This window comes from Oncorhynchus mykiss, chromosome 8 (genome assembly GCF_057628025.1).
Source record: "Oncorhynchus mykiss isolate SJ-2025 chromosome 8, ASM5762802v1, whole genome shotgun sequence".
Classification (NCBI taxonomy): Eukaryota; Metazoa; Chordata; class Actinopteri; order Salmoniformes; family Salmonidae; genus Oncorhynchus; species Oncorhynchus mykiss.
The window spans coordinates 48,531,586-48,603,674 of NC_143029.1; the positions used below are offsets into that span (position 1 = coordinate 48,531,586).

The window sequence follows — 72,089 nt, forward strand, 5'->3', positions numbered from 1 at the left end:
GTTGTTTTGTGGTGGGTGATTCTGTCACGATCATGCCGAAAACACGAAGTAAACTGAACAAAACAATAAATGAACAACGTCCGTGAAGCTATACACGAAATGTGCTGACACAAAACACTACACATAGACAATCACCCACAACCCACAATGACAAAACAGGCTACCTAAATATGGTTCCCAATCAGAGACAACGACTAACACCTGCTTCTGATTGAGAACCATATCAGGCCGAACACAGAAACAGACAAACTAGAAATACAACATAGAATGCCCACTCAGATCACACCCTGACCAAACAAAACATAGAAACATACAAAGCAAACTATGGTCAGGGCGTGACAACTACTTCATGTTAGATCCCTCACTTCCAAGGCGGTCATAGTCAATGAACTGATCATAAACTTGATGTGATTGGCCTGACTGAAACATGGCTCAAGCCTGATGAATTTACTGTATTAAATGAGGCCTCTCCTCCTGGTTACACTAGTGATCATATCCCCCTGCGCATCCCGCGAAGGTGTTGCTAACATTTATGACAGCAAATTTCCATTTACGAAAAATGAAATAACTGCGTTTTTGTCTTCTGAGTTTCTAGTCATGAAATCTATGTGGTATACTCAGTCACTTTTTATATCTACTGTTTACAGGTCTCCTTGGTCGTATACAGCATTCCACACTGAGATCCCTGAATTCCTATCGGACCTCGTAGACATGGCAGATAATATTAAACTTTTTGGTGACTTCAATATTCATATTAAAAAGTCCACATACCCACTCCAAAAGGCATTCAGAGCCATCATCAACTTAGTGGGTTTTGTCCAACATGTCTCAGAACCTACGCATTGCCACAATCATACCCAGGATTTAGTTTTGTCCCAAGGAATAAATATGGTGGATCTAAATGTTTTTCCTCATAATCCTGGACTATCGGACCACCATTTTATTACATTTGCAATCACAACAAATAATCTGCTCAGACCCCAATCAAGGATTAACAAAAGCTGACCTATAAATTCTCTGCATCTACCCAAGGACGTCGGAGTACAAAAATCAGTTAACCACCTAACTGAGGATCTAAACTTAACCTTATGTAATACCCTAGATATAGTCGCACCTATAATAACTAAAAACATTTTTCACAAGAAATTAGCTCCCTGGTATACAGAAAGTACCTGGGCCCTGAAGCAAGCTTCCAGAAAATTGGAAAGGATATGTCACCATCTTCTGACTAGCTTGGAAAAACAGTACAGTGCAGTTTAGAAAATCCCTCACTGCTTCTCAATCAGCACTACTTTTCCAAGCTGATTGAGGAGAACAAAAATTATTAAAAATGTATTTTTGATACAGTCGCAAAGTTAACAAAAAAAAACAGCATTCCCCAAGTGAGGGTGGCCTTCACTTCAGCAGTGATGAATTCATGAACTTCTTTGGTGAAAAGATTATGATCGTTAGAAAGCAAATGATGGACTCTTTGAATATGCATATTTCTCAAAAACTCAGTCGTCCCGAGTCTGCACAGAACTTCCAGGACCTAAGATTAATGGAGACACTCATGTTTTTAATCCTGTATCTCAACACTTTCACGAAAATAGTAATGGCCTCTAAACCTTCCAGCTGCCTACTGGACCCTATTCTAATAAAACTACTGAAAGAGCTAATTCCTGTACTTGGCCCTCCTATGTTGAACATAATAAACGATTCCATATCCTCCAGATGTGTACCAAACTTACTAAGAGTGGCAGAATTAAAGCCTCTCCTGAAAAAGGCAAATCAGAGCGACACACAGAAGCATCTAGGGTCAATGCCCTACTCAAGGGCACGTTGACAAATCTACCACCAGGCCAAAAAACGTGAACCCGAACTCTCCAAGATTCCCCCACAGTATCCCAATAGCTGTTCCTCTACCATTCGAGACCCCTCCCACACCCATCCCCAAGAAGGAACAAACACTTAGCTTCCTAGTACATATGGTAATTAAAAAGTTTTATTGAATGACTTTGAGGATTACCATCAAAATTACTTGTTAATGGAGAAAATAGACATCGATGACAGGTGCATGGGCCCCCAGAGCTCATGGGCTCCTCCCTCCTTGCGGGGGTGTCCGGTACGCCAGTGACCTATATACCACTATTTCATACAAAATAAAAATTACCACCCGATCCCACTACTTGACCCTAACTGATCCTACACCATGCCGACAGCCTGGGAGGACAGGACTCTTTCATTCAACACACCTTGTAACTCTTCTGCAGTAAAACCTCATACACCCATGTACTTCTCTGCAGCTTCCAATTCAACATCTATTTTCTGTGATTTACGTTCCATTTCTGCATTAGAGTTGATAACAATGTCAATGAATGGTAAGAAGCCAACCTTTTTTTAAGCACAAATTTGTATATCACTCTGTATTGGCCTAGGCATACTACTCACTCTTGACCCATCATCCTTCCACTCTCTTCACTGCCTTAGCATATGACACCTCATGCAGATGTGCTACTACAACATCTACTCTAACCCTGGTAACCTCAACCGGTCTCTTCTGATCCCAAGCAACATGGGCACCCCCACAATTTAGTTTTTTCCACCGATACTACAGTCATGGCCAAAAGTTTTGAGAATGACACAAATATACATTTTCACAAAGTCTGCTACCTCAGTTTGTATGATGGCAATTTGTATATACTCCAGAATGTTATGAAGAGTGATCAGATGAATTGCAATTAATTGCAAAGTCCCTCTTTGCCATGCAAATGAACTGAATCCCCCAAAAACATTTCCACTGCATTTAGGACCAGCTGACATCATTTCAGTGATTCTCTCGTTAACACAGGTGTGAGTGTTGACGAGGACAAAGGCTGGAGAACACTCTGTCATGCTGATTGAGTTCGAATAACAGACTGGAAGCTTCAAAAGGAGGGTGGTGCTTGGAATCATTGTTCTTCCTCTGTAAACCATGGTTAACCTGCAAGGAAACACGTGCCGTCATCATTGCTTTGCACAAACAGGGCTTCACAGGCAAGGATATTGCTGCCAGTAACATTGCACCTAAATCAACCATTTATTGGATCATCAAGAACTTCAAGAAGAGCGGTTCAATTGTTGTGAAGAAGGCTTCAGGGCGCCCAAGAAAGTCCAGCAAGCGCCAAGACCGTCTCCTAAAGTTGATTCAGCTGTGGGATTGGGGCACCACCAGTACAGAGCTTGCTCAGGAATGGCAGCAGGCAGGTGTGAGTGCATCTGCACGCAGTGAGGCAAAGACTTTTGGAGGATAGCCTGGTGTCAAGAAGGGCAGCAAAGAAGCCACTTCTCTCCAGGAAAAACATCAGGGACAGACTGATATTCTGCAAACGGTACAGGGATTGGACTGCTGAGGACTGGGGTAAAGTCATTTTCTCTGATGAATCCCCTTTCCGATTGTTTGGGGCATCCGGAAAAAAGCTTGTCCGGAGAAGACAAGGTGAGCGCTACCATCAGTCCTGTGTCATGCCAACAGTAAAGCCTCCTGAGAACATTAATATGTGAGGTTGCTTCTCAGCCAAGGGAGTGGGCTCACTCACAATTTTGCCTAAGAACACAGCCATGAATAAAGAATGGTACCAACACATCCTCCGAGAGCAACTTCTCCCAACCATCCAGGAACAATTTGGTGATGAACATTGCCTTTTCCACCATGATGGAGCACCTTGCCATAAGGCAAAAGTGATAACTAAGTGGCTCGGGGAACAAACATCGATAGATATTTTGGGTCCATGGCTAGGAAACTCTCCAGACCTTAATCCCAATTTGTGTTCCATCCTCAAGAGGTGGGTAGACAAACAAACCCCCACAAATTCTGACAATCTCCAAGCATTGATTATGCAAGAATGGGCTAACATCAGTCAGGATGTGGCCCAGAAGTTAATTGACAGCATGCCAGGGCGGATTGCAGAGGTCTTGAAAAAGAAGGGTCAACACTGCAAATATTAACTCTTTGCATCAACTTCATGTAATTGTCAATAAAAGCCTTTGACACGTATGAAATGCTTAGTAGATATTGCGATCTAAGAGCTTACACCTAAGCAGACAGGCTAAGTCAGGATTTTTGTGACAGTATGTCATTATGGCTACATGATTATGTAGGCTTTGACAGTGTCCAAGTAAGCTATTACCAAAGATCTTTTACTGATCATCAGATAGGCACGGACTATACCAAATATTTTTCACAGACATGTTTATTATATTAAAACACACGTGAAAATGAATACAAGTTATGTTCTCAACAGCAGACAAAATATGCATAGATGTGTTATCATATATTGGAAAAAGTGGTGTCCGATTATTTGGGTTGGATTACACAAATAAAGTTAAGTACATGGACAAAAGTGTTACATATGTTTTAATACATTTCTGTTTTAAAATGTTTCTGAGAAATATCTACAGGGCCCATTGTTGAACATCTCTCTGGCCTTGAGTCTTACATGGGCACCAAAGCAGAAAAAGGAGACTGATGAAACCCAGACAGGGAAAATAAGTTCTGACTTACCCTGAAAAATAAACACAAAATTGCAACGTTAACACAGTGATATGAATCTGGCCATATTTATCAATAACAAGAAAAGGTATTACCTTATTGTTGATGGTCACTTTGGCATAGATTTAGCCAAATTGTAACATATGTTCAATCTAAATTACCTAATACGATTGCCATCTATTTGGCTTTGCTCAGAATCCATAAGCAAAGCATTGAGTTCATGAACAAATCTCAAATATCTATAATGGGTCCAAAATATCACCCGGTGTGTCCAATACTGGCTCATTATGGTAACTACAGTAGTTTCTGCTAACATGTTTGAAAAATAACAGCAAATCAGATCATGACATCATGTCTATAAAAGGTTGACTTATCAAAATTACATCATACACAGCAGGGCTTCTTTCTGCTTAAAGAAAACAGAATAAGAAATATGCCAAATCTGCACCCTCCCTTGAGCCTAGCCCAGATTGGGAAAAGCCTCAAGTAGCAATCTCAGAAGATTTGAATACTGTTGTTGATTTATGTATGCAGTAATTTGCCCCGTTTTGTATGATTGTCATATTGACGACTCCACCTTTACAAATACAGTAACTATCTCCAGAACAGAAACCTTTGTCCAGATGAGGTTCCTTGTGAGTTTCTTCTCTAAAGTGGCAGCACCTAGAATATATAGAGAACAAATGAAAAGTATCTTGGTTCAACTTTAACACAGTTAAAAGACAAAATACCTGAAGCCTTGCTTGTAGCAATCTGGAACTAGTTTAGAGCCATATGATTAACCAAATATCCACAGTCAGGTATATGAGCAGCTTGGAATTATATTTTTAACCAGAAAGAGTAGATGTCATGTGGAGAAAAGGAAGGAGGCCATAAAAGTATTGTGAGAGAAAACGTATGGAAACAAACTTTTAAGGTATGTTATTATGAGTGTCTATTATAAATGCATTTAATAAAATAGTAAGTGAAAGTGATTCCCCATCTTGTCTTTTCTATCACCCCAGTGTTGTTTGCTTTTTGTATCTACCCATGCCATCAAAAAGGACCTTGATAAGTGGCTTTGTGGAGGTCTTGTCTCTCTGAAAGTGGAGCCCAGGCTGGAGAAGGTGCTGGGCTCTGTCTCGCTCTCAGCCACCACAGGAAACATCATTGTTGGGAAAAACATCAAACATCAGTTAGTGTCAGTAAAAAAAAGCACACAAAAATATATATTTTTTGTGTTGTCTTTTGCTTATTTGGTTTGAAACTAAATTTAGCATACAAGTGCCAAATCCTAACTTGAGATCTGTGTTCATCAAGTTATGCGCACAAATCAAGTTGGGATTCCAGCCTAAAAACTGCACAAAAAGCTGATGAAAACAAAAGTATTCTAGTTAAGGTTTGTGGATTAGTTTTAAAAATACAGAATTTCGGTTAATTGTTAGACACTTAAAGGGGCCTGAACATTGGCATGTGTATGTAGGGAAGACATTTGTGGAAAAGGCATAAATTCTCCATCAGCTACACATGTGTGGGCTCTTTTATTTCTGTTTTGCTCCTATAAGAACATTAAAATATATAACACAAAATAAAGTAGAGGCAATTACCGCTCATAACAAGCAGACTCAAAGCTCAGAGAATAAATATCCCTGTATCAAAAGACAACATGATCATACAAAACATGAAAACCAATGATAGAGGGAAACAAAACACTTAAATATCCTTCTTTTTTAGAGGAACATGCCTAAAATAATTGCAACACATGAGTTTGAATACATAGCAAGACTGCTATCCTCACATGCAGTTTCTAACATTGTATCAAGGGAACACATGAAAAACAAAAAGGTATTTGTTACAGGAGAGCAAGAAATTCTGAGCTGTTCCATTAAGATAAGTACACTGAAGGTGCTCTTGTCCATCATAGCTTGTTGAATGCAGCCCCCCCATACCCGACCCAACTTCCTCTCCACAATTTGGGTGCGTGACTTGATTAAGTTTACTTTTATCCAGTTTGTCTTTGACATATTTTTAAACAACATGTAAACCATGTCTATTATGGCATCTGGCTAAAACAATGTGTACAATATTAAAATATATTTTAAAAATAAATAAACATACGAGGTAATAACCAGGTGAAGTTGATGGGTTTTGTTTTTTGGAAGAGGGGGGATAGCTTACCTTCAATGTACTGAAAGTGGTATACAATCTGCTTTAAACATGAGGGGCCATCCCTGCAAGTGGGCTCAAGTAGGACCCAAGGACCCCCAACCGTTTGGGTTTTCAGCACTGACAGACCTACAGGCAGCGGCAGAACGGGCATGCGGACCAGGGCCTGCACAGACACCAGGGTGGGGGATGGGGTGAGTGGGGGAGCACTCTGGGTTTTCAATACCTGGGGGAGACGTGGATATAAATAGCATTTACGCTGGCCCTGCACCACAGCACAACACAACACAGGGCATGACAGGTAATAACCGCACAGAATAATAGTAAGTCAAAGGAGCTGCCAAGTCTGCAAGACTTCACCTTCTACAGACTGTACAAACATGCCATTCAAAAGGTTTAGGGCATTGGATTACGAACAATTGGGTTGCGACCAATCAAACAAAGCCCAAGTTAAATAACTGTGATCATTATCTGGAACCCCTCCCTGCTCGTCACAGCCTTGGCAACTCATGAATGACAGTAAACCCCAACAATCAGAATTATATTTTTACAGCTACAATATCATCCACCTTCAGTCACCTGCAAGGGGCCAATCAAAAACTGAAAATCCAAGTGGATGAAACTCAAACTCTTTATGAGTGCGTCATTATAAGCTTTTTATCTGGCTTGCAGGTAGGCGGAGATGGAAAATATGTTGTAAAGCAGACATTCTGCTTGGAGCCCTACTATGGTTTAGGGATGTGACAAATGGAAAATATTTCTTAACGTTTAAACTGCCATTTAAAAAAAAAAAAGTTTTCCCCCCGTTAAAACGATAAGAACATTTAACAAAATTCCATGTCAAATCATATTGCATGGTATGACCGCTAGGGGGAAATTAAGTTCTACCGTGGGCTTACAGTAGGTGGCATCTGGAATGGGTTTCTGCAGGTGAAATTACGATCCGACCGCTCCCTCTACACACATGCACCCAAGCTCCCATTAGGCCTTAAAGGTCTAATACAGCCATTTTTATCTCAATATCAAATAATTTCTGGGTAACAATTAAGTACCTTACCGTGAATGTTTTCAATTAAAATGGTCAAAAAGAAACAGCTAACAGCAATTTCACAAGCAAGAATTTTGCTAGGACTGTCTGGGAGTACTCTTAGTGGGGAAGGGAAAACTGAAAATTAACCGTTATTGAAAGAGAGGTTTGGAACTCTTTCTTATTGGTCTTAACTAATTTCCCACCCAGTGATGTCACCAGGCAGGCCAAAACTTCATCTCACCAAAACAGGTTGAAATTTCAGGCTGTCTTCTCAAACAGCTCTTACACTAAAAGGGCATTATCATAATTTTCACAATTTCATAGTATTAATGCCTATAAAAATTTATCGAACTGATGGGATACACAAACAAAACTGTAGACAAACTACATTCCTTGCCGAATCACGACAGCTTTATCACAAATTCAAAATGGACTGGTTGATTAACGTAGGGAAATGTGTTCCAGCCACGCACTGCAGATTTGGAATAACTGCAGTGCTATTTTAGGCTTTTTTGTGAACTGCTATAGTGTTCCATTTAGAATAGGTTACAACCCCCCTAAACCTAAGCAGGTTCCATAATAAAATATGAAACAAAAACATTATTTTGATGAAGGCAAATTGTGTATTCAATAGTCTAGGGGCCTACTTTATTTCATGATTAACAAAAGCCTGCCACCAAGTTTAAGCTCACAAATAAAACACAGGGCAAAAGAAATCCCACTAAATGCAGATTGGTTAAACATGGAATCATTTTAGCTTTCTAATGCTGTTGACTATATGTCTCAACTACCATTATAAAAGGAATAACACCCTGTTGAAATGGGAGTAAACTGCGAAATTTATGAGAAAGACGCACCCATTTCAGTAGCGTGAGTCGAGGCTCAAATGGCGTTTGCAGTTCTTCATTTAACAAATGACCTCACATCTCAAATAGTCCATTGAAAACAGATGCATACCAACTGTAATAAGCACTTTTTTTCAAACTGTTAACGACGATGACGTGCGGATGCATATCCCCTCTTACTAACGTTACAGCATTGTTGTGTTAGGTAGGCCTATTCCCTTTATGATGATCAGGACCTGTTAGTGGTAGTTTTGTGATAACTGCACTGGGATTTAAATTTTGTAGAAAATAAAAAAAACACAATTAAATGTTTTCCCTTAACGTTAAGGATTCAATTTCGATTAAACATTGAAATGTTCACACCCCTACTATGGTTATATAATACAAGTCCTTAGATCAATGTAAAACGGGAGAGCATGTGTGTGTTGTTCAAACAGGGGAAGAAAGATAATACTACTTCCTCTCCATCAGCAGAGTCTGCCAGCTCAAATAAATACATTTATTGGGCTGGGGTGGGGTCCAACCATAGTCAAACTAGGGACTCAGTACTAGCTTCTGGATGTGTCAATCAATCAATGCATGACTGTGAGTGGTACAGTAAGATATGCTCAGAAGATCTTCTCCTGGATGTAGGGGTGCTGCAGGGCCTGGTTGATGCTGATCCTCTTGGCCGGGTCCAGCATAAGGGTCAGGTCCAGCAGGTCCTTGAGCTGGGCAACCTTCTTGCGCTGGTCTTCAGGGAGACGCTGGCAGCCCACCATGTCAGCCAGCAGCTCCTTGGTGGGGTTGATGGTGCTTATCACTGTCACCTTCTCCTGTGGATAGATGGGACAGAAGAAGGACAGAGGTGGTACAGGGGGGATGGAAAGAGGGGAGTCAGGAAAGAAAGGGAGGGCATGCGATAGAGAGAGAAAGATAGAAGAGAAGGAGTCAGGATGAAAAGCGGAACAGATATGAGTGTGCGGGTTGGGTGGGGTGTGGCGAAAGGGATCAGTGTCGAGAAAGAACCAGGGAGGAAAACAAACCATTTCATAAGAAGGCGAGAGAAAATAATAAAATTGGCATAGAGATGTAGAGGGGGTGATTGGAATAGCAGGAAAAGGAGAATGAACCATGGGCTTAGCTAACTTTGCACAAAATGGAAATATACTGAACAAAAATATAAAGGCATCATGTACAGTGTTGGTCCCATGTTTCATGAGATGAAATAAAAGATCCCAGAAATGTTCCGTACACACAAATTTTGTGCACCATTTTTTTTATATCCCTGTTAGTGAGCATTTCTCCTTTGCCAAGATAATCCATTCACCTGACAGTTGTGGCATATCAAGAAGCTGATTAAACAGTATGATCATTACACAGGTGCACCTTATGCTGGGGACAGACAAAAGGCCACTAAAATGTACCATTTTGTCACACAACACAATGTCATAGATGTCTCAAGTTGAGGGAGCGTGCAATTGGCAAGCTGACTGCAAGAATGCCCGCCAGAGCTGTTGCCAGAAAATGGAATGTTCATTTCTCCACCATAAGCCGCTTCCAACGTTGTTTTAGATCATTTGCCAGTATGTCCAACTGGCCTCACAACCGCAGACCACGGGCCTACCCAGGGCTGCGCCCATTCCCAGTCATTAGGGCCTAATCAATTTATTTCAATTTACTGATATCCTTATTTAAACTGTAACTCAGTAAATTCTTTGAAATCATTTCATGTTGCATTTATATTTTTGTTCAGTCTAACATCAGTTGACTGATACTGATACCAGAGGGGTTTTCATGCAAACATTCCCACTCTGAGACAACAACCTACCCTTTCAGTGACTTTGTCTACTTCTGTGTACAGGAAGTTGAGGTTCTGGTCAAAGTGCTGGTCCTTGAACACGCCTTTCCTGATCATCTGTGAAGGGGTAGAAAGATATCAGTTGGGATCAATTCCATTTCAAATGTATCTGTCCAGGAAGAAACCAGAAACTCAAGTTTCAAGTTTCCTCATTGATAGGAAACTTCATTGATATTTCAGAATTCTTATTTCACTTCTGAATAGTTTTTCTTTCTGTACATTTCCAGTAGTAGGGGGAAGGGTGTGTTTCTGGATGGACCCTACAGTACAGTTGGTCTCACCTTGTTGGGCATCTTGCCCTTGATGTCCATGGCGAGCTTAATCATGTGGTTGTTGGTTTTCCCTGGGAAAAGTATCTTGCCCGTGTACAGCTCATACAGAGTGCAGCCAACGGACCACATGTCGATCCCATAGTCGTAAGGCTTCCCGATGACTGCAAGGAAAGATGTAGGCTTTAGGGGACTATGACAAACCATAGCAAATGAGTATGTTTGATCAGTGATGTGCTCATAAAGGCACACCTTCTCAAAAATATTAAAAATAATCTGTTTTCTTCCGTTTGGTGCCGACTAAACATGACAGTTGTACATTTTCCCTACAAGTTAAGACCTACAGCAGTGGTCACCAACTGGTTGTGGAGAGCTTCTGGATGCACTAATTCAACTAATCAAGGACTTGATGAGAGGTGATTAGTTTAATGTAGTTAATGTAGTTTGTGCTGGGATGTAAAAGCCTGCACACTAAGTATAGTAGTACTTCAGGTCAAGGGTTGGTGACAAAAAGTTGAGAGGATTAATTCTAAACCAATCCAAAGAGAAGAAAATAAAAAAGAACAAAGGAGAAGAACACAAAAGTGAATAAGAAAAGCGAAGACTCACTAATCTCAGGCGCCCTGTAGAACCGGCTGACCAAGTAGGGCGTGATGTCATTCTCTGCCACGTGCGACGCTGAACCAAAGTCACAGAGCTTTAGGATGGTTTTCGACTCGTTGACCTGTTGAAAACAAACTAATCAAAAAATATGCCACTCGACCTATGTAAAACTCCAGCCAACATGTTTCAAAAGGTCAATGGTGATGGCTAATCTTCCAGCATTCCCCTTCCACCAAATGCATTTATTGTAGAGTTCAAGCACAATGACAAACCACATGCTATCAAAAGAACTGAGATGCAGAAGTGAATAACCCTATTCCACTATTACATCACTGTGGAAAAGGAGTGCTGCGTGCCACAGTCACAGGTCAGTAAATACTAGTCAGCAAGCATCTAGTTATTTACTGGCTAGTTAGCAAGTGAGACAACCCTGCTGTAAACTAAACTCTTAGGTAAGTGATACAATTTTAAATGTACTGTATCTAATTTATATTCAGAGCATTGACATTGTACAACGGTCATCTCTAGTTAACAGTGTTAATCCCCCCCAAAAGATCACATTGTTCACACAATTAGACTAAACTGAGGTGCACTGGGCCACGGCTGGTCACATGACCGGGCAAAACAGGTCAGGGCAGAGTGCCAGAGTGCCTCAGTTATCAGTGCAACTGGGTCATAATGCCAACAAGACAGCATAATGGATCATTCAGAATCATACAACAATATAGCAGATGCGCAAAATGGGTTCAGAAAGAAACAAAGTTGCCTGGAATACACCACCCGATTTACCACAATCAGATTCAAATAAAAAAATGAACAAGTCCACTTACTGTTCTTTAATAGATTTCTCTAAAGCCTTTGACCACAATGACATATGGGACAAGCTGGAGTCAAATTGGTCTAAATGGTAACATCCTGAAATGCCTTATGTATGATAATATGAACTGTCTAACTGGCTGCCTAACTGACTGGTTACCTGTTGACATTGGAGGGAAACAGGGTTGCTTTTAATCACCTATTCTGTTCTCAATGTACATTAATGATCTCACTCTGGCCATCAAAGCTTGAGGAAAAGGTCTTAACAATGAACGAGTGTCTACTCTTTTATATACAGATGACATCGTATTGATCTCTGAAACTGAAGATGAGTTAAAAAAAAGATCATATTGCTTTTAACTGGTGTGAACAATACAAATGGAAAATCAATGTAGACAAAACTTAGGTAGGAATTAATCCGTGCCTAGAACACCTTATTTTCTCCTGTGGTCCTGCCACAGATGTTGTCAGTGAGTACAAGTATCTGGGGGTGATTATTAATTCAGTTTTGGATTAAGTGCATAGCTAACGATGCAAATCGTGCCCTTGATGCCGTCATTGTGAAGTGTAAATAGTTTTATTTAACTAGGCAAGTCAGTTAAGAACAAATTCTTATTTACAATGACGGCCTACCCTGGCCAAACCCGGACGACGCTGGGCAAATTATGCGCCGCCCTATGGTACTCCCAATCACGGCCAGATGTGATACAGCCTGGATTTGAACCAGGAACTGTAGTGACACCACTCGCACTGAGATGGAGTGCCTTAGACCGCTGCGCCATGGTAAGGAATGGGTGGCCTACCTTTTAAATGTTTCACTAAACTGTTTGAATCACTGGTGCTTCCTATTATTACCTATGCTGCAGCAGTATGTGGGCAGATAAATTGTACTTGTGTTAATGCTGTTTTTAACCGTGCCTGCAGATGTTACCTTTGTGCTGCTATTCAAGGTGATATGGTCTGGAAAACTCTATGGCATCACTAGTGGCTATGCATTTAAAAACATTTGCAGAGATTTTGCAGTATGCCAAATGAACGTGTTAAAGTGTATTTGTATGGGCTTGTGATGTTGCAAAGAAAAATGTCAAAGCCAGAGTGTATTCTAGAAATACCCAAAATGCTTTTGAATCAGCGCTTTTATGAACACAATTAACTAAAGTGGTACCAACTGATAAATAAACCTGAAAGTAATAAACTGTGCACTTACTGCCTATGTACACACAGTTTTTTCGAAGTAATATCAAAGCTCTTTTGTTAAATTTAGATGTGGAGTGGCCCCTCTCGCCATTGAGACTCGTCGATACACAAACATTCCCTTAAAAAAACGTGTAGGTACTTCTTGGAACAAGGGTTCAATTGAAACAGAAGCTCATGTCTTGCTTTTCTGTGGGTTATAAAACAACATTAGGGATGATGTTTTTAGTCAGCTGTCCAGACAAAATTATAATTAACAGTCTAGATTAAAATAATAAATTGGGTGACATTTTATCGTCAAGTAATAATAATTTAAATGCCTGCGCCAAAGCCTGCCACATTATCCCACAATGGAGATGTTTCTTTATAAGTGCTTAATTGTCCTTTTATCTACTGTACTCAGTTTTTTTGTTTATGCATACATGTGTATAGATGATGTAATGAATTCTAGACGACGCCTTTACCATGTTTGATAATGATTGTTAGACTCTCAAAACTACATTTGAGTGGTTCACAATGTGTTTAAAAACAAACAAATCTGTATTATTGTATCATTGTGGCGTGACACAAATACAATTTTCTAAACCAAAACCTGCTTTAAATATGTATTTTTGTAGTGTTATTGACTCTCTCTGGGTGCTTTGGTTGGTTAGAGGAGACGCACCAGGATGTTGTCAGGTTTGATATCGGCGTGCAGGATGTTGCAGCGTTTCAGCAGCTTCAGGGCCAGAAAGAGCTGCTGGCTGTAAGAGCGCACCGCCTTGATGTGGAGGCCCACGTCTTTGCCATACTTCTTCAGTACCTCGCGCAGGTTCATACTGAGGAGTAGAGAGAGATGACACTTACAATCTAGAGGTGCATTGTGCAAAGCTATGGCGTAGTGGTAACACTCCCTGGCATATCACATATCCCACTGGAGACCAGGGTTCAATCCCTGTGACCAACCTTCCCATTGTTTTTACCACTTGCCTGTCACCCCACTTAATTTCCTGTTTGCATAAAGTTGTAAAGTAACTGTCCAGTGCCCTCTGCTTAATGTGAGTCTGGAAGGAGAGTTTACAGTCTAACCAGACACCTAGGTATTTGTAGTTGTCCACATATTCTAAGTAATTCTAAGCCTATGTAGATATTCCATTAAAAAAATCCAGCTACAATAGTCATTTACAACATTAACAATGTCTACACTGTCCTTATGATCGATTGTATGTTATTTTAATGACCAAAAATGTGTTTTTCTTTAAAAAACAAGGACTTTTCTAGGTGACCCCAAACTTTTGAACGGTAGTGTGTATGTGTGTGTGTGTGTATACAGTATACAGTTGAAGTCGGAAGTTTACATACACCTTAGCCAAATACATTTAAACTCAGTTTTTCACAATTCCTGACATGTAATCCAAGTAAAAATTCCCTGTCTAGGTCAGTTAGGATCACCACTTTATTTTAAGAATGTGAAATGTCAGAAAAATAGTAGAGAATTATTTATTTCAGCTTTAATTTCTTTCATCACATTTACATACACTGAATTAGTATTTGGTAGCATTGCCTTTAAATTGTTTAACTTGGGTCAAACGTTTCGGGTAGCCTTCCACAAGCTTCCCACAATAAGTTGGGTGAATTTTGGCCCATTCCTCCTGACAGAGCTGGTGTGACAAAGTCAGGTTTGTAGGCCTCCTTGCTTGCACACGCTTTTTCAGTTCTACCCACAGATTTTCTATAGGATTGAGGTCAGGGCTTTGTGATGGCCACTCCAATACCTTGACTTTGTTGTCCTTAAGACATTTTGCCACAACATTGGAAGTATGCCTGGGGTCATTGTCCATTTGGAAGACCCATTTGCAACCAAGCTTTAACTGATGTCTTGAGATGTTGCTTCAATATATCCACAATTTTCCTCCCTCATGATGACATCTATTTTGTGAAGTGCACCAATTCCTCCTGCAGCAAAGCACCCCCTACTACATGATGTTGCCACCCCCGTGCTTCACGGTTGGGATGGTGTTTTTCAACTTGCAAGCCTCCTCCTTTTTCCTCCAAATGGTCATTATGGCCAAACAGTTCTATTTATTTTCAGACCAGAGGACATTTCTCCAAAAAGTACGATCTTTGTCCCCATATGCAGTTGCAAACCATAGTCTGGCTTTTTTATTGCTGAGCGGCCTTTCAGGTTATGTTGATATAGGACTCGTTTTACTGTGGATATAGGTACTTTTGTACCAGTTTCCTCCAGCATCTTCACAAGGTCCTTTGCTGTTGCTCTGGGATTGATTTGCACTTTTCGCACCAAAGTAAGTTCATCTCTAGGAGACAGAACGCATCTCCTTCCTCAGCGGTATGACGGCTGCGTGGTCCCTTGGTGTTTGTACTTGCATACTATTGTTTGTGCAGATGAACGTGGTACCTTCAGGCGTTTGGAAATTGCTCCCAAGGATGAACCAGCAGACTCAGATGTCAAACAGTATCTTTGCATCAACAAGACCATCTCTTTACAGACTCTATGTTCACTTTCCCCAATATTATTTTTAGGGCAGGGTGCAAAGGCTTCCCAAAATCAGCAGCTGGGGCTTGTTCAATTGAAACCAAATTACTTTACAAAGAAAGGGAGAGCAGACCTATGCGGAGACCCACACTGCCTATTAGGACTGCCCCTGACCCCCCAAAAATATTGGTAGACTGAGAGTCTGTTCTTTCGACCAATTGATTGGCTGAAATGTTTAAATGTGTAATTTTCCATATACAGTGCATTCGGAAAGTATTCAGACCCTTTGACTTATTCGAGAGCATCCTGGCGGGCTGTATCACCGCCTGGTACGGCAACTGCTCCGCCCTCAACCGTAAGGCTCTCCAGAGGGTAGTGAGGTCTGCACAACGCATCACCGGGGGCAAACTACCTGCCCTCCAGGACACCTACACCACCCAATGTCACAGGAAGGCCATAAAGATCATCAAGGACATCAACCACCCGAGCCACTGCCTGTTCACCCCGCTATCATCCAGAAGGCGAGGTCAGTACAGGTGCATCAAAGCTGGGACCGAGAGACTGAAAAACAGCTTCTATCTCAAGGCCATCAGACTGTTAAACAGCCACCACTAACATTGAGTGGCTGCTGCCAACACACTGACACTGACTCAACTCCAGCCACTTTAATAATGGGAATTGATGGGAAATTATGTAAATATATCACTAGCCACTTTAAACAATGCTACCTTATATAATGTTACTTACCCTACATTATTCATCTCATATGCATACGTATATACTGTACTCGATACCATCTACTGTATCTTGCCTATGCTGCTCTGTACCATCACTCATTCATATATCCTCATGTACATATTCTTTATCCCCTTACACTGTGCATTGTCAGAACTAGAAGCACAAGCATTTCGCTACACTCGCATTAACATCTGCTAACCATGTGTATGTGACAAATACAATTTGATTTGATTTGATTTGATTTGGAGGTGTTGAATGCCGAGCTATAGTCAATGAACAGCATTCTTCCAAAGGTATTCCTCTTGTCCAGATGGGATAGGGCAGTGTGCAGTGTGATGGCGATTGCATCGGCTGTGGACCTATTGGGGCGGTATTCAAATTGAAGTGGGTCTAGGGTGGCAGGTAAGGTGGAGGTGATTTGATCCTTGACTAGTCTCTCAAAGCACTTCATGATGACAGAAGTGAGTGCTACGGGCGATAGTCATTTAGTTCAGTTACCTTTGCCTTCCTGGGTACAAGAACAATGGTGGCCATCTTGAAGCATGTGGGGACAGCAGACTGAGATAGGGAGAGATTGAATATGTCCGTAAACACACCAGCCAGCTGGTCTGCGCATGCTCTGAGGACGCGGCTAAGGATGCTGTCTGGGCCGGCAGCCTTGCGAGGGTTAACAAGTTTAAATGTCATACTCACGTCAGCCACAGAGAAGGAGAGCCCCCAGTCCTTGGTAGTGGGTTCCGTCGGTGGCACTGTATTATCCTTAAAGCGGGCAAAGGTGTTTAGTTTGTCTGGAAGCAAGACGTCAGTGTCCGTGATTGGCTGTAGATCCTGCCACATACGCCTCGTGTTTGAGCCGTTGAATTTCTCCTTTGTCCCTATACCGATATTTCACTTGTTTAATTGCCTTGCAGAGGAAATAACTACACTGTTTATATTCTGCCATATTCCCAGTCATCTTTCAATGGTTAAATGCGGTGGTTCGCGTTTTCAGTTTTGTGCGAATGCCGCCATCTATCCTGGTTAGGGTAGGTTTTAATAGTCACAGTGGGTACAACATCTTCAATGCACTTCCTTATAAACTTACTCACCGAATCAGCGTATAAATCAATATTATTTTCAGGCTACCCGGAACATATCCCAGTCCGTTTGATCAAAACAATCTTGAAGCGTGGATTCCGATTGGTCAGACCAGCGTTGAATAGTTCTTGTCACAGGTACATCCTATTTGAGTTTCTGCCTATAGGACGGGAGGAGCAAAATGGAGTTGTGGTTAGATTTGTCGAGGGGAGGGCAGAGGAGGCCCTTTTATGCATCGCAGAAGTTAGAGTAGCAGTGATCTAGTGTATTGCCCGCACGAGTGCTACAATCAATATGCTGATAGAATATAGGTAGCCTTGTTCTCAAATTTGCTTTGTTAAAATCCCCAGCTACAATAAACGCAGCCTCAGGATGTAGGGTTTCCAGTTTGCATAAAGTACAGTGAAGTTCCTTGAGAGCCGTCGTGGTATCGGCTTGAGGGGGGATATACACGGCGGTGACAATAACCAACGAGAATTCTCTTGGGATATAATATGGTCGGCATTTGATTGTGAGGAATTCTAGGTCAGGTGAACTAAAGGACATGAGTTCCTGTATGTTGTTACGATTACACCATGAGTCGTTAATCATGAAGTATACACCCCGCCCTTTTTCCCAGAGAGATGTTTATTTCTGTTGGTGCGACGCATAAAGAATCCCGGTGGCTGTACCGACTCCGACAACATATCCTGAGAGAGCCATGTTTCCATTAAACAGAGTATATTACAATTCCATAGGCGAGTAATAAACTCGGAAGCGGTGGGTGGTGTGTACGCCTCCGAAGTCTGACCAGAAGGCCGCTTCGTCTCTCTCTTCTGTGGCGACGTTTTGGGTCAGCCTCTGGAATCAGATCAAATGCCCTGGATGGTGGTGCAAACAAAGGATCCGCTTCGGGAAAGTCTTATTCCTGGTCGTAATGTTGCTAAATTGCCGGTCGCGCTGATATCCAATAGTTCTCCCTTAAGTGTATGTAATAACACTTAAGATTTTCTGGGCAAACAATGTAAGAAATAATACATAATACACAAATACACAATTCGGCATTGTTTCCTCTGGACTAGAAGCGAGGCGACCCCCTCTGTCAGCGCCATCTTGGTCACCTCCCTGACCAAGGCCCTTCTCCCCCCGATTGCTCAGTTTGGCCAGGTGGCCAGCTCTAAGAATAGTTTTGGTGGTGCCTCGACACAATCATGTCTCGGAGCTCTACGGAAAATTCCTTTGACCTCATGGCTTGGTTTTTGCTCTGATATGCACTGTCAACTGTGGGACCTTCTATAGACAGGTGTGTGCCTTTCCAAATCATATCCAATGAATTGGATTTACCACAGGGGGACTCCAATCAAATTGTAGAAACATTTCAAGGATGATCAATGGAGACAGGATGCACCTGAGCTCAATTTCAAGTCTCATAGCAAAGGGCCTGAATAATTATGCAAATAAGGTATTTATGAAATTTCCATAAACTGTTTTCCCTTTGTCATTATGGAGTAATGTGTAGATCAGGTCTGGGCAATTCCAGTCCTCGGGGACCTGACTGGTGTCACATTTTTCCCCCATCCCTAGCAAACACACCTGCTTTAAACTTATTGCATTTTTAACTGAAGATCATGAGTAGATTATTGGAATCAGGTGTGTTAGCTGGGGCAAAAGTGTGACACCACTCAGGTCCCTGAGGACTGGAGTTGCCCAGGCCTGGTGTAGATTGAGGATTTAAAATTGTTTTTTTAGATTTTAGAATAAGGCTGTAACAAAACAAAATGTGGAAAAAGCGAAGGGGTCTGAATACTTTCCGAATGCACTGTATAGACACATCCTATGTATTTTAATCAAATCAACTATATGCACTAAGCTTGTCTGATGCTTGGAGTGCAGTGTTTGATGAAATAATTAAGACACATAAATGACTTGAGGGAGTCCAATCACAATTGATTTGATTGTGCCGGGCATAGAATTGCTGAAGTGTGTTAAAAAAAATGTACAGCGAGTGACTAGCACCCATTGTCTCTCAACGCAGTGACCACCACAGAACATCAACAGTGTTTATCGCGCTGTCTGTGTTGCTGAAGTCAAAACATAATTACAGCCATTTCTGACTGAAAAGTTCTGTTACCGAAATCCTTAATTTGTTTAGGGAAAACATTCCCTATTCCCTCAACCCTTGCTTTCTTTACGTGACATGTATGCATGCAAAATGGATGCAGAGGGCGTGACAAACTAGACTTTGCTGGTTGCTCAGGAGATAATGGGGAAGTCAGATGTGTGGAATAAATTTGACGAGATGTGGAAAATCAATAAAAAGGTAAGGAGCAAATGCTGCATGCATATTATGTGTGCAAAACAGGTGTTGTTAGATTACAATATCATTTCTCTGACCGTTTGGAACAATGTAAACAGTAAGCCTTTATTACAGCAAAGATTATTTTGTGAATGCAATTTCCGAAATGGAACTGTTTATTTATTTTCTACGCAAATTATTCAAGGTTTGCATTATTTTATTTTAAAACTAAATGCTTGATTGCATTTCAAATCATGAATGACTCGTCTGCTGTGTGATGACATGAATGAATGAATACAGTAGCCTATATAAGTATTGAAATATAGGCCTAAGTAAGCTACAGTTTTAAGACTAAATAGGATGCGCTCTTAAGATGTCCGCATACTTCCAAGCCGAAAGAGTTTTGCACATATAAATGACAACAATTTGTGAAGTAGACTATAGAGATGGCAAGGTCTTTACCTGGAGAAAACCAATGAGCAAGAATTCAGAATCACATCCGCAGAGGAGGAAGAGTAGATCTTTATTTTTCAACTTTACGAGCAGTGACAATGAGGATCACCCCAGACACTCAGAGGCCAGCTCCTCCCAAGATTTTTTAGATCGGGAAGAGGAGTCACGCAGGATCCTCAACAAGACAAGGAGAGGACGCGGAAGAGGCCAACACGGAGGGGGAGGAAGAAATCAAGACTATCCAACCACACGGAGCAGGACCAGAACAAGGCTGTGATCAACATTTCTGGAGAACCCCTTTCTGATGATTGCGTAAGGGTCTTGTCTAAAGGACTGTCCTTTGCCCCCCCCCCCCCCCCCCCCACATACTCAACTAATAAATGGAATACAACGATTGACCTATTTAGTTTCTACGGGAATCTACATCTGAAGGCCTGGTACAAGCAAAACATCTCTCCAACTACAGACACCAGTGTCTCAGGTCAGGCAGTTTCTTTGCCCTCAAAACACCTTGTAAGCCCAAGTCCACCTTTTGTCCCATCGTCCAGAATGCCACACTAAATACATTTGCCAAAAAGGTGAATTTTCATGTGGAGAATCTGTTTAAGGGTAAAATTTACTCCAACCAAACACAAGATAATATTTCGAAGACAGAGAGGGATGCAGTTCAATCATTGTCCAAAAATTAACAGATTGTGGTTAAAAAGCAGACAAAGGTGGCGCAACAGTAGTGTGGAGTAGAGGTCGACCGATTATGATTTTTAACGCCGAGACCGATTATTGGAGGACCAAAAAAGCAGATACCGATTAATCGGCTGATTTTTAAATATTTTTTATTTGTAATAATGACAATTACAACAATACTGAATGAACAATTATTTTAACTTAATATAATACATCAATAAATTCAATTTAGCCTCAAATAAATAATGAAACACAAAGTGTTGGAGAAGAAAGTAAAAGTGCAATATGTGCTATGAAAGAAAGCTAACGTTTAAGTTCCTTGCTCAGAACATGAGAACATATGAAAGCTGGTGGTTCCTTTTAACATGAGTCTTCAATATTCCCAGGTAAGAAGTTTTAGGTTGTAGTTATTATTGGAATTATAGGACTATTTCTCTCTATACCATTTGTATTTCATTAACCTTTGACTATTGGATTTTCTTATAGGCACTTTAGTATTGCCAGTGTAACAGTATAGCTTCCGTCCCTCTCCTCGCTCCTCCCTGGGCTCGAACCAGGATCACAACAACAACAGCCACCCTCGAAGCAGCATTACCCATTCAAAGCAAGGTAAACAACCACAGGCTCAGAGCGAGTGACGTTTGAAATGCTATTAGCGCGCACTAACTAGCTAGCCATTTCACTTCGGTTACACCAGCCTCATCTCGGGAGTTGATAGGCTTGAAGTCATAAACAGCGCAATGCTTGACGCACAACGGAGAGCTGCTGGCAAAACCACAAAAGTGCTGTTGGAATGAATGTTTACGCGCCTGCTTCTGCCTATCACCGCTCAGTCAGATACTTAGATACTTGTATGCTCAGTCAGATTATATGCAATGCAGGACACGCTAGTTAATATCTAGTAATATCAAACATGTGTAGTTATCAAGTGATTATGATTGATTGTTTTTTATAAGATAAGTTTAATGCTAGCTAGCAACTTACCTTGGCTTACTGCATTCGCGTAAAAGGCAGTCTCCTTGTGGAGTGCAACGAGAGAGAGGCAGGTCGTTATTGCGTTGGACTAGTTAACTGTAAGGTTGCAAGATTGGATCCCCGAGCTGACAAGGTGAAAATCTGTTGTTCTGCCCCTGAACGAGGCAGATAACCCACCGTTCCTATGACGTCATTGAAAATAAGAATGTGTTCTGCCTAGTTAAATAAAGGTATACTTTTTTAAATATATTTATTTTTTAATCGGCTCCCCAAAAATACCGACTTCCGATTGTTATGAAAACTTGAAATCGGCCCTAATTAATCGGCCATTCCTATTAATCGGTCGACCTCTAGTGTGGAGTAAAGACAAATATGTGACAGAAGCCTACCATTAGACAATGATGAATTCTACCAATCGCTTACCTTCAACCCTTCAGAGGACCTAAAAACTGAATTGAAAGGGATCCTCACAGAGGCTAAGGAGAATGGCTACATTTCAGACAGTGAGTTCAAATTTCTTTTCAATGGCAGTCAGCGTATGGCTTCTTTTTATCTTCTTCCAAAAGTCCACAAGAATCTTGAAACCCCCCCAGGCAGACCAGTCATTAGTGGTTATGAAAGTAAGTTCATTGATTACTTTATCAATCCTTTTCTGGCGTCACTCCCAGCCTATCTTCAAGATACCACAGATGTGTTGAATAAAATTAAGGAATTTAACAATATAGGTACAGCTTCCCTTTTAGTCACCATGGATGTGGAGTCTCTATACACCACAATTGAACATGAACAAGGATTGGCAGCTATGCACCATTTATTGAGTACCCAGCCTGAAACTGAGGTGCCTCCTACATAACTAATTGTCTCACTGACTGAATGGACTCTTAATCATAACATCTTCATCTTTCAGGACTGTATTTTTAAACAGGTCAAAGAATGTGCCATGGGAGCTTGCTACAGCCTTTCCTACGCTGGTTTGTACTTGGGTAAATGGGAAAATAAATTCATTTTGGATCCTTCTAATAACCATTTCTTTGACCGGATAATATGGTGGGGACGCTATATTGATGATGTTTGCTTGTTTGGTCCGGCTCAGAAGATGAACTTATTTCCTTCCACCAATACCTTAACAGCATTAACCCCAACATCAAACTAACTATAACAACAAACAATTTTTTGGAACTCGACATCAGTAAAAATGACAAAGGTTGTTTGCACACATCAATCTTTAGGAAGCTTACAGATGGGAATACCATTCTGAGGGCAGATAGCTTTCACCCCAAAAGGCTAAATAAAACATTCCATATGGCCAATTCCAAAGAGTCAGTAGAATTTGCAATCAGGAAACAGACTACAATGTCAAATGTGCTGAATTGGAGAATCGCTTCTTGAAACGGGGCTACCTCAAAGATGCAGGTATAAGGGCTGGATTACTTGACAGAGAGAACTTGTTGCGAAGGGGAGTGCCTCGTGATACATCGGAGAGAGTATATTTTCTTACAAAATACAGCACTGAAGCAGAGAACATTAAAATAATCATTAAAAATAATTGGGGAATCATCCAAAGTGATACGCTACTACACCAAGTCTTTCCTGAGCCACCAGTCATAAGCTTTAAGAGATGTCCTACCCTAAATGACAAATTAGTCCACAGTTATCTTCTGGGTGACTCTGAAAAAACTTGGCTTGACCACAAACCCAAAGGCTCTTTTAAATGTAACCAATGCAACCATTGCAGAAATATTGAACAGAAAAAGTATTTTGGTGACACAGCTTCTAAAATGGAGTATTACGTTGAGCATTTCATTAACTGCAAAATCGCTCATGTCATCTATAGATTGGAATGTCCACAGTGCAAGGTGTTCTACATTGGACGGACAAAGAGACGCCTTCAAGACCACTTAGTGGAACACAAGTACGCCATACGGGTAGGCAATGAAGACTACACCATGGCAAGGCACTACAAGTCCTTACACCATGGCAACCCTGCCTCCCTACAAGCTATGGGTATTGATCATGTTCCGGCCTCAATTAGAAAAGGGGACCATCTTAAACAGTTAAACCAAAGTGAAAGTTTTTTTATTTACAAACTACAGGCCACTAAGTACCATGGTTTAAATGAAGATATGGATTTCTCACCCTTCCTGTAGGGTCGTGATGGGTCCATTTGCTGTCATCTAGTAGACATTTTGCTCAATTGCCGTCAGCTATTTTTAGACTGTTGTTGTTCATATTTGCTGTGTTCTAGTGTACTATGGAATATAATTGCTTTCTTATTCTTTGACGCTTCTCCCAGTCATATTTAAGGATAGAACTACCTTTCTAGGTGTTCTGATACTTCTAGCTTGGAGTTAAATTTTTTGATAACATTGCTACAGTATTTCACTTTTTAATGTGTATAGTATTGTTTACTAGGTGTGTCCAATCAATTTTGTAACCACTCCCTCTTCAAATTAGGGCAATTGGAAAAGCTGTTAAAAAAAGGACATTGTATTATTTCTTTGTACTCCCTGACGAAGGCCATGCAGCCGAAACGCGTCAGATTTTTAAAACTTTGTTTCTATTTAACATGCCATACAAATAAAGGCATTTTAATTAATTATATGAAGAGTGCCTTGGTCATCCTTTCTTTTTGTGGTGTTTTGTTCGTTTTGGACTTTGGTAAGTTTTTTTTTCGGTTATTCAGACACACAAAAAAAATTCTCAGGCAACCCGATGTCGTAGCCGAAGCCGATAGCCGAAGTCTACGCGCCTTTGTCTGTGATTGGTCAACAGTAGGGATTCTTCAGTAAAGTCTGTTGTCATTCAACAAGAGAAGATTCATTTTCATGCATATTTTTTCATTTAGAAATACTGCACCAAACATCTTAGTTATATGTAAAATTGTGCATCTAAGATCTCCTCGGCAAAAACATCAATTTATGACAAATTTCTTAATCTGTCACAATCTGTCTCAAAATGGAAAAACAGTAATATTTCTGCTTTTTTTGCGAGCACACGTGTTCAGTCCGCCAAGCTGACTTTGACTAGCCGCCAGCCGAACTGAAGCGTGCTGACGCCCTTAGGCCTACAGCTCGATGGTTGTTATACAAGGCCGCTATACTATGCCTACTAATGCTAATGACATTACAATAATAGTAATAATAACAATAAGGATCAAGAAAAACAAAGGCTATTATATTATTTTTCAGGACAATATGGAACCGTGTGAATAAATTATAAATACCCGAGAGGCTGTTCTAACAAAAAAACAAAAAAAGGTGTAAAGCCTTTATTACAGCGTTGCAAAGATTAAAAACAGACGCATTTGTGAAATTGTTTATCCGACATGTTGTGGCTGCGTGAGGCTTGGGGCTAACGGAATCAGTAGGCAATTAAACACTCCAACAGGCAACAGAAGCAGGATCTATCTTATTTCTGTAGATACAGTATATACAGATTTATAAAGCCAGGCACATTTAACAATTAAGCTATTGATTACAGACCCAATTAAGTTGGGGATTCCTTCACTTTTCTTAGACAATTAAGGCAGGGGCTGTTTTCTCAACTCCTAACTCCGCTGCTGCCTCTACCGCATTGTTCTCAACACCAATATGCTGGTTAACTTTGCTATTATGCACATAGCAACATGGTCTAGGAAAAGGCGCCAATTCAACAGCGCACTGATGCGTTTCAGAACCGAGGACAGCGACCGCTATCCGATGGGGAGAAAAGCGCATTTGTTATAAAACAATATAATTTGTATTAGTGTTGCACCATTGTTCTTACATAACCATATACAATTTGAGTAGCAAATGTCTTAGAGTGGACTGTGCCATCCCCACGGCCCCTACAATGGATGAATCCACTCAGACAGGCGCAAATCAGATAGAGGTACACCATGCTACTGCTCGACTAAAGAAATCTCGGGCGACCAACAGCCAATCGACCAAACAATCTACCAGTCAGCTACAGTGCCTTGCAAAAGTATTCGGCCCCCTTGAACTTTGCGACCTTTTGCCACATTTCAGGCTTCAAACATAAATATATAAAACTGTATTTTTTTGTGAAGAATCAACAACAAGTGGGACACAATCATGAAGTGGAACGACATTTATTGGATATTTCAAACTTTTTTAACAAATCAAAAACTGAAAAATTGGGCGTGCAAAATTATTCAGCCCCCTGAAGTTAATACTTTGTAGCGCCACCTTTTGCTGCGATTACAGCTGTAAGTCGCTTGGGGTATGTCTCTATCAGTTTTGCACATCGAGAGACTGACATTTTTTCCCATTCCTCCTTGCAAAACAGCTCGAGCTCAGTGAGGTTGGATGGAGAGCATTTGTGAACAGCAGTTTTCAGTTCTTTCCACAGATTCTCAATTGGATTCAGGTCTGGACTTTGACTTGGCCATTCTAACACCTGGATATGTTTATTTTTGAACCATTCCATTGTAGATTTTGCTTTATGTTTTGGATCATTGTCTTGTTGGAAGACAAATCTCCGTCCCAGTCTCAGGTCTTTTGCAGACTCCATCAGGTTTTCTTCTAGAATGGTCCTGTATTTGGCTCCATCCATCTTCCCATCAATTTTAACCATCTTCCCTGTCCCTGCTGAAGAGAAGCAGGCCCAAACCATGATGCTGCCACCACCATGTTTGACAGTGGGGATGGTGTGTTCAGCTGTGTTGCTTTTACGCCAAACATAACGTTTTGCATTGTTGCCAAAAAGTTCAATTTTGGTTTCATCTGACCAGAGCACCTTCTCCCACATGTTTGGTGTGTCTCCCAGGTGGCTTGTGGCAAACTTTAAACAACACTTTTTATGGATATCTTTAAGAAATGGCTTTCTTCTTGCCACTCTTCCATAAAGGCCAGATTTGTGCAATATACGACTGATTGTTGTCCTATGGACAGAGTCTCCCACCTCAGCTGTAGATCTCTGCAGTTCATCCAGAGTGATCATGGGCCTCTTGGCTGCATCTCTGATCAGTCTTCTCCTTGTATGAGCTGAAAGTTTAGAGGGACGGCCAGGTCTTGGTAGATTTGCAGTGGTCTGATACTCCTTCCATTTCAATATTATCGCTTGCACAGTGCTCCTTGGGATGTTTAAAGCTTGGGAAATCTTTTTGTATCCAAATCCGGCTTTAAACTTCTTCACAACAGTATCTCGGACCTGCCTGGTGTGTTCCTTGTTCTTCATGATGCTCTCTGCGCTTTTAACGGACCTCTGAGACTATCACAGTGCAGGTGCATTTATACGGAGACTTGATTACACACAGGTGGATTGTATTTATCATCATTAGTCATTTAGGTCAACATTGGATCATTCAGAGATCCTCACTGAACTTCTGGAGAGAGTTTGCTGCACTGAAAGTAAAGGGGCTGAATAATTTTGCACGCCCAATTTTTCAGTTTTTGATTTGTTAAAAAAGTTTGAAATATCCAATACATGTCGTTCCACTTCATGATTGTGTCCCACTTGTTGTTGATTCTTCACAAAAAAATACAGTTTTATATTTTTATGTTTGAAGCCTGAAATGTGGCAAAAGGTCGCAAAGTTCAAGGGGGCCGAATACTTTCGCAAGGCACTGTAAATGGGGTAAGCCCTACTGCCTATACAGTGAAAGGGGAAACACTGTACTCAATCTAGGGGAGCAAGTGAACATGTTGGTGTACCTGAGAGGCTCGAAGACCAGACAGAGGTGTTGCTTGTGGTAGAAGTGTCGGAAGAGCCGCAGACAGTGGAACTTGTCGTCCAGGTCAGCATTGTTGAGCTTCTTAAGGAACTCCAGCTCCTTCAGCCCAGTCTTCTGCCTGTTAGGACAGAGAGATCACTGGGATGAGTCTCAAGTTATGGACAGACTGGCGTCCCAGTAGGACAGGTCCACCTGGAGAGCTACTGGGTGTACTGGGGAGTATCCATTCGTCTGTTGCAAAACATTTAGCAATGGAAACCATTTACCATTTACTCTAGGAACCAAACAGAAGCAAACGGAACCAAACTGGGAGGGTCATACATTCATTTGTCCAATAGAAACTAAAATTTTCATTGGAAAACATTTCCCATTTAGAGTAAACGGTTTCCGTTGCAAAATCAGACTAATGAATACACAGTATTTTGTTCCAACCCTGCTCTGACAGCCCCGATTCAGCTAAGGAAGTAGAGGTTAGTGGAATCCGGTGTTAGAGCCTGGTTAGAACAAAAGCCTACACACCCATCCCTCCAGGAGGAAGGTGGCTACCCTTGTAAAAATATTAAATAGAAGCTTCTTCCATGTAACAAAGGCATAATGCTGAGGGAAAGTTCACATTATGAGTTTGATGAGTTGTGTTCAGTGGTGCACACCGAGCAAAACTTTTTGCAACAGGCAAGTTCAGGTAATATCTCCCCTGTTTCCCTCCATTTAGCTGCTGAACAGGGCCCAGGACTAATTATTGGTAGACTGACACTCACATGAGCTCGTTGTTCCGAATTATCTTGATGGCCACCTCATGGCTGGCGCGGGCCACGTCTCGGGCGCGGATGACGTTGCTGAACACCCCCTGGCCCGTGTAGCCGTACACGCTGTACCGCTTGTCCAGTATCTCCCCGATATTTAGTCCTGTCAAACATCAAAAGACAGAATATATTAGCTGGTTATGGATAGGGAACCTTCTCTTCTAACAATTTTGACGGATAATGTAGATTCAAAATACACAATTGTGCACAAACATATCAACATACAACAGAATAGATCTAACCAAAACACTTCACTATGAGTGATTAATGAACTAACAATCTAACAAACAAATGAAGGTAGGAACAAAGGAAGGAAGGAACTTTGTGCCACATAGACTTACGGTAGTATCCCTCTGCGTCTGTCCAGTTGTCTCGGAGGTTGGGGTTCTCCTTAAAGTCCTTCCCAATGCCTGCTGCTCGAAGCCTTGCACTCTGCAGTGACCATAAATCACTTAGTAAAAAAACAATGTTTTTTCAACAACAACAAAAATAAATATATCCTTTCAAGTAATAAGTTATTATTAAGTGTGCTTGATTGAGCTTGCCTGGCGCAATGGAACCAAATTAATAGTCCCAAAAGCGTAAATCACGTCCATCTGGCGCCATAAGCAGGCTTAATCAAACACTCATAGAATAAAAATAATCTATACTGAACAAAAATATAAATGCAACATGCAACAATTTCAACATTTTTATTGAGTCACAGTTCATAAAAGGATATCAGTCAATTGAAATTAATCAATTAATGGAAATATATGGATTTCATATGACTGGGCTGGGAGTGCAGCCATGGGTGGGCCTTGGAGTTCAATAGGCCTACCCACTTGGCAGCCAGGCCCACCCACTGGAGAGCCAGGTCCAGCCAATCAGAATGAGTTTTTCCCCACAAAAGGGCTTTATTACAGACACAAATAGTCCTCAGCACCACCCCCCACCCCGCCTCAGACGATCCCACAGGTGAAGAAACCAGATGTGGAGGTCCTGGGCTGGCGTGGTTACACACGGTCTGTGGTTGAGGCCGGTTGGACGTACTGCGGTTGGACGTACCGTAAATTCTCTAAAACGGCGTTGGAGGCAGCTTATATTAGAGAAATTAACATTCAATTCTCTGGCAACAGCTCTGGTGGACATTCCTGTAGTCAGCATCCCAATTGCATGTTCACTCAAAACTTGAGACATCCGTGACATTATGTTGTGTGACAAAACTGCACATTTTAGAGTGGCCTTTTATTGTCCCGAGCACGAGGTGCACCTCTGTAATGATCATGCCGTTTAATCAGCTTCTTGATATGCCTCACCAGCCAGGTGGATGGATTATCTTGGCAAACGAGAAATGCTCACTAACAGGGATGTAAATGAATTTGTGCACAGAAATTGAGAGCAATCAACTTTTTGTGCGTATGGAAAATTTCTGGGATTTTTATTTCAGCTAATGAAACATGGGATTAACACTTGCGTTTAAATTTTGTTCAGTGTAATAATTGTTGAACCCAGGTCTGACTGTCAGGCTGCAATACAAAACCTATTCAGACACAGTTGAGGTGGTATTCTGACTTGGGATCAATGTGCAAGTTCCCCACTGACCTCAGTTAATGATTTACGTGAAACCCAGACTCTAAATCGAACTAGCAGTTCTCACAGAAATGTCACCAGAGAAAACGCTGTGGCCCAGTTTACAGTTACCACTGACAGAAGCTTGTTTTGACAGGAATACAAAGGTGACCCGGACACCACACTGTGCAACTATCTGCCAGAATCCTATTCCATAGACAACTTCAATTAAAAGTTGACTCGTGGTCAGAATCGGAATGGAATCATAGCACAGGAGGAGTACTCACATCGTAGGCGGCGAACATGTCATCCGATTCAGTGAACATATCAGGGGCGGATGTTTTTTTCGGGTTGGTTCCTTCTAAAAAAGAAAGGGAGTACAGTTATAAGCACTGTTAAACTGTAAAAGCATTTTGTGAATACTGCTGATGTCAAAAGGCCATACATTTGATTTATAAATAAGAATTCATTGTGTAAAATAGGATATGACATAATGAATAATGGACTTTGGAACTACATTTGTAACTCGATCACCATCAAAAGTATTAGTCTGAAGCAATGCAAAATATGACAAATTATGTTTCTATTAGAGGTCGACCTATTATGATTTTTCAAAGCCGATACCGATTATTGGAGGACCAAAAAAGCCGATACCGATTAATCGGACGATTTTTATATATATATATAAACATATAAATGTTTTATATATATATATATATTTATATATATATATATATATAAAACATTTATATGTTTATATATATATATAAAAATCGTATATATATATATATATATACATATATATATATATATATATATATATATATATATATTTATATTATTTATAAAAATATAAATGTTTTATATATATATATATATATAAAACATTTCTATTTTTATATATAATATAAATATATATATATAAAAAAATATATATATATATATATATATATATAAAAATAGAAATGTTTTATATATATATATTTCTTATATATATATTTTTTTTTATATATATAATATAATAATATAATAATGACAATTGAATGAACAATGAACACTTATTTTAACTTAATATAATATACATCAATAAAATCAATTAAGTCTCAAATAAATAATGAAACATGTTCAATTTGGTTTAAATAAACGCAAAAACAAAGTGTTGGAGATGAAAGTAAAAGTGCAATATGTGCCATGTAAAAAAGCTAACGTTTAAGTTCCTTGCTCAGAACATGAGAACATATGAAAGCTGGTGGTTCCTTTTAACATGAGTCTTCAATATTCCCAGGTAAGAAGTAGGTTGTAGTTATTATAGGACTATTTCTCTCTATACCATTTGTATTTCATATACCTTTGACTATTGGATGTTCTAATAGGTACTTTAGTATTGCTAGCCTAATCTCGGGAGTTTATAGGCTTGAAGTCATAAACAGCGCAATGCTTGAAGAATTGCGAAGAGCTGCTGGCAAACACAGTAAAGTGCTGTTTGAATGAATGCTTACGAGCCTGCTGCTGCCTACCACCGCTCAGTCAGACTGCTCTAGTAAATCATAAACTTAATTATAATATAATAACACACAGAAATACGAGCCTTAGGTCATTAATATGGTCAAATCCGGAACCTATCATTTCGAGAAAAAAAAACGTTTATTCTTTCAGTGAAATACGAAACCGTTCCGTATTTTATCTAACGGGTGGCATCCATAAGTCAAAATATTGCTGTTACATTGCACAACCTTCAATGTTATGTCATAATTACGTAAAATTCTGGAAAATTAGTTCGCAACGAGCCAGGCGGCCCAAACTGTTGCATATACCGTGACTCTGCGTGCAACGAACACAAGAGAGGTGACACAATTTCCCTAGTTTAATATTGCCTGCTAACATACATTTCTTTTAACTAAATATGCAGGTTTAAAAAAATATACTTCTGTGTATTGATTTTAAGAAAGGCGTTGATGTTTATGGTTAGGTACACATTGGTGCAACAATAGTGCTTTTTTAGCGAATGCACTTGTTAAATCACCCGTTTGGCGAAGTAGGCTGTGATTCAATGATAAATTAACGGGCACCACATCGATTATATGCAACGCAGGACAAGCTAGATAAGCTAGTAATATCATCAACCATATGTAGTTAACTAGTGATTATGTTAAGATTGATTGTTTTTTATAAGATAAGTTTAATGCTAGCTAGCACCTTACCTTGGATCCTTGCTGCACTCGCATAACATGTAATCGGCCATAATCGGTGTCCAAAAATGCTGATTACCGATTGTTATGAAAACTTGAAGTCGGCCCCTAATTAATTGGACATTCCGATTAATCGGTCGCTCTCTAGTTTCTATCCCCACTACTGATTCATGTACCAGCATGAGCTTCTATCAGCATGAAAAAAACACGCACACGCACCTGCGTCAAATGCATATGTCAAATACTTTCGATACAGTGCCTTGCGAAAGTATTCGGCCCCCTTGAACTTTGCGACCTTTTGCCACAGTTCAGGCTTCAAACATTAAGATATAAAAATGTATTTTTTTGTGAAGAATCAACAACAAGTGGGACACAATCATGAAGTGGAACGACATTTATTGGATATTTCAAACTTTTTTAACAAATCAAAAACTGAAAAATTGGGCGTGCAAAATTATTCAGCCCCTTTACTTTCAGTGCAGCAAACTCTCTCCAGAAGTTCAGTGAGGATCTCTGAATGATCCAATGTTGACCTAAATGACTAATGATGATAAATACAATCCACCTGTGTGTAATCAAGTCTCCTTTTATATGCACCTGCACTGTGATAGTCTCAGAGGTCCGTTAAAAGCGCAGAGAGCATCATGAAGAACAAGGAACACACCAGGCAGGTCCGAGATACTGTTGTGAAGAAGTTTAAAGCCGGATTTGGATACAAAAAGATTTCCCAAGCTTTAAACATCCCAAGGAGCACTGTGCAAGCGATAATATTGAAATGGAAGGAGTATCAGACCACTGCAAATCTACCAAGACCTGGCCGTCCCTCTAAACATTCAGCTCATACAAGGAGAAGACTGATCAGAGATGCAGCCAAGAGGCCCATGATCACTCTGGATGAACTGCAGAGATCTACAGCTGAGATGGGAGACTCTGTCCATAGGACAACAATCAGTCGTATATTGCACAAATCTGGCCTTTATGGAAGAGTGGCAAGAAGAAAGCCATTTCTTAAAGATATCCATAAAAAGTGTTGTTTAAAGTTTGCCACAAGCCACCTGGGAGACACACCAAACATGTGGAAGAAGGTGCTCTGGTCAGATGAAACCAAAATGGAACTTTTTGGCAACAATGCAAAACGTTATGTTTGGCATAAAAGCAACACAACTCATCATCCTGAACACACCATCCCCACTGTCAAACATGGTGGTGGCAGCATCATGGTTTGGGCCTGCTTTTCTTCAGCAGGGACAGGGAAGATGGTTGGGAAGATGGACAGGGACAGGGAAAATTGATGGGAAGATGGATGGAGCCAAATACAGGACCATTCTGGAAGAAAACCTGATGGAGTCTGCAAAAGACCTGAGACTGGGACGGAGATTTGTCTTCCAACAAGACAATGATCCAAAACATAAAGCAAAATCTACAATGGAATGGTTCAAAAATAAACATATCCAGGTGTTAGAATGGCCAAGTCAAAGTCCAGACCTGAATCCAATCGAGAATCTGTGGAAAGAACTGAAAACTGCTGTTCACAAATGCTCTCCTTCCAACCTCACTGAGCTCGAGCTGTTTTGCAAGGAGGAATGGGAAAAAATGTCAGTCTCTCGATGTGCAAAACTGATAGAGACATACCCCAAGCGACTTACAGCTGTAATCGCATAAAAAGGTGGCGCTACAAAGTATTAACTTAAGGGGGCTGAATAATTTTGCACGCCCAATTTTTCAGTTTTTGATTTGTTAAAAAAGTTTGAAATATCCAATAAATGTCGTTCCACTTCATGATTGTGTCCCACTTGTTGTTGATTCTTCACAAAAAAATACAGTTTTATATATTTATGTTTGAAGCCTGAAATGTGGCAAAAGGTCGCAAAGTTCAAGGAGGCCGAATACTTTCGCAAGGCACTGTACATACTTCATGGTGTTTGTACTGAGCAAATTAAATCAAATGTGGCTCAAGTATCTGAAAGTATTTCATATGTCTTAGTTTTCCACAGGTTTGGTGAACACACACACACACCAGTGTACCGTCTTTTTCCTGTTTGATGAAGTTGTGCTTTGCCTTGATGTTTTCTTCGAAGGTGTCCACGTTTTCCCGCTCATACTCTTTGACATCGGCCGCCACGCGCTCCAAGATGTCGTCTGGCGACGGCGAGCGGCTGCGTGGGCTGCTCTGGGGGCTGCCGGGCTCCGATGGTGCCGACATGTTACTACCCTCGTTCCCTCCCTTGTACTTCTGTTCATGGGAACACAGATAGACACACAATATAAGCATGAATACCAAGCACAGGCACGCCAACATGTACACACATGATGAACTAACAATCAAACACCTGTGTGTGCCATGTGTGCATGCAGTGGATGACAATAACCAATAATACAGGGTAAATGGCATATCATGACATTAAACGGCTGTTTATGGCTCTGTTTAAAGTAATGTCAGTGCATCGAGGATGATATTATTGAGGTCTTATCACCCACCTGGACGATGGCCAGGCGCTGTAGCCTCCTCTGTTCAATGAGAGCCTCCTCATCCTCCTCATCCACATCGTAATCTTCCAGCCTGGACAGGAAACACCACGTCAACTCTCGACGAACACATACAATGTGGTCATCCTCACCACACTCATGAACAAAAGCTTATATTACAAAAAGCCTGCCCTAAAACAAAAATGGTGTGGTTAATTGAGACTGAAATTGATTAATGTTGAATCATGTGTATGAACCATACAGTCAACACTTAAGACAAAATCTGAGGTAAGCAATACCCTATTAAAGTGATCTGTCATTTTCCAGTTTTTGAACATTTGTAGGTTTTTTAAGCGTTTTCAAGGCAAAACTTATAAATGGCATCTGGCAGAAGTAAATGTATTCACAAACACAAATATAATTGTATAAATACACACCTTAAATGACTACGTTTCCACAAATGTTATGATATAATCGTTATGCCCATTCAAAAGAATAGGGGACATGATGCAGAAGTATTACTTTCATAGGGTATAAGCAACTAAAATTCCTTAGTGCACTGCCTACACTTCATCTTCAGAGTCCTCCTTGTCGACCCTCATTCCCTCCGAGAGGCTGCCTTTGAACTTGTCCTCTCTGTCCCGGCTCCATCTCCTCTCCTGGGATCTGGAACGCCACCGCAGCCTCCGTCCCAACCGATCCAACGACCTATGGAGAAGAGCGAAGAAAAAGCCTGAGCATCTTACAGGTGCAATATGGAAGACATCCTGCTGATCAATGGTAATTTATATTAATGATATAGCTATTACCATTGAATCTTCAAGAATAACAAAACACCTTATAATCAAAATTTCATAACCCAAAACTTATGTGAGTTGCAATTCTCTCCATTATAAAAATCGTTATTGTATTTAAATATCAATATAAAGAATGAAGTTTCAGTCTATGCAGACCTTCAATGCACAGACAATAGGACTAGTGACCTACAGTGTCTTCAGAAAGTATTCAGACCCCTTGACAATTCCACATTGTTACGTTACAGCCTTATTCTAAAATAGATTCAATTAGTTTTTTTCCTCATCGATCTACACACAATACTCCATAATCACAAAGCAAAAACAGGTTTTTATAAATGTTTGCTAATTTATAAAAAATAAAAAACGGAAATAATACACTTACATACAGTGGTTGCTCCACTAAAAGTTTTGCGATTATACTGCGGTACTTAGAGGTAATTTGTGGATTAGTACGGTACCCTGCGTCACCACTTCATTGCTCCAGACCAGGTCTAAGACACTGCTACAGATGCTGGTTCAATACCCGTGCTGACCTCGACTAGGAGACCCATAAGATGACAGTAGGTTTTTGGTTTCTCTCCCTTTAAAAACAGAAAAAAATAATTCTAAATAACAAACTGGCTTTATTTACAAATTGGCAACAATGTCTCTCCCCATATTCAAGAATGGCCTTTTTCTGGCTCATTTTACATTATTTGACAACGAAATCTCCAAATTATATATATTTTTAAACAAAATGATTATTATTAATTTTGAATTATATAAAAGCCCCTTGTATATTCTCACAGATATATTATTAACCCTGTTATTAGCAGGACAATATATTGATCATATTGGTCATGTCTCCCAAGTGGCGCACAATGGGATTGCCTTGCAGTTCTCCAGCTGTAACCACTGAAAGCGTGCAAGGTTCAAGGCACGAGGGTAGGGGTGGATGCCCACCCTGGGTAGTACAGAACACTTTAAGGGGCATCGCACTAATAATGGTGCTGACTAGGGAAACGTTCCCACTGTTCTTAGTGCTAGTCTGCGCGTTCAAACTAAAACAATGTAACTAATAATAGCTACTTATCGTTAATAAAATAAAAATACTATTTCAAAATGCCAATGTTTATTTAGTTATGGATCCATAAATTACTATGGGAATAAATATCACTGAATTACAGAAATATCCTCCAATCTTCTATATGTGATTATTGGCAGTCATGTCATATTTTCCGAAATACTGTAGGTGACATAAGTCTCACTAGTGTTGAGTAATGTTCTGTTAAAAGTGGTGTAGGTCTTATTTAAAGAGCATGTTGAAGTTGGAAGCAATAGGATTTCAAGCAATAGCCTACAACTATTTTAGCACCGTTTCACGTTGCTCTGAGCCAAGTATGGGGACTGGTCTTGATAAACCATTGACATTTATATTTTCACTGAATCTCCGTTTGGGTATTGGTTAGACTACAATTATACAATAAGGGTGTAGAAATGTTATACTCTCAGTGTAACCTTTAAACTAGACAAGTCAGTTAAGAACAAATTCTTAGGGAAATTGAACCCCGGTACCCGGGATTCTTTAGCTAAATACTGTAGCCTACTCCCGACAGTCACATTGTACAGCACCATATTTTCCTTTTCATCCTAATGGAAACCCAGAGGGTTTGTTTTTCTTGGAATTAGAAACACCATATTATTAATCAAATTAATCCCAAACTCTAAAAGTAATTGGAAAGGTATATACAAATTATTTGTGACATTATGGTTACAATAAAGAATGTAAACAAGATAGTTTTTATTTACAGTAGTGATGGACAGACGGTGGAATTATGAAAACAGGTTTTCAAACACTTGTTGCCCGATTAGCAGGACAATAGACTTTTTTATAGCCTGGCTACTAAAGTGCAAACAACCCTACCTGCAATGTATTCAACGCTTAAGTACTCTGAAGTGTTACATTTATAACTGAAAACAGCAGTACAGTATTTCTTCATCAACATCTTCATGCTTTTGTTAATAAAATAACTAGAAAAAAGACATTCAAAATGCAGATGGTTATTTAAACTACAATTTAGTTGCACTTCCACCCAGCTCCACAACCACGCTGAGATGATCAATGTATTTGTTGCATTGTAGTATCATCAATTTCTCTTGCCAAAATGTCTTGATGTCCTTCACCAGTTCATCTTTGCTTGTAGGCTTGGCAGAGATATGGATTAATATTTTCAGTTGATGCCAAACAAGTTCGATCGGGTTTAAAATCAGTAGACCTACAAGATGAGATTAATAAAAAACATTTTTAGATATACTGTAGGCATACCGTAGGTGTTGTCTTATTTATTTAACCTTTATTTTACTACATAAAATCTGCTGGCATCTTGACTCAGTTTATGCCCTCATTTGCAATGCAAACCCGGGCGGCAGTGTGTTTTGGGTCATTGTCCGCATTTGAGGAAAAAAAAACAAAAACATTTAGCCTAACAGCCAACATTAGGTACAACACTAGAAATATACATAGGCCTAAATGTAACAGTATAACTTTAGACCGTCCCCGAGCCCATACCCGGGCGCGAACCAGGGACCCTCTGCACACATCAACAACAGTCACCCACGAAGCATCGTTACCCATCGCTCCACAAAAGCCGCGGCCCCTGCAGAGCAAGGGGAACCACTACTTCAAGGTCTCAGAGCAAGTGACCTTGAAAGAAACAATGTGGTCCCAGAAACACCTCTCTGACTTACGGTCCAGCATATCTCTTGATTTCTTCCTCAAAGAAATCTTGATCCATGACACCTGAAAAAGGAGGCAACAGTGAATTGTGGAACACATAGCAGTCCGTGCGTTGTAGGCTACAATATTTGATGTACCCTTTGATTTGTAAATAGCCAAGCTAACCATCAAAAATCAAATTTGGGCCTGGTCCCTGGCGAGAAATTGCCCCACACACGTCGAGTTTGAGCGGATGCTTGGGACTCGGCTTGCTTAACCTTCTTTCTTTTTTCTGTAGCAATTTTAAGAAAATTGCTCAAGGGCCACGGTTGATTCGTCTGTGAAGATGACATTGAATGTCTTGCCAGATTTGATCCATGCCTGGACCCGCAGGACGCAAAGTTCTTTGTTCGTCAGACAAATTATCGGGTCGAACCTACAGAGCAGTACAAAACAAGCGAACAAACATGGTTAATGTTCAAGGAGGGGGGGGGGGGGGGGGGGGGAGTGATGTTTTAAAAAATATATATTTATATGTCTTACCGAGCCTTTCCATAAGTACACGCCAGTTTCTTCAACTGTCTTCTGACAGTGATTAGAGCAATGTTGATGTTGTGCCGTGATGCCAGCAGATTACAGATTGCCTTTGCCGATCGCTCATAATCTTCATTCATCAGTGAGTCGATGGCTTGAATAGTCTCGCTGGAAATGGAATACAATGTAAAAATGTGCAGCATACAGTAAAGACCAGCAATCGATTTAAGCATGTTTTTTTGCATTATTAGGCCTACTTTACAGTATTGCCGCCTACTGTACCTGTTCATAGGCCACTAATCGATGGGGGCTCAGGGCGGTACCATTCTGCTCACCTGATGAAGGTGCACATGGATCAGATTCAAACTTTGAAGACCGAGATCGAGCCATTGAAGGCAGACCAGCAGAAAGATAAACATCTGAGGGCAGATACAGGCGAAAGCTGATGCGTTGGTCCAGAGCCAGGTGGCATTGGCGGAGACTGACGCGTTGAAGAGGGCGAGGAACGAGATGGAGTCACAATGCCAGGCACACCAGTGAGCTCTGGAACTCCACCTCCGACATTCAGAGTCAACATACCTGGCAGTTTCATCAGGTCGTCGGTTCATCCTGACATTCCCATTCCTCTTCTGACAACAGAACTTGATCAACTGCTACCCAGGCACAGCAAGGGCGGTCCGGACCGTTGTGCTGTTCTGCTATAGCCTAATAAACAAATTCAGGTGGCTTATATATGCAAAACGCTTTAAATGCTTTATTATCTAAATGTAAAAGCATATACTTTGCAGTACTGTATTTCTCTATCCGTATCTTTATGCTTTCGTTAATAAATAATGATTAAAAAAAATACCCTTTCAAAATGCAGGTGTTTACTTAGTTATGGATCCATAACAAATTACTATGGGAATAAATATCACTGAATTACAGAAATATTGGAACAAAGTTGTCTAATGAAGGTAAAGAAATTGTTGTTCACTGGAAAATACACACGGTCACGTTGTCCAGCAACATCATGGCTATTAGCAGGTAGCTGGTAGTTATGTTGGCCGTGATTGGTTGCAATTTCAGTTTAATCCACCAGAAAAGACAAAAAATATAATGGATCACATCCGACCCCTGATTGGGAATCACATAGGGCGGCGCACAATTGGCCCAGCATTTCTCTCCCTCTAAAAATAGAAATAAATGTTTTGGCCTTTATTCAGATTACAATCGCTCACTTTCGTTTAAAAAAACAACAAAATAACCTCCAAAATATTGTTATATATTTTCAAGTTGATGGCAAAGTCATATAGCCCGGCACCTACATAAAGCTGAGTGACTCACTCATTCATGGCTTTGGATCAAAACAAATAAGTACCAACATTCTTTCTGATAGTCTTTAAGAAATGCTTTGGTTTTCCTGACCTGGACACCACGTACAGTAATAATATAGCCCATTATGGGCTATTAGCAGGACAATATTCCTTTACCAACACCACTCTGTATTTTGATACTTTGTGCTTCAAATTCTATTGCTTCCAACTTCAATATGCTCTTCAAATAAGACCCACACCACTTTTAACAGCACATTACTCAACACTACTGAGTCTATGGTAGGCCTACAGTATATCGAAAAATATGACGTGACTGCCAATAATTACATATAGAGGATTCAGAATTAAATCCAAAAGCCGCCTCATGGGTCTCCCGGTGTTGGCCGCCACTAGTTTTGAGTAATGTGCTGTTAAAAATGGTCTTATTTATTTGAAGAGCATATTGAAGTTAGAAGCAATAGGATTTGAAGCAATAGCCTACAACTATTTTAGCACTGTTTCGCGCTGCTCTGAGACAAGCATGGGGACTGGTCTTGATAAATCAATGAGATTTTTATTTTCACTGAATCTGTTTGGGTAGGCAAGTAAGTTAAGAACAAATTCTTATTTACAAGGACAGCCTACTCCTTCCTCCCCATCAGAGAATTGAACCCGTCTCCCGCACAGAGGGATTCTTTAGCAAAATAGCCAAGTACTGTAGCCTACTCCCGACCGTCACGCTGTAGTGACATATTTTCCGTTCCATCCTAATGGAAACCCAGAGAAATTTGAGTTGTTCTTGGACTAGAAACACCATAATATTAAGCAAATTAATTAAGCTAAATTTCTAAAAATCAGTCCCATATACTGTGTTCTTACAAAAAAAGGTTTTACATTTTCTAGTACAGCCACTATTGAAGGCTATCAAATGCTTTTCAAAGATCCCCTCTTGGTGGTCAAACTAGCACTAACTAGCATTAATGGTACCAGTGGTTGGCACTTAAATAAAGTGCCATAGAATTCTGCAGCATCACGCAAGCTGTACAGCAACTTTTAAAGGACGAACCACTATGGAAAGAAAAAGTATGAACCCCTAGGCTAATTACTTCTTCAAAAGCTAATTGGAGTCAGCTAACAGCTAACTAGTCTAATCAATGAGACGAGATTGGAGATGTTGGTTAGAGCTGCCTTGCCCAATAAAAATAAAAAAAACTCAAAATGTTTGCTATTCACAAGAAGCATTTTCTGATGTGAGCCACGCCTTGAACAAAAGAGATCTCAGAAGACCTAAGATTAAGAATTGTTGACTTGCAAAAAGCTGGAAAGGGTTACAAAAGTATCTCTAAAAGTATCTAGCCTTGATGTTCATCAGTCCATGGTAAGACAAAATGGTCTCTAAATGTAGAAAGTTCAGCACTGTTGCTACTCTCCCTAGGAGTGACCATCCTGGAAAGACGACTGCAAGAGCACAGCGCAGAATGCTCAATGAGGTGAAGAAGAATCCTAGAGTGTCAGCTAAAGATTTACAGAAATCTCTGGAACATGCTAACATCTCTGTTGACGAGTCTACGATACGTAGAACACTAAACAAGAATGGTGTTCATGGGAGGACACCACGGAAGAAGCCACTGCTGTCCAAAAAAAACATTGCTGCACGTCCGAAGTTTGCAAAAGTGCACCTGGACAGCGCTACTAGCAAAATATGTGGACAGATTAAACTAAAGTTGAGATGTTTGGAAGGAACACACAACTATGTGTGGAGAAAAAAAGGCACAGCGCACCAACATCAAAACCTCATCCCACCTGTAAAGTATGGTGGAGGGAGCATCGTGGTTTGGGGCTTCTGGAGTGGACCAAACGCCTTCTGGAGTGGCCCAGTCCTGACCTCAACCCAATTGGGGTGCTATGGCATGACCTCAAGAGAGCAGTTCACACCAGACATCCCAAGAATATTGATGAACTGAAACAGTTTTGTGAAGTGAAATGGTCCAAAATTCCTCCTGACCATTGTGAGGAATTCAGATGCTTTACTCAGTACTTTGTTGAAGTACCTTTGGCAGTGATTACAGCCTCACGTCTTCTTGGGTATGACACTTCAAGCTTCGCACTAGAGGTCGACCGATTAATCGGAATGGCCGATTAATTAGTGCCGATTTCAAGTTTTCATAACAATCGGTATTTTTGGACACCGATTTCTTTTTATACACCTTATTTAATCTTTATTTAACTAGGCAAGGCAGTGAAGAACACATTCTGATTTTCAATGACGGCCTAGGAATGGTGGGTTAACTGCCTCGTTCAGGGGCACAACAACAGATTTTCACCTTGTCAGCTCGGGGGATCCAATCTTGCAAACTTACAGTTAACAAGTCCAACACAATAACGACCTGCCTCTCTCGTTGCACTCCACAAGGAGACTGCCTGTTACGCGAATGTTGTAAGCCAAGGTAAGTTGCTAACTAACATTAAACTTATCTTATTAAAAACAATCATAATCACAGGATAACTACACATGGTTGATGATATTACTAGATATTATCTAGCGTGTCCTGCATTGCATATAATCTGACTGAGCATACAAGCATCTAAGTATCTGACTGAGCGGTGGTAGGCAGAAGCAGGCGCCTAAACATTCATTCAAACAGCACTTGTGTGTTTTGCCAGCAGCTCTTCGTTGTGGGTCAAGCATTGCACTGTTTATGACTTTAAGCCTATCAACTCCCGAGATGAGGCTGGTGTAACCGAAGTGAAATGGCTGGCTAGTTAGAGCGGGCTAATAGCGTTTCAAACGTCACTCGCTCTGAGCCTGTGGTTGTTTCCCTTGCTCTGCATGAGTAACGCTGCTTTTAGGGTGGCTGTTGTCATTGTGTTCTTGGTTCGAGCCCAGGGAGGAGCGAGGAGAGGGATGGGAAGCTATACTGTTACACTGGCAATACTAAAGTGCCTATAAGAAAATCCAATAGTCAAAGGTTAATGAAATACAAATGGTATAGAGGGAAATAGTCCTATAATTCCTATAATAACTACAACCCAAAACTTCTTACCTGGGAATATTGAAGACTCATGTTAAAAGTAACCACCAGCTTTCATATGTTCTCATGTTCTGAGCAAGGAACTTAAACGTTAGCTTTCTTACATAGCACATTTGCACTTTTACTTTCTTCTCCAACACTTTGTTTTTGCATTATTTAAACCAAATTGAACATGTTTCATTATTTATTTGAGGCTAAATTGATTGTATTGATGTATTATATTAAGTATTGTTGTAATTGTCATTAATACAAATAAATAAATGAAAATTGTGCGATTACTCGGTATCAGCTTTTTTTTGGCCCTCCAATAATCAGTATCGGCATGGAAAAATCATAATCGGTCGACCTCTACTTTGCACACCTGTATTTGGGGAGTTTCTCCCAATCTTCTCTGCAGATCCTCTCAAGCTCTGTCAGGTTGGATGGCTGTACAGCTATTTTCAGGTCTCTCCAGAGATGTTCAATCGGGTTCAAGTCCGGGCTCTGGCTGGGCCACTCTAGGACATTCAGAGACTTGTCCCGAAGCCACTCCTGCATTGTCTTGGCTGTGTGCTTATGGTCATTGTCCTGTTTGAAGGTGAACCTTTGCCCCAGTCGAAGATTTTCATCAAGGATCTCTCTGTACTTTGCTCCGTTGATCTTTCCCTTGATCCTGGCTAGTCTCCCAGTCCCTGCACCAGAAAACATCCCCACAGCATGATGCTGCCACCACCATGCTTTACCGTAGGGATGGTGCCAGATTTCTTCTAGACGTGACGCTTGTCACTCAGACCAAAGAGTTCAATCTTGGTTCCATCAAACCAGAGAATCTCGTTTCTCATGGTCTGAAAGTCCATTAGGTGCCTTTTGGAAAACTCCAAGTTGGCTGTCATGTGCCTTTAATTGATGAGTGGCTTCTGTCTAGCCACTCTACCATTCAGGGCTGATTGGTGGAGTGCTGCACAGATGGTTGTCCTTCTGGAAGGTTCTCCAATGCCCACAAAGGAACTCTGGATCGCTGTCAGAGTGACCATCGGGTTCTTGGTAACCTCCCGGACCAAGGCCCTTCTCCTCCGTTTGCTTAATTTGGTCAGGCGGTCAGCTTTAGGACCTCATGGCTTTGCTCTGACATGCAGTCAACTGTGGGACCTTATATAGACAGAAGTGTGCCTTTCCAAATCATGTCCAATCAATTGAATTTACCACAGATGGACTCTAATCAAGTTGTAGAAACATCAAGGATGATCAATGGAAACAGGATGCACCTGAGCTCAATTTCAAACTCTCATAGCAGAAGGTCTGAATACTTTTGTAAATAAGGCATTTGTTGTTTATTTTTAATACATTTGCAAACATTTCTAATAAGCTGTTTTCACTTTGTCATTGTGGGGTATTGTGTGTAGATTGCTGAGGATTTTTCTTTATTTAATCCATTTTAGAATAAGGCTGTAACGTAACAAAATGTGGTAAAATTCAAGGGGTCTGAATACTTTCCAAAGGCACTGCATCTGTAGTTTTAGACTCAAATACATAACACAGGTAGTGGTTATACAGATAATGAGACATGCACCAACATGGATACTAAAAAACACTTTTGAACCTGTCCTCCACCCACCTCCTCCTGAATGGTGACCTGCTGCATCTCCTGGGAGAGCGCGATCTCCGCCTGAAAGGTGAGCGGCTGAACCGTCGCCGGGCACCTAGGGCCGGGCTAGTGTCCCTACGGACCCCTGCCTCTTCCTGGCTCCACATCCTGAAGATCACGTGACAAAAGGATAAGGTGTTACACATTCAATATTCTCCATGCATTACCTAAAGTCGGTCTGATTTTATTTGGACAGGATTCAATGTGGGGATGATGTACAATGGACCGTGTTTGTTTGGGAATATTGTGGCATGACGACATGTAAAGTGCTATCTCCCATATAGCAATTAAGTACTCGTCTTTCTTGCACTAACATCTGCACTTGTTTTTTCTTATTGGCACTGTCTCTGCTGATAGCTGTCAAGGGTCTACCGGCAATAACAGTGATATTGCAAGTATCCTCCTCCCCTCACATTACTAGGGGTGTATTCACTAGAAACCAAATGGAAGCAACCGGACAAAATGGGGTCTCACCTGAACTTGCCTGATAAGAAACGCTACTTTTAGTTTCAAAACATTTTCTGTTGCAAAAAAAGGCATTACAGTGTACACTAATCAATACACTCCAGGGCTTCCCATTCCAATGCTCATGGTCTATCCCAGGAGGAGAGTGATAACCCAGGAGCTGATGGTTTTGTCACAATATGTTACCGGTAAATTCATTTGTGGATTCTGTACCTGGTTGCGAGAGGACACATCTCCTCCTCGAAAACAATAGCACGTGTTTATCTGTATTTAACACAAATTAATGTGTGTTTATGACGGATGTGTGTATGTTTATGATACACCTGTGTTTGTTTTGGAATTGATATTTGGCCCCCAAAAATTCTGACCTGCCAGGTGGAAGTCTCAGTCGGTCAATCACTCTCCTTCGACTCTCCGGGGAGCGTGGGTGACCCCCTCTGGGTGGTGACGGTGACATGGCCCTTCGCTCAGCTGCCTGGGGGCCTGAGGATGAGTCCAGGGAGTTCTGACATTGTGATGGGGACGTGCTGCGCTGCAGCTGGAGGGCGGGGCCTGGCGGCCTCCCTCGCAGGCCTGGAGAGCGGTTCTCCTTCCCAGAGGAAGCGTCCTTAGCGGGGGACTTGGTCGCCTTCTTGTCCTTGTCCCTTTCCTTATCTGGCCACCTGGCCTTGTAGTGCTCGGGTGACTTGTGGTTGCTGCCGCTGGGCTCCTGATTTTGGGCTCCTCTGCTCTGAGCCGGTGGGGAAGGCTGCTTGCTGGTGCCAGGAGGAGACCTAAAGCACACTGAACTCCTGGAATGTCTTCTGCCGTCTCTATCCCTGGACGTGCTCCGTCCTCTCATCCGATCCTTGGTCTTCCCGTCTGTCCTGCTCTTCCTGGCATTTTTATTGGGATTGCTCTGCTTAGCTTTTCCGGCATCTGTCGACTCTCGCCGTTCTCTACAGGTGTCCTTAGCGGTCTGTGAGCCGGACCCGGGACCTGTTGCCCCTATACACCAGTGCTGCCCATTGTGCTCCCTCTCCACCTGAAGCTCCCCATCCTCATCAGAGTGGTAGCCCTGGAGTATGAGCCCCATGTCCGACTGTACCCCCCTGCCCCCCTCAGTCAGTTCACCGTCTAGCTCGGCTTGGATCAGGGCCCTCTGTTTCTCCAGCTCCTCCAGAAGTGCCATCTCATCATCTTCCAGTCTTGGGTGCTTGGCAGAGGAGGAGTACAGGGAAGCGTCGTCATCGCCACAGTTTGAGAAGACATCGGTTGAGGGGTTGTCTTTACGCTTGTGCCTCTTGTGCTTGTGCCGGTGCCCGTGGCGCCGCTCCTTGACCTCTGGGGAGACGTGCTTCTGTCGCTTGTGTTTGCTGCGGTGCTTGTGTTTCTTCTTCTTGGTCTGGGCCGAGCTCACGGCGACGCGGAGCTTCAACGAACCGGCTTCGACCTTCCCGGCACTTCCTTCTTCCTCCTCTTCACATGACAGGTCCTCATTTTCCTCTTCATTGCCACTCCTCTCTGAGCTCTCTGCATCCTCTCCCCTGCGAACGAAAAAGATATAGGAAAGGGTAATGATTAGTCAATTGGGAAGGTCTATTGTAATTGGTTCATTTGACAACTAATGCTGGTTTATTCCACAACTACTAACGTTAGTGGTGCAACTTAAGTGTCTCTCAGACCTTTCCTTGGGGACCCTCAGTCGTTTCACAATTGTGTTCTAGTCTTGAACAAGCACACCTGGTTCAATTAGTCTAAACTTGTCGAGTATTTCTCCGAGTTTCATAACTGACATTGACTTGGAAGATAGGTAGCTAACGTTAGCTACCTACCTAAATAACGTTAAACATCTAGCTATATAACTAAGTTAGCTAGTTTCAATTACAAACGGCAAATGTCTTCTAATTTCTTCTAACGTTAGCTACTGTAGTTAGCCGCGTTAGTTAGCTACAGTATTGAAACAGGCTCTCTGTTATATACGATTTTTTTTTTTTCTCATTAACTTTAGTTACGACCACACGCAGAATACCCTATCGCGACAACTATACATCTTGCCTAATACACAATTTTAAAAATGTCTTACGCTTGTTTTCTCTCGCCGTCGCCAGGTATGAAACCCATAGCAGCCATTTTCATTGTTAACTTTGGACATGCGCAATGGATAGGAAGACAAGGCAAGGCACTGTCTGTAAAAGTAATGACAATTTTGCGTTTTGTCTGTACCCCTTATATAAGAGATTTCGAAATAATGAATCTTCTTTGGGCCTATATTTTGATGTGACACACTATTATATAATTATAAGTCAATAAGACAAAATGTGATTTACTGCACTGAAACGAACTATTCCACTAACAGTCAGTGGTCCCTAAAAAAGTCAGCAGGTTGGCTCATTGGCAGCTGGGATCCAGTTCGTTTTGGACGTGTTTACATTTCATACAGCATGAACTCATCGCTGATATAAATGTGACGTTATTGTCGTATATGTCTTGCTATGTACTGTAGATCTAGGTAACGTTAGCTACCTAGCTACCTGGAATTTGGCTATGTGGTGACGAGCGAGTTTAATTCAGCGCGATTCCATGTTTATCAAACGTAATGAACGCTAACTAGCTATCGTGGTAAATAGAAACGTTGCATATTTCAGCAAATTCAGTGTGTGTTCGTCATTATCTACCTACGTGCATGTGTTTGTATTTATTGTAGATTTCAGTTTCGCATGCATGCATTTTCCACAGCTAGCCAGCTTGACTTGTAGTGCTATGACTAAGTTCTTCCTATTATGCATGGTCAACAAGTGTAAGGTTAGACACTAAGCAAGACTTTCTCTATTCATTATCTCTCTTGAATACAGAATATCTTGCTTAATCGGAGTATGGCTAGGACAAGTGTAGTTCAAACGAAGCTAATGTTGCATCCCCAACATTTTAGTTATGCTAATCTCATGCAATCCCTCTGTCTCCCCATGTTAGCTCAACCCAGATGATGAGTCCAGTCAATTATGATTTCCAGGACATCAGGCCAGTCACACTACACCTTCCAGAAGAGACGGTCACCTCCTTGTACTGTGTCACTGCTAAGGGGCTGGAGGCCCAAGTGGCTTCCTTAGTCGAAGCCTTCCTGGTTGAAGTCTACCGCTGCAGAGTGTGCCAGTTCACCAGTGGCCTAAAAGGCAGTATCCAAACACACGTACTGGAGAGGCACGATTTAGGAGCCTCCTCCTGCCCTGGTCTTCCCTGTCTTGAGAAGGACAATGGCCTTGAGACAGGGGTGGGAGTTGACAGAGAAGATGATGATGATGAACTGGACCAAAATGGCTCCCCAGGCTACAACCTGGAGGATGACCTCCATTCTGTCTCAAAGGATGCTGATGATGACCAGATGGATCATATGGGCTTGGAGCGCATGTCCTTCCTGCTGCCCATGTACGGCATGCTGCCCAATATCAGTCCCCAGTCATGTGACATGGCCCTGAGTTCCAACTCGGACGGGAGCCTCCACGTTGCACAGACCTGTGAGGTAAGAGAGAAGTTTAACTGGAGTGGGAAAAAATTGTGTTTCAAATGCAGTGAAAATTCCAGTCGAGTGGATTCGTCACTAAAGGTGGACTAGTAATTTCCAATTCTATGTAGGCAATATATTCACAGATTTGTAGCTGAGAATCAGTTTTGTTTATCCTGCTCTGGTCCTATACAGGTGAGCACTTTGTTTGAGGAGGACGAGAGACATGGTGAGGAGGACGAAGAGGAGAGCGTGTTCCGATTGGATGCTGCCGACTCCGTCAACCTGTCGTGTCCAATGGGCTCGGTGGTGATAAACGAGGCCAAGGATGATGAAATGGCCCAGTCAGCTCACCTCATGACCCTGGGCCTCTGTCGCATCTCCACAGCCAACAAGGGCCTCTCAGGCCGAGCGGTTACCCAGCTTCCCTCAACTCCCATCGGGCAAGAGGGTTTGGAGTCAGACACCTCCCTGGATGACAAGATGGATGACAAAATGCCCCAGTCCCAGGGAAAGCAGTCCCCTCCTCCTCATGGCTCCAAGCAGCGGAGGTCACTGTTTTGTGTCCTCTGCCGCGCCACCCTGACCTCTAGACACTTGCTTGAGGTCCACCTTAAATGCCACAACGGGGACAGGGGCTTCAAGTGCCTTCAGTGCGGCTGGACGTCGGCCGGGTGGGGGGAGATGGAGCGCCACTGGAGGGCCCACGGGAAGAGGATGCGGCGAGGGAAAAAAGAGAAAGAGAGGGGGTCAAGGCCCCATGGCTGCCAGGTTTGTCTCCGGAAGTTCCGGAGTGTTAAGTCCCGGGATGCACATGAGCGGCGGCACCACAGTCAACGGCGGAGTCCTCAAGAATGCTTCACGTGCCAGCACTGTGACTACAGTGGTGAGGATCTGTTCCAGTGTTTATTCCAATTTTACCCTACTATTCCACCTAACATTGAACTTGTTCCGGGATAGAGTTGCAAAGGGGGGGTTTATTACTGGAATCTTTACCAGTAAACTACTCAAATTTTGGTATCTGTCAAGTTTTTTTTATTTTATCAGGTGACATCCGGTTGCCTTTTTGGGTACTTTTTGGGTACATATTATCACAGATGTCTGTAATTATCTCTGGGGTAGTTCCACCTCAAAAAATGCGAGAGGATTTTGACACCCAACATTTAAGATTGTTCTGAAATTGTTTCTTTAGTTAGAAACTAATAAGATAAGCATTTCTGCAATATTGTTTTGTTAAAATATAATTTGATCTCTGAAGAATTTAATCTAATTGATTGCACCCAAATTGGCAATTTTAATTTATAGGATTCAGATAACATTCAATAAATATAGTACGTAACATCTGATTTGGACAAAACTTCATCCTAACAATGAGTAAGACTTTTTTTTTTAAGCCGCCCACCCCAACGGCCAATATACAGTATCAGTTCTCTATGTTTGACAATATGAAGCTGCTGCTTGGAGTATTGTTGGTGATGGTTTTTGCCCATTCAGAAAGAGTATTAATTGAAGTCGCTTGCATTTTCCCCCATAAATAAGAGTCAAAGTACAATGTTTTGCTCACCAGATGCTGTTCCTGCTATTGCCACACCCTTTTATCCATTTTGCTGGTCTCTTGTGTTTATTAAATGTATCACATTTTCTTTCAAACCTTGGGTAGAAAACCAATAGCTTTTGTGATGAAAATAAATTGTGATCATCCTCACAATTCAAGCCAGTCCTCAATGAAAGCAATTCAGTTTTTCCTTCCCTTAGGCTTAATCTATGTCCAGGAAACTGCCCCTGTGTGTAGTTTATTCCCTACAGCAAACCGTTAGGCTACAGCAGTTATTGTCTCTAAGGGTTTTCAATGGTAAAAGTCCCAAACATACACTGTATAGTGTTTTGTAATGGTATTGGGTTGTGTTTAGTCAATAACCCATTTCTCCATCACATTTTTGGTCTTCATATGATAATTGCACCATAGGCATAGCCCTCTCAGAGAGCTGCCACATGTTGGACATATTCAAGGAGAGTTGGGTTGCTAAGAGAAGGACAAAATGAATTGCTTTCATGGGGGACTAGTTTAACTTGAGGATAACCACACAAAAAGCTATTGGTTTTCTACCCAAAGCTGCAAAGAAAATGCTGTGATACATTTGATTACACAAGAGACCAGCAAAATGGATAAAAGCAGGAACATCCCGGTAGCTGGTACTTTCACTTCATTTTGGGGGAAACACATGCGACTTCAATTGCTAATTTCTCTGATCAGGGGGAAAAAACAAAAACATCACAAAAAACACTGACAGTACATTACACAGTCTGAATAAACAATGCTCTGAGTTGCAGCTTCATACAATTTGTCAAACTGATACTGTATACTGGCCATTGGGTTGGGCTTGGTTTGGGTTGACTGGCTACCCAGACTCCTTGCTCCGGCTAAAAGCCACGCTCACGTACATTAGTTTCTTCTCCGCAATGAGTCTGGATCGGAGTAGCCCTCCAAACCATAGCCTGATAACTCAAGCTAATTGTTCCCGCAAGAAAGGGTGGGGACCGACAATACCACGATCAGAACAACTCCTAGAACTGCAAGCTTCAAGAAGGACATTCAATCTAAAAAGTACACTATTTGCGTAATGTCTTTTTTTTACCCTATGTGTATACAGTACTGTATTTATTCTTGGGATATTGTTTTTCAAAAGGAAAATATCAGGAGTGTGTCTTTAATTCCCCAAGTTACCAAAGATTCTGTTAACTTTGGTAAATTACCAGCAGCTTTCCAACTCTATTCAGCGATGAACACATTTACATTAATACAGATGATACAAATTTTACCCAGCTGTACCATCTCTGTCTGTCTTCCAGATAAGTCGTGGGACAAACTGCACAAACACATTCTCTCAGAGCACAAAGCCTTTGGGGACAGACTGACAAACCCGGATGGACTGAGCACCCATGTTGTGTAAGTAGTTTGCCTGTTCACTTCCTGCGCCATAGTCTAAGAGCAACAAACCAACCTACTCATTGTGTGCACCCAAAATATTTAAAAAGCATTTGGTCTGGACATATGCCATATTTGAGTTTCATAAAAATGCATCCTTCTCCCCTGTATTCTGTGAAGTAATCAATGATTAGACATGGCACAATGGCTCAATCAAATGGCTTTCAGGAAAAATTTACTTTTTAAAGAATTTTAATGGGAATACTGTATAAAATCTATTTGGATGAATTTTCACAAGTTGGTCTTTGAACACAGTTGAGAGAGTTGATTATCTCAACCATACGTCTTTGACCATTAAAGGGGCAATCTGGTATTGGTACAACCATTTTGGACTTGATAATATACTTGGTAAAGATATACTGTATACCCATTGATTAGTGAAGAATATAACTTTTGTCTCAAACAGTTTTTAAATTTGTTTATAATGAAATTTCATAAATACCTTATTTACATAAGTATTCAGACCCTTGTGACTCAAATTGAGCTCAGGTGCATCCTGTTTCCATTGATCATCCTTGATGTTTCTACTACTTGATTAGTGGTAGAAACATGGTTTTTGCAACTGCAGATTTTCCGTATTGACTGACCTTTATGTCTTAAAGTAGTGATGGACTGTTGTTTCTCTTTGGTTATTTGAGCTTTTCTTCCCATAACATGGGCTTTGTCTTTTACCAAATAGGGCTATCTTCTGTATATCACCCCTACCCTGACACAACACTGTCTAAAACGCATTAAGAAGGAAAAAAATTCCAGAAATTCACTTTTAACAAGTCACACCTGTTAATTGAAATGGATTCCAGGTGACTACCTCATTAAGCTGGTTGAATGCTAAGAGTGTGCAAAGTTGTCATCAACGCAAAAGGTGGATACTTTGAAGAATCTCAAATATATATATTTTTTGATTTTACACTTTTATGCTTACTACATGATTCCGTATGTCTTATTTCATAGTTCTGATGTCTTCACTATTATTCTACAATGTAGAAAATTTTAAAAAATTAAGAAAAACCCTGGAATCAGGTGTGTCCAATTTCTTTTGCTTCGTCATTATGGGGTATTGTGTGTAGATTGATTTAGGAAAAAAACAGTGGAATCCATTTTTGAATAAGGCTGTAAAGTAACAATATGGAAAAAGTAAAGGGGTTTGAATACTTCCCGGATGCACTGTAAGCATTTTTAGAACAAACATTTTATAGCCTCAAATGGTTAAAACTATAAATTTGATCTCATGGATGGTCAGCCCTTGCATTAATGGCTGTCTTTATGAATTTGAGACTGGTTATATTTCGACAACCCATCCATCCCTCAGCTGTTTACCAAAACGACAATGGCGTCGTGAGCGATTTGTTGTTGTTTTCAAGTGCAGATTGTCCATTTAACGTTGCCATCTCCAACTCACAGGTGTGCTTTGAGGAAGTTCACCCACGAAAGTAATTACCCACAAGATCTGCAAGGAGTGGAGCCAGAAAAGTGGAATAAGTGGAGGCCGAAGCAGAGGGGAAGAAAGGACGGCGAGGAGGGCAGAGAGGAGCGCAGAGAGGAGCAAGGGCAGAAAGCGGAGGAATCGGTGAGGAAGAAAGGGAGGAAAGAGTTCTGCTGTGCCCTCTGCAACAGGTACAGTCACTCAGAAGTGTCAGTAACACATTTTACCACAAGGGGTCAGAGTACAGTTTGTTGTGGAAGAAAAGAGTATTGCAGAAGCTTTGTTTGTTTATTTCCTTTTCTGTGTGTTTTCAGTACCATATAAAACTGGGCCGTAAAAACCATAGAGATCCTATTAAATTAAACCCCTCAAAGTTCCAGAATGGTCTGAAAATGGCAGCCATTGTGGTCAGAGAGAAATCCAAACCAGTCTAATGAATGGTAGTAGAGGCATAGGTGATGCATTTCCTGCTTTTACTTGTGCAGGAAAATAAAAGTAAGGCATGTGATTAGGGCTGGGCGATATGGCCAAAATATCATATCATATATGGTATTTTAATTTTATGGTATGACTATTTGACAGTATTTTATGTTTTTGATTAATAAAAGTTCTACATTTGCTTTGAGTAGTACCTGACCCTAGGGTGGCAACAAATACATTCTAAATTATTTCAATGGGTCTTTCTCCATTCTGATTGATTGTTTTATACTGTTCAATTCAACTTCAACCTAAAATAATTTCCTGCATTTCCATCAATTTCAGCATTTCATTTCCACACTGTCACGATATGGGCAAAAAAAATAGGCCTTATTTTTAACCAAATGTTGCAATTGTGATATAGATCAAAACACTTGGATGAACAAGTCTATAGTTAGAATATAAATAATACTGGGCACTTTGAATACAGTGTTGTTTGTTTGACATGACAACAAATGAAAATGCCATGGATGAGTTATTGTGACAGGGTAGGAACCAAAGTGATGATCTGTGTTTCTTAGGGGACCCTATAATCTTACATTAAATCTTTATTCATGTAGCCAACATATTCATGCTTCGCCTATTCCTCTTTGATTTAGAAGATACTGTTGCACAAACAACATACTGATTTAGGCCCCTGCCAGCACTGGTAGAGCGCTCCTTAAGTGACGGTGTGGTACTAGGTCTGTGTGGAGTGAGTGAGGTGAGTGACTGACTGACTGACTGACTGACTGACATAGATGATGACGACTCAAGTAGCGGAGTAAACTACAAATGGATGTTACACACAGCGTATCACATTTAACAATTAAAAATACTGTTTATACAGGTTTTGTACAAATGGAATGTTGCCATATTGGCAGTTATTTAGAAACATTTACGGAAATGGATGGCTAGCTAGCTAACTGGATGGCTAGCTAGCTAACAAACATACAGTGCAGATAGTGTAAAACTATGAATTTTTTAAGATTCTTAGCACAGCACTGGCAAACCATAGTTGAACAACTCCCTTGCCAAAATGGCTGACCTTTCATACCATCATAGATGCGGTAAAGAGGTCAATTGAACGGAGACCATGGCGGATAGAAGAAGGATGCCAGATTGGTGCACATTCAACATAATCTGATTTTAACAAAGTGGATATTCGTCAAATCTTTTCCCCGTGCGTTTCCATTGTTTGATCGAGTTCCATTGGCCTTACTGCATCAGTAGCTAGGTTTCAATCCAATTGGCGACAGATTTTAATGCAAATATTCTAAAATCTGCATTAAGAAAATACATTTTTTTTTCACCAGTGGTGTCTCCACCAAACGGACTTTGTGCGGATAGAAATTAGTGCGTGATGGCGTAGTGCACACAAAGTAATTTTTCGCTTAAGTTTTCATGTTCAAAATAAAAATCTAAAGTTCAATGTGTTTGCATCACATTTTGCATCACAAAAACCTTTGGGTTAAATAGCAAATGTGCCTCCTCTGGTCTTGGCACGTGTGCTCTAGCCAATAACGGATACAGTGCAGGTAGGCTAGTCTAAATGATGAGATTATTATGGTAAGAGCAATAATATTTTAGTTTGCCAAGCATCGATCATCATGTCACCAGAATAAGACCCTCAATATTTTTTGTAAAGGAGCATCAAGCTCATCAGTTCATCATAACTTATTACATCTGTAGCCTAGTAAAATGCATGTTTTCCCGACGAGTTGTAGTGGGAGTCAAAGTTTACTTTGATATGATGGTTATTATATCAATATTTGCGCATAAAAGCATTTCTACTGACATTTCTTGCATAATTAATTTTACCAACACAAAAAGTTCCCACCATGTCAAACGAACAAATTATCTGTCGGCATTTACAAAATTGTACTGAAACTTCCTGTTTCAATCACAGCTGTCATGATTTTTTTAAATATATGGAATGACTTTATGCACAAAAGCTGTGGATGGAAATGTGGTTTAAAAGAAGGTTCATGTTCATTCTAGTGTTCTAATTCTATGTGTAAAACTTTCATAGAATCATTGCCACTTTATGGTGGTATAGTTGCAGCACATATCAAGTAAATGCTACAGTGTGTGTTTGAGAGACATGCATAGAGGAAGCCCACTTTAAACAAACTACAACCTTTAAGGCCTAATGTATACACAATTTCTGAAGCATTGATGTAGTGCTTATAAAGACTTTCTGAATGACATATAAAGCCTTCATAACGTGTTGTTTATTTAAAGTATGACCAGGTTGCAAATGCATCTCAATGAGCCCTGTTTCCTGCCATGACAGGAAGTTCTCCACCAAGCTGACCATGCGTCGCCACATGGGCATCCACCAGGGGGACAAGCCCTTTGAGTGTCCCCATTGCCACTACAGCACCCGGCTCAAGGCCTCACTGGTACAGCACCTCCGTGTTCATACAGGTAACGTCTTTAGACCATATTCAATCATCCTAGCTGGTACTGTAGTCCGTACAAAGACACACACACACTGGTGTTATTCATTACATTGTTGTACCTCAATGTTCTACCTGTGTAGTAAGGCACATATTACTGTGTGTGTGACATGTGGGAAATGTGTACGTTTTGGAGTGTTACATTTGTATTGTAAAGAGACAAGTCCAGAATAGCTGGACATGCAAAATCCAGTGTCGGGAACACTGTTGGAGGAGTAACTGGACCCTCAATTATTTGCCCATTGTGCGTTGGTTCTTACCAAGGGGCGGGGGGGATGTTGCCCAAATTTATTAGAAAACTTTTCCCGCACCTTCTCTCCCAGCAATGACTTTGAGAGCTGTGTGGCCATGGTAACAGTAGTGAAGTTGCATAATATGCCATCAGATTGAAGACTGAAATGTTCATCCAATATAGGTCAATTTTCCATTCCACTGACATGATCTCTACATAACAAACACAATGTTTAGGGGAATTCAGTGTTTCTCCCAGGTAGTGCCACCCCGAGAAACATGCAGGAAAGCCGACACCAATATTTACTATATAATGCAGCCATTTTCTTTAGGAATTGGGGTGCACTGGGCAACAGAGTAATAATTTGCAGTTTGATTCTGAGCAAAACATTCTTTTTTGTCAATAGTTGGAAAGCTACTGAACCCCATAATAGTAACTGTTTTTTTGCTGAAGATTATGAAAATGAGGTTGAAAAGTGGTGAAATTGCCCTTTAAGTAGCTACCTACTCTGGCCCAATAAAACAGTTATCTACAGCAGCTTTGGGTTTAAAAATGTATTTCTACTATACAAGGGGTGCAGAGTTCCCAACCTGTCCTTGAGGGCCACAGTCACATAGATTGTTGTACTTGCCTTTAAATACCCACAGTAGTGACTAGTGAAAAGGCAGCTTTTCAAACCAAAAAACAATGTTCTGAGCCCACCAATAATCTTGTACAGAGTTTTTAGTATGACAATAATATGTGATAAAAGGTTCAGATTGAAGCCTTACTGTCTTTGTGACCTCTGAGCTGTCAACTATCTACCTGTAGGTGAGAAGCCCTTCAAATGCCTTCAGTGTCCCTACGCCTCCATCGACAGCAGCTCCCTGCGCCGACACTCCCGCACGCACACACAGGAGAGGCCCTACTGCTGCCAGTACTGTCCCTACAGCAGGTAACCACACACACACCCACTAATGTATGTTTAGAGTTCATGTTAATCGTTTGCTAACTCTATCTCTACTCCTCAATGACTCAATGTGTGCCTCGCCAGTCTCCCACACTGCCGACACTGTAAGTTAGCTCTCTCTCTCCCTCCCTGTCTATCTCTGTCTCACTCTCACTATCTCCCTCTTTCTCTTTCAATCTTTCTGTAGCATCCAGAAAAAGAGCTTAGATCTCCACGCACGACGCCACCACACAGGCGAGTCTTTCCCCTGCCACCTCTGTCCGTACGCTACACCGGATCGCCAGCTGCTGCTGCGACATGTGCGCAAGCACCACTCTTCTGAACCATCCCACGTATTGGGACCAAGGACACCCAAACGTCCCAAATCCTCTGTCTCTGCAGGAAGGGTCCAGTAATCCTGACAAATAACCTTTTCTGGGTCATGTTCAGTAGACACCAAACAAAAGAAAACTGACTGATTGAGAGGGACTACCTGGACTTCCTTTTCCATTATGTGGCCTAATGGAACATGAACCTGGTCTTGAATGAAAATGTGTCTTTAATCATATTAAACAAGCACATTTATTTTACCATACCTCACAATACTTGATATTTCTTTAGAAATTAAATGGTAATTGGTAATTACATAGTAATAACCAAATAATTTTCTGTGAAGTTTCTGAAGTTGAATCGGTACCGCTTGCCGTGCAGGAACAGAGAGAACAGGCTGGCTGGAGAAGGGGTCCTTATGGTGTAACTGACCCTGCTCATTCCTGATAAATGTAGGATTTTAGACAAATCTGACGGAGTTGACCAAATCCCCGGACACATTTTTTAGGGATCACAGTTTTGAGAGAGACATTATTTAAAGTCAGAGAGGACAATTGCAAGAAACTACATACAATCTTTTTTCATGTAATATTCATTATTGCCAGTTTTTTTGAATTTGGAACACTTTTTTGGAGAGTTTGAAATTGGGATCCTTTGCTCCAGACAAGGGCATTTCCGGGCATAGCCGACATGTAAATGTAATTTTTAATCTCAAATCCACCCCATTTTCGAACGTTGCTATGAGCACAACCAAATAACAGAAGTGATGGATTCGACTTCCGCTTTACCTCTCTACTGCAGCACGCCGGTGCCAAACTTGCCAGAGTCAATTATTTGAAAGAGTCAATTTTAGGAGAATAAAAGTCAAGTAAACATGAATTAGTGTAAGTAGACTTTATAGTAGGCTAGTTCTGTTGTGATAATAACGTTAGTGTTGTTGTATAGTTAAGGCCTGGGCCATCCAGCAAGCCAATAACTATAACGACAACTAATGATCAACTATAGGCTACATACAGTAACTGTAAAACGTTGGTGAGCATCCACACTAAAGGAAAGTTTATCATTTATCGTTCTACAGTCCTACCCTTTCAATCAACTTATCCTACTGCAAGCCACCTATTAAAAAGGTGCTAACACAAGACCATTCATGAGGTCTCTAACTCACAGACGCTGGTTCAGACCATTCAGTGCTTACAGTGTGTGTTCATTGTCATAGTGACAACTGCAAATAATACTTCAATGTAAATGTAGGCCTAACGAGAAATAATATAGTAATTCATACTTAAATGTAGTAATTCAACAACAAACTCAGTTTAGCCTGCACATCTTTTACAGCATGTCATTGCCTCATTGCTTAAGTGGTTTGCAAGTGATTTCCATTTTTGTAATGGTTGTCAATTCCATTGGGTCTGCTTTTTCACTGTGTTCATCTCTGTATGTCCTGTGCCACCATTTGCAATGCATCAGTGCGACAATGTTATCATAACCGGCCAAAAGTAGTCACACCAATGCACTTTCTCTCCTCCACTTTCCCAAACATACATTTTCTATGCAGTAGGCCTGTAAAATAATCTGTCCTGTTCCTCCTCTCTACCTGACTTTCCCTCACAGTCCCTTAAGTCCCATTAGTTTGGCTGTTCAGCCTACCTTAGTTATCCCTCACCCATTATAACGCTGCTATTCCCAACCAATCGGAGCGTTTGGAAATGCGTATTTGGACACTACACCCGCGGCCAAAAGTTTTGAGACTGACACAAATATTAATTTTCACAAAGTCTGCTGCCACAATGTCTTTTATATTGAATTATACGTCTTATTTATTTATTGTCCTATGATTGTGGAACAGTTTTAAAATAAATTATACGTTTAATTTATTTACTGTCCTATCATGGGGATCTACATTTTTTAAAATTAATTATATCTAATTATTTATTTATGATCCTATTTTAATGGTACGGTCCACGACCCTATACCCTAGACAGCCACCTGAATGACCCAGATACTAAGGAGAAGTCCCTAACTGTTTTATGTGCCTGCTGTAAGCGGTCTGTATGCAGCCAAAATGAGGTCAGAGACCAAGAGCAGCACTGCCTCCTCAAGATTCTGAGCCTGCTTGGCAGGGTTGGTCCTGCAAAGCCAAAGCCCCCTAAAGGGAGAGCATACTACACAAGGAAATTCTCAAAGCTGCTAATGAGAACCTTGACGACCTTGTACCTAGCCGGTGGGGATTCCGGTGGGGTGCCCCCACCCAGGCAGTGGCAGTGCTGGCAACACTAGCTGCAGTAACCCATGGAGAGGGGGTCACACTCGGACATTCAGAGAGGGGGTATATTATTGTGACCCTGGTGGCAGCGTCTGACTGCATGGAGATGCTTGGGAATATGGTCAATACGGGTGACCATATTGTAGGTGTTTCAGGGAAAAGGTGTACACTTGACCTCCATTATCTAGGATGTGACAATCGTTAATAAAATCTCTCAATTTCTGCCCATTTTTTTGCGCGATCTTGCAGGCCTTCTGTAGTGCATTTGCAAATCAAGACATTTCTTGAGTTGGGCTCTGGGATGGTGCAATTGTTGAGAATGTGAGCTTATGGTTGTGTGGGGGGAAAGGGTTGAGTGTGTGTGGGTGTATGTGTGTATCCCACAACCGTTGCGAAGGAGTAAAAGATGTTAGGGACAATAGAGGATGATCCACAGCTATATATAATACAAATCGAGGTGAGGGCGATGGAAATGCATTTGGCAGCTGCTCTACTTCAATTCGGTAAATGGCACTGTGTGCTCTTTTCAAAGGATGGATCCTAGTCGGTTCAGGGCTATGGGATACAGGTGGTCTACCGGGCATTGGGATGACAACCCAACTCGGAATGAGGAGGGCTTTTAGCGGATGGAATAGTAGGGACCTAGTAGAAATGCAAATATCATGGTACAGCTATATAGACACTCAATCATGTTACTTTTTAATGGTATGTTTACAAACATATATTTTGATAAAAAATAATTGAAAGTTGTCTCATTATGGTAAGTGGTGAAATAAGTATAGCCAGTTACAATTGTAGTGGCTTAGCAGATAAGAAAAGACGATCAGCATTTACCTGGCTAAAAGAGAAGGAATATAATATCTATTGTTTACAGGAAACCCATTCAACAATTTTAGATTAAGTTTTGTGGAAAAAGAACTGGGGAGGCGAAATATATTTATCCCATGGGCAAAGAAATTCAAAAGGGGTGATGGTTTTAATTGTAACGCTCATCTGATGAAGAAGTGGACCAGAGCGCAGCGTGGTAAGTGTTCATGATTTATTCTCAAAACACTTGAATAAAATAACGAAGAGCAAAACGACAATGAACAGTTCTGTCAGGTGCAGAAACACAAAACCGAAAATAACTACCCACAAAACACAGGTGGGAAAAAGCTGCCTAAGTATGATTCTCAATCGGAGACAACGATAGACAGTGGCCTCTGATTGAGAACCACACCCGGCCAAACACAAAGAAATAGAAACTAGAATGCCCACCCTAGTCACATCCTGGCCAAACCAAAATAGAGAATAAAAGCCTCTCTATGGCCAGGGCATGACGTTTATTAACAATCATTTTGATCCAAATGTGCAAATTGTCCAAACAGATCCTCAAGGTAGATGGACTATTTAAATATGTTATTGGACAATAAACCGATATGACTTATTAACCTGTACGGTCCGAATAATGATGATCCAAGCTTCTTTGAAAATATAATATCACACTACAAACTATCACCCTCAGGCACTTAAGGAAATCATGAATGTCATGGATATATTGGAATTAGTGGATATATGGAGACTTAAATACCCTGATCTAGTGAGATGTACATTGAGGAGGCTTAATTAAGCTAGTCATCTTGACTACTTTCTTATGCCATTCTCTCTGGCTCCAAAAGTAAAAAAGCGTTGATTGGGGACAGAATGCGGTCGGATCATCACATAATCGGCATATATATTACTCTTACAGAATTTCCACGTGGGCGAGGATATTGGAAATTTAATCAAAGCCTACTAGATGATAAATTGTTTAGAGCTAGGACAGAAGAATGTATAACTGACTTTTTCCAGACATATCATAGGTACAGCAGATCCCCATATTGTATGGGACACTTTTAAGTGTGCCTTTAGAGTCCATGCAATTCAGTAGTCATCTGTAAAACAAAAGCAATTTAGATCAAAAGAGTCCATATTAACAAAGGAAATGGAAGTACTAACAGTATCTCTTATAAAATGGGTTAACGTTATGTATAGTAAACCTAGGTGTAAAATAGTAAATAAAGGCTACATCTCAAAGTTTTTAACTATCTGGAGGAGTAAAACAAGGTTGTCCACTATCGGCATATCTGTTTATTATTGCCATCGAAATGTTAGCTGTTAAGATTAGATCAAACAATAGAAATCTGTGGCTTAAAAACTAAGGTGTCATTGTACGCTAATGATTCATGTTTTCTTTTAAAACCACAATTAGAGTCTCTCCACGGCCTCATAGAGGAACTAGATACTTTTGCTATCATTTCTGGATTAAAACCAAATTATGATAAGTGTACTATATTACTGTCACGTTCTGATCATAGTTCTTTTGTGTTTTCTTTGTTTTAGTGTTGGTCAGGACGTAAGCTGAGTGGGCATTCTATGTTGTATGTCTAGTTTGTCTATTTCTATGTTTGTCCTGATATGGTTCTCAATCAGAGGTAGCCTGTTTTGTGTTGGCTTTTGTGGGTGATTGTTTCCTGTGTCTGTGTTTGTGCCACACGGGACTGTTTCGTTGCCAGTTCACTTTGTTATTTTGTATTTGTGTTCATGTTGAGTTTTCTTATTAAATAACATGGACACCTACCACGCTGCATATTGGTCCGATCCTTGCTACACCTCTTCAGAGGAAGAGGAGGAAATCTGTCATGACAGAATCCACCCACCACAACAGGACCAAGCAGCGTGGTGACAGGCAGCGGCCGAGGACACAAGACTCCTGGACGTGGGAGGAAATCCTAGAGGGGAGAGGACCCTGGGCTAAGCCAGGGGAATATCGCCGACCCAAAGTGCAGCAGGAGAAGCAGCAGCAGCAATGTCAGGATTCCTGGACATGGGATGACGTTTTGGATGGCAAGGGTTGCTACACATGGGAGGAGATCCTGGCTGGTAGGGATCGCCTACAATTGGAACAGGTGGAGGCAGCCGGAGAGAGGAGCCAACGATACGAGGGAACGCGACTGGCAAGAAAGCCCGAGAAGCAGCCCCAAAAATGTATTGGGGGGTGGCACACAGGGAGTGTGGCTACGCCAGGTAGGAGACCTGTGCCAACTTCCTGTGCTTATCGGAGAGCGAGAGGGACCGGGCAGGCACCGTGTTATGCTGTGGAGCGCACGGTGTCCCCAGTAAGGGTGCATGCCCCGTTGCGATACATTCCAGCTCCTCGTATCGGCCGGGCTAGAGTGGGCATCGAGCCAGGTAAGGGTGATTGTTTCCTGTGTCTGTGTTTGTGCCACACGGGACTGTTTCGTTGCCAGTTCACTTTGTTATTTTGTAATATATTTTCATGTTGAGTTTTCTTATTAAATAACATGGACACCTACCACGCTGCATATTGGTCCTATCCTTGCTACACCTCTTCAAAGGAAGAAGAGGAAATCTGTCGTGACAATTACGTATTGGATCACTAAAAAAATGCAAATTCTACATTACCATGTAGTTTACCAATTAAATGGTCTGACGGAGATGTGGATATACTCGGTATACAAATCCCAAAAGAAAGAAATTCTCACTCCAATACATTTTTATAGAAAGTTAGCAAAAATAGATAAGATCTTGCTACCATGGAAAGGAAAATACCTGTCTATTTGGGGAAAAATCACCCTGATTAACTCTTTAGTCATATCACAGTTGACATATTTGCTTATGGTTTTGCCTACACCTAGTGACCTGCTTTTTAAATTATATGAACCAAAAATATTCAATTTTATTTGGAAGGGCAAGCCAGATAAAATTAAAAGGGTATATTTATACAATGAATATGAATTCGGAGGGCAGAAATTATTAAATATTAAAGCATTAGACCTCTCACTAGAGGCATCAGTCATACAAAAGTTATACTTAATTCAAAACTGGTTCTCTAGTAAATTGGTATGAATGTCTCATCCTATGTTCAAGAAGGGCCTTTTCCCCTTTATTCAGATTACACCTGCTCACCTTCGGTTGTTTGAAAAGGAAATAATCTCCAAAATATCTTAATTTTTTTAAACAAGCCTTAGAAAGTTGGTTGCAATTTCAGTTTAATCCACCTGAAAAGACAGAACAAATAATACAACAAATATTGTGGTTAAATTCAAATATACTAATTGATAGAATACATTTTTAAAAAAGGTATCATTTTAGTGAATGATATCATAAATAGGACTGGTGGAGTTATGTCACAAATGCAGCTAACATAGACATATGGATATGTCTGCTCTACCCAAAATTACAACCAATTAATTGCAGCATTAACACAAAAATGGAAGAGGCAAGTAGAAGGGGAAAAAAGTAAGGAACTTGTATGTCGGCCCTGTATTAAAGAATATAAATGGTTAAAGAAAAGTGTGATAAATAAAAACACATACCAATTTCATTTAAGGACCAAAAAACTGACAGCTGTGCCATATAAATTGCAAAATAGTTGGTAAGAGATTTTCGATGTACCCATTCCATGGCACATGGTTTATGAATTGATACGCAAAACAACACCGGATTCAAAACTTCTAATTTTTCAATTTAAATTAGTATACAAAATTATTGCAACTAATATAATGTTATATATATGGGGGATACAATCTTCCCAGCTCTGCAGATTCTGCTGTGAGGAGGCATAGTCTTTAGATCATTTATCTTGGTATTGTCCATATGTAGCTCGTTTTTGGTCACAGGTCCAGGAATGGCTGAAGAATTGCAACATTTGCCTAGAACTAACGCTACAGATAGCAATACTGGGTGATCTGAAAAGCCATAGTCAATCAATCAATAATATAATTATTATTTTAAATTTACAATCTGTAGAAGCTATGAGAATAGAAAGGTTCAGTTATTTTGTGAAGCATCACAGCACAGTTGAAAAATATATGGCAAATAGAAATCCGAAATGGTTGATGTTGAGAGATAGATGGGAGGGGTTGAATGGAGCTGAAGGGTGGGACTAATAACAAGATAAACAATGTAAACCATACAGGGTCTGTAAAATGTATACAGGTTCAGAACTTTAGTGAAATAGCACAGTTACAAATAGAAATAGAGGAAGGACTAAGAACAAACAAGAGAGAACTATTGTAAAGTAGACTGTGTCTAAAATTGGGGGAAGGGTGGTAGGGTTTGCGGGGAATAATAATAAAGGTATATTCTTTTTTTAAAGTATTTATGTCTATATAGGTATGCGTATGTGTATATGTTTGAATGCGTGTATGGAAAAATAAATTTACCCAAACAATATATGGGGGATTGGAAATGATGCAGACAATTACATTGATGGAAGCAACATTCTTTTCGCAAACACGTGCCGCCATCATTGCTTTGCACAAAAAGGGCTTCACAGGCAAGGATATTGCTGCCAGTAAGATTGCACCTAAATCAACCATTTATCGGATCATCAAGAACTTCAAGGAGAGCGGTTCCATTGTTGTGAAGAAGGCTTCAGAGCTCCCAAGAAAGTCCAGCAAGCGCCAAGACCGTCTCCTAAAGTTGATTCAGCTGCGGGATCAGGGCACCACCAGTACAGAGCTTGCTCAGGAATGGCAGCAGGCAGGTGAGTGCATCTGCACGCACAGTGAGGCGAAGTCTTTTGGAGGATGGCCTGGTGTCAAGAAGGGCAGCAAAGAGGCCACTTCTCTACAGCAAAAACATCAGGGACAGACGGATATTCTGCTAAAAGTACAGGGATTGGAATGCTTAGGACTGGGGTTAAGCCATTTTCTCTGATGAATCCCCTTTCCGATTGTTTGGGGCATCCGGAAAAAAGCTTGTCCGGAGAAGACAAGGTGAGCGCTACCATCAGTCCTGTGTCATGCCAACAGTAAAGCATCCTGAAACCATTCATGTGTGAGGTTGCTTCTCAGCCAAGGGAGTGGGCTCACTCACAATTTTTCCTAAGAACACAGCCATGAATAAAGAATGGTACCAACAAATCCTCCGAGAGCAACTTCTCCCAACCCTCCAGGAACAGTTTGGTGACAAACAATGCCTTTTCCAGCATGATGGAGCACTTTGCCATAAGGCAAAAGTGATAACTAAGTGGCTCGGGGAACAAAACATCGATATTTTGGGTCCATGGCCAGGAAACTCCCCAGACCTTAATCCTATTGAGAACGTGTGCTTAATCCTCGAGGCGAATGGACAAACAAAAACCCACAAATTCTGACAAACTCCAAGCATTGATTATGCAATAATGGGCTGCCATCAGTCAAGATGTGGCCCAGAAGTTAATTGACAGCATGCCAGGGCGGATTGCAGAGGTCTTGAAAAAGAAGGGCCAACGCTGCAAATATTGACTCTTTGCATCAACTTCATGTAATTGTCAATAAAAGCCTTTGACTCTTATGAAATGCTTGTAATTCTACTTCAGTATTCCATAGTAACATCTAACAAAAATATCTAAAGACACCGAAGCAGCAAACTTTGTGGAAATTAATATTTGTGTCATTCTCAAAACTTTTGGCCATGACTGTACAGCCGCCCCTCAGGTCAGAGTTATTGTCATACTAAGAGAGAAGACGCAGATGGACTTTTTGTTGTCGACAACAACACGAATGTCTGAATGCATCGAAATAACCACAACAATAAGATTTCAAGTCATTCAAATTGCCACACATAAAGAGCTACCTTCAATTGAAGCACTGTGTGTGTGTGTGGTGGTGACAATTAAGAGAGTAATGGACATCAACATTATGTTCTAAGCGGACAACACTGTAGTGAGCGGAACCTAAGCAATTATCATAAGTTAATAGCGTGTGAGTGCATTCACAGCCGACCCCTCAGATGAGTGTAGCACATGGTGTTGTGTGAAACTTACTAAAACAGCTAGATGTTTTCACAATGCTTACTTACGAGCACTTAACCAACAATGCAGTTTTTAAAACATATGGAAAGAATAAGAGATAAAAGTAACACGTAATTAAAGAGCAGCAGAAAAATAACAATAGCGAGACTATATACATGGGGCTACCGATACAGGGTCAATGTGCGGGGGCACCGGTTAGTTGAGGTAGTATGTACATGTAGGTAGAGTTACAGTGCCTTGCGAAAGTATTCGGCCCCCTTGAACTTTGCGACCTTTTGCCACATTTCAGGATTCAAACATAAAGATATAAAACTGTATTTGTTTGTGAAGAATCAACAACAAGTGGGACACAATCATGAAGTGGAACGACATTTATTGGATATTTCAAACTTTTTTAACAAATCAAAAACTGAAATATTGGGCGTGCAAAATTATTCAGCCCCTGAAGTTAATACTTTGTAGCGTCACCTTTTGCTGCGATTACAGCTGTAAGTCGCTTGGGGTATGTCTCTATCAGTTTAGCACATCGAGAGACTGAAATTTTTTCCCATTCCTCCTTGCAAAACAGCTCGAGCTCAGTGAGGTTGGATGGAGAGCATTTGTGAACAGCAGTTTTCAGTTCTTTCCACAGATTCTCGATTGGATTCAGGTCTGGACTTTGACTTGGCCATTCTAACACCTGGATATGTTTATTTTTGAACCATTCCATTGTAGATTTTGCTTTATGTTTTGGATCATTGTCTTGTTGGAAGACAAATCTCCGTCCCAGTCTCAGGTCTTTTGCAGACTCCATCAGGTTTTCTTCCAGAATGGTCCTGTATTTGGCTCCATCCATCTTCGCATCAATTTTAACCATCTTCCCTGTCCCTGCTGAAGAAAAGCAGGCCCAAACCATGATGCTGCCACCACCATGTTTGACAGTGGGGATGGTGTGTTCAGTGTGATGAGCTGTGTTGCTTTTACGCCAAACATAACGTTTTGCATTGTTGCCAAAAAGTTCAATTTTGGTTTCATCTGACCAGAGCACCTTCTTCCACATGTTTGGTGTGTCTCCCAGGTGGCTTGTGGCAAACTTTAAACAACACTTTTTATGGATATCTTTAAGAAATGGCTTTCTTCTTGCCACTCTTCCATAAAGGCCAGATTTGTGCAATATACGACTGATTGTTGTCCTATGGACAGAGTCTCCCACCTCAGCTGTAGATCTCTGCAGTTCATCCAGAGTGATCATGGGCCTCTTGGCTGCATCTCTGATCAGTCTTCTCCTTGTATGAGCTGAAAGTTTAGAGGGACGGCCAGGTCTTGGTAGATTTGCAGTGGTCTGATACTCCTTCCATTTCAATATTATCGCTTGCACAGTGCTCCTTGGGATGTTTAAAGCTTGGGAAATCTTTTTGTATCCAAATCCGGCTTTAAACTTCTTCACAACAGTATCTCGGACCTGCCTGGTGTGTTCCTTGTTCTTCATGATGCTCTCTGCGCTTTTAACGGACCTCTGAGACTATCACAGTGCAGGTGCATTTATACGGAGACTTGATTACACACAGGTGGATTGTATTTATCATCATTAGTCATTTAGGTCAACATTGGATCATTCAGAGATCCTCACTGAACTTCTGGAGAGAGTTTGCTGCACTGAAAGTAAAGGGGCTGAATAATTTTGCACGGCCAATTTTTCAGTTTTTGATTTGTTAAAAAAGTTTGAAATATCCAATAAATGTCGTTCCACTTCATGATTGTGTCCCACTTGTTGTTGATTCTTCACAAAAAAATACAGTTTTATATCTTTATGTTTGAAGCCTGAAATGTGGCAAAAGGTCGCAAAGTTCAAGGGGGCCGAATACTTTCGCAAGGCACTGTGTTAAAGTGACTATGCATAGATGACAACAGAGAGTAGCAGTGGTGTGAAGGGAGGGGGGGAATGAAAATAGTATGGGTTGCTATTTGACTAGATGTTCAGGAGTCTTATGACTTGGGGGTAGAAGCTGTTTAGAAGCCCCTTGGACATAGTCTTGGCACTCCGGTACCGTTTGCCTTGCGGTAGCAGAGAGAACAGTCTATGACTAGGATGGCTGGAGTCTTTGAACATTTTTAGGGCCTTCCTCTGAAACCGCCTGGTATAGAGGTCTTGGATGGCAGGAAGCTTGGCCCCAGTGACATACTTGGCCGTTCGCACTACCCTCTGTAGTGCCTTGCGGTCAGAGGTCGAGCAGTTGCCATACCAGGCAGTGAGTGATGCAACCAGTGCTCTCGATGGTGCAGCTGTAGAACCTTTTGAGGATCCGAGGACACATGCTAAATCTTTTCAGTCTCCTGAGGGGGAATAGGTTTTGTCGTGCCCTCTCCACAACTGTCTTGGTGTGCTTGGACCATGGTTGTTTGTTGGTCATGTGGACACCAAGGAACTTGAAGCTCTCAACCCAATTCAGCCTCGTCGATGAGAACGGGGGCGTCCTCTTTCCTGTAGTCCGCAATCATCTCCTTTGTCTTAATCACGTTGAGGGAGAGGTTGTTGTCCTGTCACCACACGGCCAGGTCTCTGACCTCCTCCCTATAGGCTGTCTGGTCATTGTCAGTGATCAGGCCTATTGCTTTTGTGTAATCGGCAAATGTAATGATGGTGTTGGAGTCGTGCCTGGCCGTGCAGTCATGAGTGAACAGGGAGTACAGGAGGGGACTGAGTACGCACCCCTGAAGGGCCCCTGTGTTGAGGATCAGCGTAGCGGATGTGTTGTTATCTACTAGAGGTCGACTGATTAATCGGAATGGCCGATGAATTAGGGTCGATTTCACGTTTTCATAACAATCAGAAATCGGTATTTTTGGGCGCCGATTTGGCGTTTTTTTTATACCTTTATTTAACTAGGCAAGTCAGTTAATGATGGCCTAGGAACGGTGGGTTAACTGCCTTGTTCAGGGGCAGAACGACAGATTTTCACCTTGTCAGCTCGGGGGATCCAATCTTGCAACCTTACAGTTAACTAGTTGCACCAATAACGACCTGCCCCTCTCTCGTTGCACTCCACAAGGAGACTGCCTTTTACGCGAATGCAGTAAGCCAAGGTAAGTTGCTAACTAGCATTAAACTAATCTTATAAAAAACAATCAATCATAATCACTAGTTAGCTACACATGGTTGATGATATTACTAGATATTATCTAGCGTGTCCTGCGTTGCATATAATCTGACTGAGCATACAAGTATCTAAGTATCTGACTGAGCGGTGGTAGGCAGAAGCAGGAGCGTAAACGTTCATTCAAACAGCACTTTTGTGCGCTTTGCCAGCAGCTCTTCGTTGTGCGTCAAGCATTGCGCTATTTATGACTTCAAGTCTATCAACTCCCGAGATGAGGCTGGTGTGACCGAAGTGAAATGGCTAGCTAGTTAGCGTGCGCTAATAGCGTTTCAAACGTCACTCGCTCTGAGCCTTCTAGTAGTTGTTCCCCTTGCTCTGCATGGGTAATGCTGCTTCGATGATGCCTGTTGTTGTTGTGTTGCTGGTTCGAGCCCAGGGAGGAGCGAGGAGAGGGACGGAACCTATACTGTTACACTGGCAATACTAAAGTGCCTATAAGAACATCCAATAGTCAAAGGTTAATGAAATACAAATGGTATAGATGGAAATAGTCCTATAATTCCTATAATAACTACAACCTAAAACTTCTTACCTGGGAATATTGAAGACTCATGTGGTAAGGAACCACCAGCTTTCATATGTTCTCATGTTCTGCGCAAGGAACTGAAACGTTAGCTTTCTTACATAGCACATATTGCACTTTTACTTTCTTCTCTAACACTTTGTTTTTGCATTATTTAAACCAAATTGAACATGTTTCATTATTCACTTGAGGCTAAATTGAATGTATTGTTGTATTATATTAAGTTAAAATAAGTGTTCAGTATTGTTGTAATTGTCATTATTACAAATATTTTTTTTTTTAATCGTCCGATTAATCGGTGTCGGCTTTTTTGGTCCTCCAATAATCGGAATAGGTATCGGCGTTGAAAAATCATAATCGGTCGACCTCTATTACCTACCCTTACCACCTGGGGGCGGCCCGTCAGGAAGTCCAGGATCCAGTTGCAGAGGGAGGTGTTTAGTCCCAGGGTATTGATGAGCTTTGAGGGTACTATGGTGTTGAACGCTGAGCTGCAGTCAATGAATAACATTCTCACATAGGTGTTCCTTTTGTCCAGGTAGGAAAGGGCTGTGTGGAGTGCAATAGAGATTGCATCATCTGTGGGGGTTGTATGCAAATGGGAGTGGGTCTAGAAATACAGTGTATACATTGTTAATGTTGTAAATAACTATTGTAGCTGGATACGGCAGATTTTTAATGCAATATCTACATAGGCATACAGAGGCCCATTATCTGCAACCATAACTCATGTGTTCCAATAACACGTTGTGTTAGCTAATCCAAGTTTATAATTTTAAAAGGCTAATTGATCATTAGAAAACCCTTTTGCAATTACGTTAGCACAGCTGAAAACTCTTGTTCTGATTTAAAGAAGCAATAAAACTGGCCTTTATACTATGAGTATCTGGAGCATCAGCATTTGTGGGTTCGATTACAGGCTCAAAATGGCCAGAAACAAAGTACTTTCTTCTGAAACTCGTCAGTCTATTCTTGTTCTGAGAAATGAAGGCTATTCCATGTGAGTAATTGCCAAGAAACTGAACTCGTACAATGCTGTCTACTGCTGGCTCTAACCAGATTAGAAAGAGGAGTGGGAGGCCTAGGTGCACAACTGAGCAAGAGGACAAGTACATTAGTGTCTAGTTTGAGAAACAGACGTCTCACAAGTTCTCAACTAGCAGCTTCATTAAGTAGTACCCGCAAAACACCCGTCTCAATGACAAAAGTGAAGAGGCGACTCCGGGGTTCTGGCACACCCCCCCAAAAATGCTAACCTCCCCTGTTATTGCAATGGTGAGAAGTTAGCATGCCTTGGGGCTATGATATTTATGCGTCTAACTTTTTCACTTATCATAATTCGCGGTTCATTCAGGATTATCCGTAATCATGGTAGCATCTGCATTAAATTACTTTGTCATTTTGTAATGTAGGTGAACTATCCCTTTGGTATGTCAATTACAGTTTTTTATCTTTCATTGATGAGTTGCCACCACCAACACAACACAACAGAGACAACCAGTGCCAACCAGAGTATGAAAATAGAGCAGTCAGAGGTATGATCAATAACAACCTAGAAATGCATTGATCAGTATGTACAATATAGATCTGATGTGGGTTCGGGGACTGTATGTAGTTGGAAGAGGAATTGCAGTGCTTGCTCACTGACTGAGAAGCTGCATGTCAGGAAAGCCACTACACAACACAACACTAAACAATACATTACTTGCATTATAACATTGACAAACGGTGTCCACAAACTGTAGGGCCTATATAAAGCTGTCCCAACATCAGAGGTTTCTTTTCAGCACCCTGGATTGAATCCTTGCAACAGCTACACCTGGCTATCAGAGGAGCATTGTCTGGCAGCGAAACAGTTCATTCATCCTCATTTACAAAAAGTTTAAAAAACATAGCTGATATGGCTGACTTGCTTAAACAAATGTGGTTTCTACTGACAATTGAGATATACAAAACATGGCATACGGGAATGATAAGCGGATAAGAGGCAATCCTTAATTTCAATTAAGACATTAATGAGTGAAATAAGATG

The 72,089-nt window shown here is 41.1% G+C and overlaps 2 protein-coding genes across 8 annotated transcripts; one reads left to right on the plus strand and one right to left on the minus strand.

The window, feature by feature from the left end:
* Positions 1 to 8,288: 8,288 nt before the first annotated feature.
* LOC110529981 (serine/threonine-protein kinase PRP4 homolog) lies at positions 8,289 to 47,187 on the minus strand. 4 transcript variants are annotated; one of them, XM_021612697.3, is made up of 15 exons: positions 47,121 to 47,187; positions 45,424 to 46,581; positions 44,561 to 44,698; positions 35,181 to 35,321; positions 34,626 to 34,707; positions 34,173 to 34,380; positions 30,246 to 30,319; positions 28,749 to 28,839; positions 28,363 to 28,510; positions 27,585 to 27,722; positions 13,917 to 14,070; positions 11,249 to 11,363; positions 10,652 to 10,803; positions 10,341 to 10,427; positions 8,289 to 9,345 (listed from the first exon to the last, which is right to left on the minus strand). In XM_021612697.3, exons 1-15 carry the CDS (start codon positions 47,171 to 47,173, stop codon positions 9,139 to 9,141), a joined length of 2,946 nt encoding a protein of 981 aa, XP_021468372.3. In that variant the 5' UTR covers positions 47,174 to 47,187; the 3' UTR covers positions 8,289 to 9,138. The 4 variants fall into 4 exon arrangements, 1 of the variants encoding a protein (XP_021468372.3); XR_016482403.1 differs by having other exon boundaries at positions 8,998 to 9,345; positions 13,917 to 17,703; XR_016482402.1 differs by lacking the exon at positions 13,917 to 14,070.
* Positions 47,188 to 47,409: 222 nt separating this feature from the next.
* On the plus strand, positions 47,410 to 57,684 carry si:dkey-154p10.3 (uncharacterized). 4 transcript variants are annotated; one of them, XM_036985520.2, is made up of 8 exons: positions 47,410 to 47,690; positions 48,008 to 48,554; positions 48,732 to 49,422; positions 51,387 to 51,483; positions 52,924 to 53,136; positions 55,698 to 55,831; positions 56,906 to 57,029; positions 57,232 to 57,684. In XM_036985520.2, the coding sequence occupies exons 2-8, from the start codon at positions 48,018 to 48,020 to the stop codon at positions 57,437 to 57,439; spliced, it is 2,004 nt and encodes a 667-aa protein (XP_036841415.2). In that variant the 5' UTR covers positions 47,410 to 47,690; positions 48,008 to 48,017; the 3' UTR covers positions 57,440 to 57,684. The 4 variants fall into 4 exon arrangements, with proteins under 4 accessions (XP_036841415.2, XP_021468375.3, XP_021468376.3 ...); XM_021612700.3 differs by having other exon boundaries at positions 47,410 to 47,656; XM_021612701.3 differs by having other exon boundaries at positions 47,410 to 47,630.
* Positions 57,685 to 72,089: the final 14,405 nt, after the last annotated feature.

Excerpts from the sequence above, each read along its gene's own strand:
- LOC110529981 (XM_021612697.3), bottom strand. The coding sequence starts at position 47,173 with ATGAAAATGGCTGCTATGGGTTTCATACCTGGCGACGGCGAGAGAAAA. Across the intron at positions 35,322-44,560 it reads AGGTCACCATTCAGGAGGAG|GTCGTTGGATCGGTTGGGAC; the intron begins GTGGGTGGAGGA and ends TCTTCTCCATAG. Across the intron at positions 27,723-28,362 it reads ATTCGGAACAACGAGCTCAT|GCAGAAGACTGGGCTGAAGG; the intron begins GTGAGTGTCAGT and ends CTGTCCTAACAG.
- si:dkey-154p10.3 (XM_021612699.3), top strand. Across the intron at positions 48,555-48,731 it reads ACGTTGCACAGACCTGTGAG|GTGAGCACTTTGTTTGAGGA; the intron begins GTAAGAGAGAAG and ends GGTCCTATACAG. Across the intron at positions 51,484-52,923 it reads GGACTGAGCACCCATGTTGT|GTGTGCTTTGAGGAAGTTCA; the intron begins GTAAGTAGTTTG and ends TCCAACTCACAG.